This window comes from Platalea leucorodia (genome assembly GCF_965183815.1).
Source record: "Platalea leucorodia genome assembly, chromosome: Z".
Taxonomy (NCBI): domain Eukaryota; kingdom Metazoa; phylum Chordata; class Aves; order Pelecaniformes; family Threskiornithidae; genus Platalea; species Platalea leucorodia.
The window spans coordinates 60,073,482-60,145,570 of record NC_138858.1 but is presented as its reverse complement, the minus strand read 5'-3'; the positions used below and the strand labels follow the sequence as shown (position 1 = coordinate 60,145,570).

General features: G+C 39.3%; 1 protein-coding gene across 5 annotated transcripts; it reads right to left on the bottom strand.

Annotated features, from left to right (window-relative positions):
* Positions 1 to 38,543: 38,543 nt before the first annotated feature.
* FAM174A (family with sequence similarity 174 member A) lies at positions 38,544 to 58,712 on the bottom strand. 5 transcript variants are annotated; one of them, XR_014230647.1, is made up of 5 exons: positions 58,373 to 58,712; positions 48,648 to 48,782; positions 48,429 to 48,541; positions 43,128 to 43,210; positions 41,776 to 41,826 (listed from the first exon to the last, which is right to left on the bottom strand). XR_014230647.1 is itself a non-coding variant. In XM_082335840.1 (3 exons), exons 1-3 carry the CDS (start codon positions 58,648 to 58,650, stop codon positions 43,189 to 43,191), a joined length of 435 nt encoding a protein of 144 aa, XP_082191966.1. In that variant the 5' UTR covers positions 58,651 to 58,712; the 3' UTR covers positions 42,806 to 43,188. The 5 variants fall into 5 exon arrangements, 1 of the variants encoding a protein (XP_082191966.1); XR_014230646.1 differs by lacking the exons at positions 41,776 to 41,826; positions 48,429 to 48,541 and adding an exon at positions 38,544 to 38,626; XR_014230648.1 differs by lacking the exon at positions 48,429 to 48,541.
* Positions 58,713 to 72,089: the final 13,377 nt, after the last annotated feature.

The window sequence follows — 72,089 nt, the reverse complement described above, 5'->3', positions numbered from 1 at the left end:
GCGAAGGCGCAGCTGGAACTTAAACTGGCCACTGCCATTAAAGATAACAAAAAATGTTTTTACAAATATATCAGCGACAAAAGGAGGGCCAGGGAGAATCTCCCTCCTTTGTTGGATGCGGAGGGAAGCTTTGCCATGAAGGATGACGAGAAGGCCTTCTTTGCCTCAGTCTTTAGTAGTCAGACTGGTCATCCTTGGGGTTTTCAGGCCCCTCAGCTGGGAGATAGAGATAGGATGCAGAATGAAGCCCCAGTTGTCGAAGTGGTGGCAGTCACTGACCTGCTCCTCCACCTGGATGTTCACAAGTCCATGGGCTCAGATGGGATCCACCCGAGGATAATGAGGGAGCTGGCAGAAGAGCTTGCCAAGCCACTCTCCATTATTTATCAGCAGTCCTGGTCAACCGGGGAGGTCCTGGATGACTGGAAGCTAGCAAATATGACGCCCCTCTAGAAGAAGGGTCGGAAGGAGGATCCCGGGAACTACAGGCCTGTCAGCCTGACCTCGGTGCCGGGGGAGGTGCCGGGGAAGGTCATGGAACAGATTATCTTGAGTGCCATTATACAGCAAGTGCGGGACAACCGAGGGATCAGGCCCAGCCAGCATGGGTTTATGAGAGGGAGATCCTGTTTCACTAACCTGGTCTCCTTCTATGACAAGGTGACCTGCTTAGTGGATGAGGGGAAGGCTGTGGGTGTTGTCTACTTGGACTTTAGTAAGGCCTTTGACACAGTCTCCCACAGCATTCTCCTGGAGAAGCTGGCTGCACACGGCTTGGATGGGTGCACTCTACGCTGGGTTAAAAACTGGCTGGACGGCCGAGGCCAGAGAGTGGTGGTGAATGGAGTCAAATCCAGTTGGCGGCTGGTCACAAGTGGTGTTCCCCAGGGCTCAGTGTTGGGGCCAGTCTTGTTCAATATCCTCACTGATGATCTGGATGAGGGGATTAAAAGTGCACCCTCAGCAAGTTTGCAGGGTAGACGTGGTGCTTGAGGACATGGTTTAGTGGTGGACTTGGCAGTGATAGGTTAATAGTTGGACTCAGTGATCTCAAGGGTCTTTTCCAACCTTAACAATTCTATGATTCTATGATTCCATGATTCTATGATTTTATGATTCTATGATTCTATGATTCTATGATTCTATGAAAAAAGTTGTTGAGTACCTCAGCTTTCACCTTGTCTGTTGTTACTAGTTCTGTTCATCAGAGGGGTACGCTGAAATAGCGTATCTGAACCTCTCTCCCTCCTGTTCCCTCAGCTGTTTATTATGGGCCCCCTACTTGCTACTACTGCCCCCCAGCTAAGCTCATTGAACAAACCAGATGAGAGAGGTGAGTCTGAGCAGTGCAGAGGGACTGCACACTCACATCAGACCTCTTGTGATGCATTATCTGAGGGGACTGTCACATCCAGTGGGTGGCATTTCTAAAAAGCTGTTGGTAAACAGTGTTTTAAACAATTTCATATGTATCTGCAACCATGTCTGCAATGTATCACTCACTCTCTAATTCTGTTCTGATATTCAAGCAGCTGACTGGCTTTCATATATATTTCCTTTTCATTTCCAAAGCTTGTTCTCTTTCAGAGAAGCAGGCACTCTCTAAGAGTACTGTGAAAAGTCTTGGAGGAAGCACAAGAACCAAATCATCTTTTAAAGTGCAGCCAAAAAAAAAAAAAAGTTGCTTTTCTGTATCCAGGCTAAGGGATTTGATGCACTTTGTGAGCTCTGTATAAAAACCAAAGGCTGGCATAATTAAAGATTATGCACATCAATTCCACTTAATTGACTTCTTACATGGTTCACATTTCTGTTAAGTTAATTAACTAACAGAGCTTTCAAATCACTGTTGCACTGTACTCTCTTGGAGCTATCCAACTTTTTGTTCCCAACCATCATAAGGCAGGCAAGAGCCCTCATGGATACTGTCTTCTGCTTCAGAAAGGAGTAAATATTTGGCATCTAATTGAGGTAGTGTAGCTATTCTATTAGTGTTGTAATATTTTTCCCTCAAGGAGGTGAACTGCTTAATCCATGAGATTAGGCTGAGGCTATGTTTCTGTACACCAGGAAAACCTAATACATACAACCTTTTGAAGATTTCTGTAAGACTGTATCATACATATCCACAGCTTGCAATGCACGTTACTGTTGCAAGATTTTAGATTTAGTCCTCTAAGGTTATGCCCACTTTATCATAGAATCATAGAATCATAGAATCGTCAAGGTTGGAAAAGACCCTTAACATCATCGAGTCCAACCATTAACCTAGCACTGCCAAGTCCACCACTAAACCATGTCCTCAAGCACCACGTCTACCCATCTTTTAAATACCTCCAGGGATGGAGACTCAACCACTTCCCTGGGCAGCCTGTTCCAATGCTTGACCACCCTCTCAGTGAAGAAGTTTTTCCTAATATCTAACCTAAACTTCCCCTGGCGTAGCTTGAGACCATTTCCTCTCATCCTATCACTCGTTACCAGGGAGAAGAGACCAACCCCCACCTCACTACAACCTCCTTTCAGATAGTTGTAGAGAGCAATAAGGTCTCCCCTCAGCCTCCTCTTCTCCAGACTAAACAACCCCAGCTCCCTCCACCGCTCATCGTAAGACATGTGCTCTAGACCCTTCACCAACTTCATTGCCCTTCTTTGGACACGCTCCAGCACCTCCATGTCCTTCTTGTAGTGAGGGGCCCAAAACTGAACACAGTACTTGAGGTGCAGCCTCACCAGTGCCGAGTACAGGGGCACTATCACCTCCCTGGTCGTGCTGGCCACTCTATTCTTGATACAGGCCAGGATGTCATTGGCCCTCTTGGCCACCTGAGCACACTGCTGGCTCATTTTCAGGCGGCTGTCAACCAACACCCCCAGGTCCTCTTCTACCAGGCAGCTCTCCAGCCACTCCTCCCCCAGCCTGTAGCGTTGCATGGGGTTGTTGAGACCCGAGTGCAGGACCCAGCAATCAGCCTTGTTGAATCTCATACAGTTGGCCCTGGCCCATCAATCCAGCCTGTCCAGGTCCCTCTGTAGGGCCTTCCTACCCGCAAGCAGATCGACACTTCCACCCAACTTGGTATCATCTGCAAACTTACTGAGGTTGCACTTAATCCCCTCATCCAGATCATCAATGAAGATGTTGAACAGGACCGGCCCCAGCACTGAGCCCTGGGGAACACCACTTGTGACCAGCCGCCAACTGGATTTGACTCCATTCACCACCACTCTCTGGCCTCGGCCGTCCAGCCAGTTTTTAACCCAGCGTAGAGTGCACCCATCCAAGCCGTGTGCAGCCAGCTTCTCCAGGAGAATGCTGTGGGAGACTGTGTCAAAGGCCTTACTAAAGTCCAAGTAGACAACACCCACAGCCTTCCCCTCATCCACTAAGCAGGTCACCTTGTCATAGAAGGAGACCAGGTTAGTGAAACAGGATCTCCCTCTCATAAACCCATGCTGGCTGGGCCTGATCCCTCGGTTGTCCCGCACTTGCTGTATAATGGCACTCAAGATAATCTGTTCCATGACCTTCCCCGGCACCTCCCCCGGCACCGAGGTCAGGCTGACAGGCCTGTAGTTCCCGGGATCCTCCTTCCGACCCTTCTTCTAGAGGGGCGTCATATTTGCTAGCTTCCAGTCATCCAGGACCTCCCCGGTTGACCAGGACTGCTGATAAATAATGGAGAGTGGCTTGGCAAGCTCTTCTGCCAGCTCCCTCATTATCCTCGGGTGGATCCCATCTGTAAAATGCTGCAAAAAAACAGCTGTCAATATTCCCTTGCTCTCACTTCTGTCATAAGGATCAGATCCCTGATTCTTCTGTCTCTCAGGCAGTTTCTATCTGCAGCTGCTATGGTGTTCTCTACATGAGTGATGAAAATTTAATCCTCTGTAGAACAAGATTCAAAACATTACCAGATTGGAAAGCACCAGGCCTTACCCTGATGATATGTTTTTATCAAAACAACCCAAGCCCTGACCCTTTGCCTTTATCCAAGGAGGGTGTTTCCAAGAATCGGCTTGTACCCCTGATGTGTCTGACTATGGGTTCAGGAATGCTGAATCTAAGACTCAGGACTGTAGGAGGAGATGTGTGTGGTGCGTGGCTTCAGTACCAGCGATGCAATAAGCCTCACTGGTTCTGCTCAGGTGCTTGCCAGTATTGTCACTGCTGATATTAGATGTAGAGCTGATAAGAAAAATCAACAGAATTGAACTGCTGTCATTTATATGTTCTTCTGTATCACAGGATATAGATCCTATTTTTGGTTTGGGCCCAAGAAGATATCATTTGAGCAAGTATTCAGTGTGCACATGTATTAAATAAAGAATTTTAAAAACTCCCCCACCTCTAAATACTGCTTGAAATTCATTAGCCTTTGCCATTGTTTACACTTTCCCTTTAATTAATTTTCAGACTGTACATTCTTTATAATTACTCCAAGGAAGATAAAATGAGAAAGTCTAATACACTCCATTTGTGCAAGGAACCGAATCATTTGTGGAAGGTGCTGTATGATTAAGGTAGGTTTGCTGCCAATGTACCATTTTCCATTTGATTACCGTTCACTTATTGCTATGTCTAATTTAGGGTCGTATTGTATTCAGTGGATATATCTTTGAGAGGTGCAAGAAATGCCCTCAGCTATTGAAATCAACAGCCAGAAAATTCTTTGAAAAATTTGTTCCATTCAAAGCCAACTGTTTTTGGTTGTTTGGTTTGGATTTTTTGGGTTGGTTTTTTTTTTGGAGGGGGTGTAAGCTTGCCCTATGTCCCATAGAGCCAAGGCCAGCTGGCTCCAAGAGGGATCTGCTGCTGGCCAAGGCTGAGCCAATCAGCAATGGTGGTAGCACATCTGTGATAACATATTTAAGAAGGGCGGGGGAACCCTGTGCAAATGCAGCCAGGGAGAGAAGTGAGAATATGTGAAGGGAACGACTCTGCAGACACCAAGGTCAGTGAAGAAGGAGGGCGAGGAGGTGCTCCAGGCACCAGAGCACAGATTCCCCTGCAGCCTGTGGTGAAGACCATGGTGAGGCAGGCTGTCCCCCTGCAGCCCATGGGGGTTAATGGTGGACCAGATATCCACCTGCAGCCTGTGGAGGACCCCATGGACGCCTGAAGGAGGCCGTGACCCCATGGGAAGTGCACGCTGGAGCAGGCTCCGGGCAGCGCCTGTGGACTTGAGAGAGGAGCCCACACTGGAGCAGGTTTGCTGGCAGGACTTGTGACTCTGTGGGGGGGACACACTGGAGCAGTCTGTTCCTGAAGGACTGCATCCTATGGGAAGGACCCACGCTGGAGCAGTTCATGAAGAATTGTAGCCTGTGGGAAGGACCCACGCTGGAGAAGTTTGTGGAGGACTGTGTTCCATGGGAGAAACTCCATGTTGGAGCAGGGGAAGAGTGTGAGGAGTCCTCCCCCTGAGGAGGAAGGAGTGGCAGAAACAATGTGTGATAAATTGACTGCAACTCCCATTCCTTGTCCACCTGTGCTGCTGTGGGGGAGGAGGTAGAGAAAATTGGGACTGAAGTTCAGCCTGGGAAGAAGGGAGGGGTGGGGCGAAGGTGTTTTAGGATTTAATTTTTATTTCTCATTACCCTACTTTGATTTGATTGGCAATAAGTAATTAACTAATTTCCGCAAGTCGAGTCTGTTTTGCCCATGATGGTAATTGGTGAGTGATCTCTCCCTGTCCTTATCTTGACCCATGAGGTTTTTGTTATATTTTCTCTCCTCTGTCCAGCTAAGGAGGGGAATGACAGAGTAGCTGTGGGGGCACCTGGTGTCCAGCCAAGGTCAGCTCACCATACTAATAATGAAACCTCTTCTTTTGGCCATGTACAGGTACTGGATGTTAACCTGTTACATACCATTGCTTTTGATCTGAGGAGTGTAAAAGTTACTGAAATAAATTATATTTTAATGAAGCCCATCATCGCAAGAAGAATTGCTGTAATATCCTCTATACTAGCATGTTTCTTCAGAACCTTTATCATGAAAGGTTACAAATACAACACTGATAACTATTTAAATATTAATTTTCTGCTTTTTTTATATTTAAGTAATTTATTCTTTATTTTCCTTATCATATAGAAAAAATGGAAAACGCTGTTTCAGATGTAATTTTTTTTTACTGTTTTGACTCAAACACCAAAACTGAAGCTGTTCATTTGAAGCAAACAAAAAAACAAAACCAAATTGAAACAATATGTTAACAAATGTGGTATCAGTATATGTGAAGGATAATCCACCTGATAATTTATATTATAATAGTTTTCATGCTTAACTGACACAAATGAAGAACATTATTATATTTAAACATATATTCTTATTCTAATGCAGTAAACACGGATGCAGGTGTAGCAGTACACAACCTGGACTGCCACCTGATAGGTTAAAGTCTTTGAAAGTTTAGCCCATAATTAGTAACAAACACATTTTATACTGCAAGGAAAAAGTAAGGACCTCATTCTTTTCAACATAATGGTTTTCATTTTTTTAATTTCAGCAATTATTCCATTCTTTTGTTTCTTACTAGAAGGTAAAGAAATTGCTCTTGACCTGAACTAAAGCTTATGGATCATGAAAAAAGGAGTTTCTGGTTATATTTGCTCCAAGCCTTTAACAAGACATTTAAGCATGTGCTTTAAACACAGGCATAGCTGCATTAAACAGCTCTGTAAAGTTGAGCAGTAATAATAGGTCTGGATTCTAAGATTTCTTCCTGCTTTTACAATGAAAAGTAGATGCTCTTATAATAAAATCTGAGTTCCAGGTTTCTTGCTATTTCCCGCAAATGTCCTTCTCATTCACAGTGAATCTGTCCTTTCTGGGACAGCCTAGCGTTAAGAAAACAAGACCAAAGCTGTTTCTGCTCAGGTATGCCATCTCAGACACTGTCTACTACTGGATCTGTAGAGAAAGAAGGTAGAAACAGAGGAGAGATTTTCTTTGCCTCCAAAAGGCAAAATTCAGAAAGTTCCTCAGTCAGAAATTCTACCGTGGCTCTTCTGTTCCCATAGTTATCCCATATCAATGGATTTTTCCTTCCTGAATTTGTCCATATGTTTTTCAGTCCATATGTTTTTCAGGCATAACATCCTGTGGCAAGATGTCTGGTAATTAATTTTAATTTTATGCTAGGTAGAAAATTACTTCCTTTAAAGTCTGACATCTTAATTTAGGGGGGTTATGGTGAGTGGTGAACAATTTTTCTCTATAAAGTTCCATCACATTTATGACTTTATAGACGCTAATTGAAGGGTATGTTTCTGTTAGAAACTCTCAAGAATGACTATGTTATTCTGAGCATAATGATAAACAATATGGCACCCTGTCTATTTTTTGAAATTTTCCAAAAAGTAGATTCCAAACAAATTTTGTTCAGAAACAATCAAAGGAGCTCTGAGAACCAGCAGCTCTGCTAGTCTCCCAGGACTTCCCATCCTCTGGCTGTATGGCAGAGATTTGGGAAATTTAAGTTCCCATTTCAGACAAATGTGCATCTTTGATTTTGCCACCCTACGCCACCTATTTGATGATGCAGTCACAGCTTGAGCTACTTCACAAGTACCAGGGAATTTATGAAATTCTAAAATGAATTAATCTAAGTTCCTACAGGAGCAACTATACAAACCTGGGTACCCAATGTACACCTGAATATTCTGCAGGCAAAGTGAATAACAGACTGTTCAAAACCACTTTGTCTTGCTGGTGGGTAAACCAATGACAAGGTAGAGAGGCACATGGAGAAAAAACCTTGAGCTGGGATGTGTTCCAATACCATGCAGCTAAGTTAAAGAGCATCCGATCTTGCAAAGAAATGGCTGTATAAAAGACAATAAGCAGAACTGGACTGAGACCATATAGCACAAAAATTGTCAGAGGAAAGCAGGTTGAACACCTTTGAAAACCTCATCTCTGATTCTCTTTAGGTGGGCTCCTACAAGAATTGGATGCATTTCTTCTATAAAGCTATGAAATCTGACATTGCAGACTCATCAAGAAATTATTCTGATGTTTATATCTAAAAAATGTAACCAAAAATAGAACCAAAGCTGAGTTCCCATTGAGTCTTAGAACTATCATAAACAGAGTCCAACAACTGCAAAAACATCGTAAAAAAAAAAAAAAATCACTTAGACATGACCCATATCTCTCACTTTCTCAAATAAACAGCTTCAGCACTTCCAGCTTCTCACTCATATCATAGAATCATAGAATGTCCTGAGTTGGTAGGGACCCACAAGGATCATCGAGTCCAATTCCTCTTCCTGCATAGGACAACCCCAAAATTCATACCATATATCTGAGGGTGTTGTCCAAATGCTTCTGGAATATTGTCAGGCTTGGCGCTGTGACTACCTTCTTGGGGAGCCTGTTCCAGTGCTCCAGCACCCTCTGGGTGAAGAACCTTTTCCTAATATCCAACCTAAACCTCCTCTGGCATATCTTCCTGCTGTTCCCTTGGGTTTTATCACTGGTCACCATGGAAAAGACATCAGTGCCTACCCCTCCTGTTCCCCTTGTGAGGAAGCTGTAGACAGCGATGAGGTCTCCCCTCAGACTCCTCTTCTCCAGGCTGAACAGACCAAGTGACTTCAGCTGCTTCTCATACGGCTTCCCCTCTAAACCCTTCACCATCTTCATGGCTTTCCTCTGGACACTCTCCAGTAGCTTCATATCCTTTTTATACTGTGGTGCCCAAAACTGCACACAGTACTCAAAATGAGTCCACATCAGTGCAGAGTAGTGCAGGACAATCACCTCCCTCAGCTGGCTAGCAATGCAGTGCTTGATGCACCCCAGGACACGGCTGGCCCTCTTGGCTGCCAGGGCACACTGTTGGCTCATGTTCAACTTGCCGCCAACCAGAATCCCCGGATCCCTCTCAGCAGGGCTGCTCTCCAGCCTCTTGTTCCCCAATCTGTATGTACGTGAAAGCCTTTGTGGGCATTTAAAAGATACATATCTTTGAGAGCTTTAGGTTTTTTACAATGTGGAAATTGTAACCTGTCTAAAAGAAAAATCACATATTAAAAAGTTCTGCAGGCAGCAAGTAAGACTAGAATTGCACCTAGAAATTTCCCAGTGTCTGACAGTTTACAAAGGCTTTCTTGAAACAGGTACACACTTCAATGCAGTGTTAGTTAAAAGTAGTATTTCAGCTGTAGTCTTGTTCCAATATTATTATGGTCTTCTAGAGGAATTTATGAGAGATTAGTAAGGTGTTCAGCTCTGATAAGTCCTGCTTGTATCAAATATGTGGTATTTCTTAGTGGCCAGATCCATCCAACGCTTGGTCTTTGCCTCTCATACCTTCAGCTTGTGAGAAGGGTTTTGTTGAAATCTCAATGAGCTTCTTGTGTTTAGTTTTGACAGGCAGTTCTTTAATTAATTCCTTTCTTGAAAAGCTGATGCGGTCCTGTCCCTACCAGATTTTTCTGTTCATAAGGAATGAAGCTAAATCAAACAGAATACAACTTTTTCTTCGTGTATCGCTTTTCTCATAGTTCAGGAAGAAAACAGGGTTTCTGTCTGGTGGTTTTGTATGTAGGATATTTACCCAGGGTAAACAGGGATTTTTTATTGGAATCAAAATTTTTTAGGAAACTGTCACAGTCAAATACTTCACGAAGTCAGCAGTTTAGGATTTTAATGAGTACCTAATCTAAGCTTGTTTTTATTTTCAGAAAAGTAATGTTGAGTGCTTTGCAATGTATCTATTCAAGGTAATGTTCAGGGACAGATACCTAGAATAATCCTCCTGATTAACTTGGCAGAACTTCCTTCTTATTAGCATTAATATTTTGCTGTTAGTAGCTTTATTTCTGTGAATAATTGCTCTTTTTAATAGCCCAACACTTACAAAAAAGATAGCTTTGGAACAGAATAAACATTTTTCATCTCACAGAGCTGGAGGTCTCCAGTTTTCAAACTGTATAAGGCTTGGATAAACAGCAGCAGAACCAGACAGACACATAAATATTTGGAATATTATATGATGATTGTTATCATGACTGCTATCCTTACTTGGTGTTATTTAATTAATATACTGGAATCACTTCTGTGTACATCCAGACTATATGTTTTACTACTTGTAATGAAGTCCAGAATACATTTCCTATATTTACTCAATATTACCTTCTTCTAAGGCTGGTACCTTAAAGGACTTTAAATTCTCAGTATCCCCATAGCTTTAAGTGACATAAAACTTTGAGATTGTTCATTCTATGCTGAAACATTTGTTACATGTATGGAAGAGTACAAAAAATTACACTTTCAGAAATGCAGAAATGCTAGTATTTATTACATTAGTTTCAACTTGAACATACCTTCCTTAAAGCATTTAAAACATCTGGAAACTCATAATGTTACTGATATTCATAGACACCATGAAATTTGTATTCCAAAATGTTGTCATAGCAAGCTGATGCATGACACGGTGCTGGGTTTTCATGTTTTCAGTAAGTTCCTTTTATGCGAGTAAATGATGCTTCCTAAGACATCTATAAAATAAGCAGTAACACTTTAACTAAAATGAAATGACCAGCTTAATATTTTGAATTCCATGATATAGCAGCATAAACCGTAAAAATAAACAAACCACACAAAATCATTCAAGAGTGACTGGGAAAGAACTTGTGACATGTGTCAGTAATGTCTTGCAGATATTGAATAGCTGAGGGTTTAGACAGGTTTTTGGGCTGCCTTTGAGTATATCAAATGGCTAGGAGGGGATGGCAATAGACTATAAGAGTTTATTTTAGAAACTTCCATTTCTCTGTGTATTCTTGCTCTCAGCAGGAGAAAATTGAATAATTCAAATTATCCTCTAATTCTCTTAGGAAACAATCTTTTTCTGTCATCCTATTACTTAATTATATTGATTACATCAATAACAATTTATGGAAATTACACCGGGCATGACCAGATAGCATATGTCCCTTTACTAACTTACTACATCCATTAAAAATAGACTTTTTTTTGTTTTATAATCAGAAACCTAAGTAAGAAAATACTGTGTTAATTGTTCATAAACTAAAATATCAATGCTATCAAAAATAATTAAATATTTAATGCAAAAATAATTGTAAACCCCATCTAATTATGCTACTCTCCTTTTAAATTCCCTGTGCTGGCTTTCACTTGGCTTTTTGGTCAAGTTCATATTTCTTGTTTCCACCTAGAAGCAGCCTATTATCCAAATAGACAGGAAACCCAACCTGTGTTACAATTTGCATTTATCAAAGTGACTTTGCTTTTGAATTTGGCATTTACTAAAGCACTCATATTTATGCAAAAAAATTCTGATCAGCTCCACCCAATGCCCTTCTGTGACTGCTGATTTTCCTGCTGTTTTGGAGCTTGAACAACTGTCAGTAATGGATAGATTTTAACAACTTCCTTTTATAGTTTCTAGCAAAGGCAAAACAAAAAAAAACCCTATTTGCCCAAAATTCCTAGAGAAAATATAAATACAGCATACCACACATTTTTCATAGCAGTTGCAAAGATCAGGCTTCAACCATATTTTTACTTGAAGAAATAGCTGCCTAGCCATATTAAATTAGCTTCCTTTTCTTCGGTCACTTGTACAGTGGATGTGCTGTAACTTAATGTAATGTAATTTAATTTGCTATTTAAACCGCAATTCAGGAGACATCCATTTAATCCATGCAAACTGACTTTTAGAGTGGGCTTCTGTATTACAAAGCTGTGATGTAGGCTTTTTTTGACAACTTAAATTAAGATAGACACCTTAGTAAAAATTTTTATTTTCCCGGTAAAGTTCGGAATGATGGAAGGTGTGAAATGATTTTGTCTGGTTTCAGAAGTAAGGCAAAGAGCTAAGCACAGAGGATGAATCTAGGAAATTAATATTTAACCATTTATATCATCAATCCATAAGTAAATACTGGGTTATAAAACAAAAAATCTTGCTCTCAAGAGAAATTAGTTGAATCATATATTTTAAAGTTATAGTTTATTTATACTTCTTTGCAGTAAAACTTAGATATTGTCAACAATAAAAATCACTTACACTATATTAGACAACATAAAAGTTATATAGGGTAGATATGTATTCAGAGAAAGTGAAGTGAAAACCATTGGCTGGTAAATGTCCATGACTAATTAGATTTGTACAACTATAAACCTAGCAGTAGTTATCCAGAAAATTATTAAAGGAAAATGTTTGAAGACTATCTTACAGAAAAAAAAACCTCATGTTACTTTCTGTTTATTCATATTCATTACACGGCAGTATGCTGCCATGGCAGCATATTACATGGCAGCATAAGTCCTAGAAGTTCAGTCTATGTTTTTGGCTTGGGTTTTGGTTTTGCTTTTTTTTTTTAATAACACATTGATAAAATAAGGCATACAAACACACTGAACACATTAATGTCAGTACAGTCTAAATTAGCAGAACCAGAACCAACATATTGAATAGCTGTAAAACAAGGTGGGAAATAAAGAAGTAAGAGAGATGTGTTTTTAGATCTAAGCACTTCTGTGGAGTCTTTATCATATTTCTACATCTGCAGCCATGGTGACTTATGCTGTCAGTCTCTGGAAAATGAGCTATATTGCACTTTAGGACCAAAGGGACACCGCATCACTGGACTGATAATTCAGGCTGGAAGGGGCCTCAGGACATCTCTAGCCCAGCCCCAGACTACAGCAGGGTCAGCTCTGAGGACAGTGTTGGACCAGAGGAGTAATGACAAATACTTGCTTCCTCCAAGCTGTGCCAATTCCTCTCAAACTGGTGTTCTGTGAGGATGCTAGCTCATGGCAGCAAGGTTTTGATAGCCAATGTTTGGAGAAAACGTCCAAAGAGTACCAGGTGTTGACTCCTACACTCTACCCATTGCCTTATTCAGTCTGTATATTAGTCTCTGCTGTAAATTAAACAGTGCCAGGTAGTATTCAAGTACTAAAACTCAACAAGCTATTCTGTCATAATGTTAAAATGATCACAGGCAATTTTAGGGGACTAAAAACTCTCTCCTAGAAAATTATCAGACCCTGTTTAGGCGTTAGAAAAGACTCAAAACTGATTCCAATAAACAGCTTGCTATCTTGTTTAGGAGGTAAAATATGTTTAGGTGTAAGGATGCAGGCTGTGCAGTGCTAGAGTGCCAGAAAGCAGCCCAGGTTGTGTTCATCAGCCATGTTTGCAGAGGAAGATTAGTCTCCTGAACCACCACCATGAATCTGAAAAGTGTAAGTGAAAGCTTGCATCTTTATCAGGGCTTGGTTTTCCTTTTCTGTCCTTTAACGGATCTGCTAGATTTGATGACTTTTTCTTCCCTTTCCCTTTCTGCCTTATGTTGGATAAGCTGGTCCCCATGAAAATGAAGATGAAAATCATTATAATTTTCCAGTAATCTATTATAAATATGTTTAACTAGAATTTCTTCTACTACCTATTCCTTCAACACTGATTTTTTCACATGAGCATATACACAGAGGGTGAAATAGGAAATTGTTAAAGCATTTTAAGAAACAGTCATCATCAACTGTGCTAGAGACACTGCATTATTTCTGCTAATAATAATACTGTTAGAATGTTCTGAATGGTCAAACTAAGACTAACTGGATTTAATACAGCTACAGGTGGTATATCTAGAGCACAAATAAAAGACTATGTAAGTAGTGTGAGAGATTTCTTTGGAAACCAGTGGGCCACCAGAGGTAACAGACTCAACATGAACTCTCAGTGTAATAAGAAAAAGGAGAAAAGTGCTTTTGCCTGTGTGAAGAGACTCCTGCTAGGACATTGTTTCCACCTCTAGCATCTACATTTCCAGATGAAGTAGAAATACCAAAAAAAAGTTCAAAAAAAGAACTGCAAAAATATACAAGAATTAGGAAAATATGTAGGATATTAAAGTCCAGTCTACTTAGTTTCTCTAAAAAAAGGGTTTAGAAGTAACTTGATAAGTATGTCAGATATGGAAAAGACCATTGATTCTATGGAGTTTTTCAGTCTGTCAGAGAAAGTCATAGTAAGATGAAGAGGTTGGAAAGTGAAAATAGGCAAAATGAACATGAAATCAGAAATAAAGATTGTCAGATTTTCTGGTAATGTAGATCCAAAGCCATAATACTCTCCATCATGATGAGACATCAGTACTTCGGATTTTTGTTCAATTCCTTATTTTGAATGTTACCCAATAGAATCTCACACGCAGAAACCAAAATCCAATTTCAAGTGTTCAAGGAAGTTTAAAATATATAATATAACAATAAAAATAAATTAAATATGCTTCAAAGGAGGCAAGAATGGCTATTATCTGCAAGGCTAAAATTTATGGTTGGTCTTGTCCTTTTCTTTCTTCCAATGTTTCTTATTCTGTTCTGCTGAATCTTCCTCTTATTAAATGTTCTGACAGGAACAGAAAGTAGAGTGTGAATTTGGCAGTTTATAGATATTTTTCCATTTTTATTAATCACCAAACAAGTAGACAAGCTTTTACAAATTTGGAACACAGGAACAAGTCTCCTGAATAATACTACAGAAATAGTGCCAGAAGGATATTGGGTAGAATATGAGCGAGCTCTTTGTGACCTACTGTATATGAAATGAAGTGCCAGTTTATTTGCTTGAAGAGAAATAGACAACATTACAAATGTAGTGGAAATTAGAGCTCACTGAAATATGTATGTTGCTCATGTAATCTTAATTCCTGTTGTGTATGCACACAGAAAGCTACTGAATTAATGCATAGTGTGCGTGTATGTGTGTGTGTAAGTAATATAACTAAGAAGGGGAAGAGGGGGGATGGTTATGTCTGAATAAGTTAATTATCTGGAAGACTATGAATTTCTACATGCCCTCTCACTTACTCGCTTATATGAGGTTTCTTTTCTCATTAAATTGCAGTTTTTGTGAATGTGGACTTTTGATAAATACTACAGTCCTGTTTATCCCAACCTGCTCACAAAACTGTCCTTTTCCAAGGCACACAATCTAAGAAAGGACTTGTTCCATTGTTAAAAACAGCTACAGCCAAAAAAAAAGTGCTAGGACACTCAGGATTTTTATTATTACAGTAATATTTATCATACATGTCCAATTTTGACCATGTGTTCACATACAGAAGCATCTTCAGCCTTACCAATGTAACTAACCACACTGGTGAAGAGCAAAGGCTCTTGGACCAATGTGTTTTCTCTAATGTATAGCAGGTTATCAAGCAGGCCTGCTGAAGTAACCGAAGTATGACATGCAGCTCCATTAGACGTGTGTAATAAATAGAAGACATTATAAAAAGAGATTTGCAGAATGTATTACTGTTTCCTGCTGGAGAGAAATGCAAAATGAAGTCCTAAAGGGGATATAGGATAAGCCATGGAATACTAAAAAAGATTGCTTATGCAGCACTCAGTTCCGTAGGGATCCAGTTTAAGGCAGGCCAAGCAAAGGACAATGAAGAGCAGATATCAAAAGGGCTTAAACCTTGGGGAAGCATGAAAGGCCATTGTATGGATGGATAGTTTATAACCTGAGCAGCTGCTTTACAAAATCAACAAGGAAAAAGACAGTACTGGAAAATAATAACAAATTAAAGATATATTATTTTGTTCACCATGAAAAATTCAGTAAAAGAGGTATTGCTTAGTGAAACAAAGATAATTCAGCAAAAATATGTGATTTATCTTTGCCAAACTGGTTACAGCAATTGGCAAAAACCTGCTCATTTGTCTTACACTGTAAGCTTGCTTCAGGCATTGCTGTAAGTCCTCGTCATTACTTTTGACATCACTAGTATCTGCCTGTGGAAATGACAGACCTGGTGATCAAAGTGTAAATGCAATGTACTACATAAAGAGTTTGAAATCTGCATCTCACGTACGCAGTCAGTAATGTTCATTTCCGAGAATGAAAAGACTTTGGAAGGTGAGGTTGTACAGGTGTCTGAGCACATGAATCAGAAATAAAATAAAAGCTGAAGAAAAATGTCCAAAGGGCAAATATACCTGTCTCGCCTCTTTGTTTCCATCAGATGTTTCCAACTTATAAATAGCACTGACTGTAATTGAAACTCTTGTGAGGTAAAAGTATATAATGCATAATATGAGTATTTCATGTCTGACCTCCATCCCAAAGCACTTGATCATATGTTACAGATTTTGGATCTGAGCCTACAAGCTGTGCTGCAGGCTCAGTTTCTTTTTTACTGGTGTTCCATGCAAGCACAAAATTTGCCTGCAAACTGATAGGTAGAACTGACCTGGTGAAATTGCGCTGCTATACAGATGTGTACATATTTTCTCATGCAAAAGAATATGAAACTCTTGCCTGACTTTTTCTGCTGGGCTTAACTCTGCTGGCTGGAAATGTTCCCATTCCAAGGCATTCAACACAGCCCCAGCTGGTTGTAACTGGCCCCTCATCTCTTCCTGGAGAGCAGTCAGGTAAACACTCCCATTCCTGTCTGGGGTAGTTCAAACTAACTAACTAACTAACTAACTAACTAACTAACTAACTAACTAACATCCCTCCATCCTCCTCTCCCCCCATTTAATTATAAAACAAACACAACTGCTTTATATGAAGTGACTAACTACTCTGTCAGAGGGAAATAAGAAACAGGTGAGCAGAAATAATACCACATCTCTTTGTAAACTGAATCTTTGTCCATCCCTTCTATAAATCCATCCTGCTAAAGGTTTGAACAGGTCTTCAGGTATCTGACCTATTCCAAAATGAGTTTACAGCACTGTTTTTTCCTCTTGGTTGAGAAGCTGGCATCCAGAATACCTAATTTAACAAAACTTTGCAGCAATGTATGCTATTGAAATTTTAAGCATCTGAAGGCTGGAGGAAAGCTTATACTTACAATTTAGGCAATCAGCCACCCTTTCAAACTGATGAATGTTTACTCCTTTTCAGTAAAACTCTAATGATTTCTAAACGATGAAATTATATATATTTCTTAGTTTCCTATTCCATTCTTCACTACATTAGCATACAGAATTGCTGCTTTTGATGTAAAGCTTTACGGTTTTGGGTTTTTTTTTTTCATTATGAGTATGCTTATCCTGGAGAGGAAACAAGCACTTATTAGAGCACATTCCAGACATTACACAGGTAGGTCTACAGTAATTTCTATAGTCTCCAGTGTATTGCAATAGGGGCAGAAAGTAGTCCACTGATGTGTGACATTTCTTCTGGTCTATTTATGAATAGTTTGTGTCCCAGCACCTTCATTTCTGCTACCTGACTAACAACTAAAATACGATAATAAGATTCAGTGTCACTCTTCATTTGCTATTGTGGAACTATTCCACCTCCTGTAATGATAGGAGAAAGAAACGGAGAAATTTGTGAGGATGCTGCCACTCAGAAGAATTAGCACAATGAACTTGCAGGACTAATCTGCCATTTCTAGAGTGTTCAATTAGTAGCTCTTAGACCTGAGTCACACTCACAGCCAGTGTTTGACCAACCTTTCTCAGCAATGTCACTCAGGTTGAATTTTCATATAGCAAACATTCTTTGGCAGTAGTATTCCCTTTCAGGTGACATTCAAAGAGCAAGAAGAGTACTGGCAAGCCTCAGTAGAAGAATCTTGGGGTGACAAAGGTGAATAGGAGAAATCAAAGGATACAAGGACTTTTGGAAGGCTGGAACTGATAAATATCATTGGCTTTTGTGGGGCAGAAGGGAAGGAATTCCTGTTTTTTCCCAGCGCCCAAGTTGCATCCTAATTTGCCTGTCTCCTTGAACCAGTCATAACACAGCTGTTCTCAACATTTCCTCAAGAAGATTTCCATGCAATTGCTGAACAGGTTTATTCTGTGTGTGCCAGACATAAAGTGGCACACAACCTTTGGGCATGTTCTTGAGTAAGCAATACACAAGCACTGTCACAGAGCCAAATATTTCCAAGAATAATGCTTTGCCCAAGAAGGGTGAAGAGTTGTGTTAACACAGAAAAGGGTTGTACCCTTTGAGGGAAGGAGGGAGGGAGAGAAAGAGAATGGATGAAAAAATATGAGTTAAGCAGGATCTGCAAAAAGTGCTAGGAAATGCCACTAAATGTGGAAGTGCAAATGATATGTTATAAAGTGACATGTTGCCCACAAAATTAATTATAGGGCTAATGATAGAGGACAAAAAGATCATTAGAAGAAAGAATATGCCCTTTCTGTATGTAAATATACACACACAAAAAGGAAGAAATGCCAGCCCTCATATTTCCCATTCCTGGGGGTTTTCCAGCATCTGTACCCTCCTCCATATTTTAATTACTGACCCAATGGTCACAGCTGAGGTGGCTGTGTGGGTAGCACTGGGGTAGAGAGAAGAGGAAGCTGAGATTTTGCTTGCATGTTACTCTGCTCTGACTGTGTACATCTGTAATGATTTGGTCCTCCCATCTCCCATCACAGACAGACACAGCAAAGAGAAAGAGAAGTGAAAAAAAAACCCAATAAAATTCCAGACCTCTCTGCTGCCAAACACATATTTCGGTTGCTTTTTCAGTTCTGGTTTAGTATTTCTTGTCTAATGATTTTTTCAGCTAGGAGTCTGTCTAAGCCCCTTCAAGGCTACCAGTAAAGAGGTCTACAGCTACATTTTTGGAACAAAAGCAATTATTATTGTTTTTTAATAGAAAGTTCTTTTGTTACAGACAGACTTGCTTGTTAAACCTCTCTCTCGCTTCTCTCTTAAAAAATTTGACCATCAGTATCACAACAAGAGCTAAGTTTTTCTGAAAATCCATCAGCTATTTAAGTGCCTAAATGGGAATGAGGATTTTCTTAAAGCCTAGTTCCAGCTGTGCTGAGCCCAACAATGTCTTGCTTGAAGTCTAAAAATCAGCTTTATTGAAACTACAGGATCAAGCTTGTGCAAGCAAAACCTCAGATTTGCCTTCAGTAACTGAATTTCATGAAAACCTCTTCTAGGCTTGTACTTCATGAAAAAGAAATAGACTTGTGGCGTTGAGGGAGATAAACAAAAGGTTGACCAGGTTATACAAGGGCTTTTTTGCTCTTTGAAAATTTCCTATAGCATGAGAACTGTTTTTCTTTCAAATTAGGACAAAATTGAAATAGATAGACATTTTGCAGATTCAAATATACTCTGAAATTATTTTTTTAGAAGTCACTGAAATTAAACATTTCATTACTTTAAAGCAACATTTGAATATTTGACTCACTATTTCAAATGAAATTTCAAATGAAATTAAGACATAAAATAGAAGGACAAATGCATACTTTAGATTGGAAATTTTGCTTCATATCAGGAATTGAAAAATGTGTGACTTTTGTTGCTTAGAAAGAAAATAACAGTTACAAAATGTTTTTAAAAATAGAAAATATTTTTGCTGAAATTAACATTTTTCCATATAACATTTTACCTTCAACAGATTATATTTTTGGCTAGCAACATTTCCAAACTAATACTTTCAGTCTCTAGTGACGGGTACTGACTTCTGACAGTTGGATCCTCCATAGTCATCCACACATTGAAATATTTTGACAAGTGTCTCCAGTGATCCCATAGTTATTTTCTATCAAATTAGGGTAATTTTTTTTTCTCCCTCATACAAAACTTTGAAACATGCAAAATATCTGTTTGAAACACAACCATATTTTTCTGGCCCATACTAAGTCCTGAACTATGCCTTAAAATTGTCTGGAAAGTATAAACTGAGCAGAACTGTCTCAGGGGCCATTAGGAGCATAAGGATATATTAAGTCAAGTTCCAGCATCTAGGAATGTTTCTAGAGAATATTTAATCTACTGTTGTTTTGAGTCCTTGCTGATTTAAAATCTATAGAACATGACTGATGAGAATCCAGTTTGTTCTGAACTTAGCTAAATGAAATTTCTGAAAATGTGTTCGTAGCCCAATACCTTTATTCATTTCCTTCTACGTAAACACTGTAATTTCTGTGGAAAGTGTACATAACACTTTGTGTGGACTTTCAACTATCTCTAAGTATAGATTCCCTATTCCATCCATCTTGACTTGGTAACAGGGAAGATTCAGTGACATTGACATGACATATTCACACCTGAGACAGTTCCCATATTTATAAATCTGTACCAAGAACACAGAGACAGCTTGTGATCTTGCTGACATGTCACACAGTCAGCGATAAAAATTCCAGCTAAAATCCATACTTAATATTCTAATGAAAATTCAAACAATTCAGCTGCTTTTTTTTAAAAAAAAAACTGTTCACCTACATAAAAGTGTATTGAACCAATACTCTACTGCAACTATTAGGCAACATTCTGTAAATACCTGATCACTGAGGGGATGTTTATTGCATAGAAGCATATTCTGGCCTATTCATGGCCAGCATTATTTTTTTCCTAAAACCTAGCAATGGCCTCATTTTAGACAGCTGCCAACTGCCTATGAGAGACTATTCTTTGGGAAGAAACTTCTCTTTCAGAGGATTACATATGTCACAAAACTGATGCTTTCCTCCTGGGAGAAGCAGCTGATCTAAACACTGGGTTTTATTGCCACTTAGAATCAGAGAATCACAGAATGTTTTGGGTTGGAAGGGATCTTTAAAGATCATCTTGTCCAACCTCCTTGCCATGGGGCAGGGACATCATTCACTAGATTAGGTTGCTCAAAGCCCCATCCAACCTGACCTTGAACACTTCCAGGGATGGGGCACCCAAAAGTTCTCTGGGCAACCTGTTCCAGTGTGTCACCACCCTCAAAGTAAAGAATTTCTTCCTAATACCTAATCTAAATCTACCCTCTTTCAGTTTAAAACCTTTTCCTAGCTTGTACCGAGAGAACAGAGCCTGTGTTTCCAGAAGAGCTAGACAAACTTCTGAAGAGTTGAGAGACAAAATGTATTGCTGATCACAGTAGATTCATAGACTATACTGCCATGACAAAACAAGAACTGGGAAAACCAAGTAGATGAAGTAAGAAGGGGATAAGACGGGGAAAGCATTATTTACAAAGAACATGGCATTGCCTGAGCTCAAACAAAATCTATCACAGCTCTCAGACTCTTCTGCCTATTGTGTTGCCATAATCAGGAGCCATTTACTTGACCTTCCATGGAAGCTACTGGCTAGGAAAGGTGGCATACCATCTCCTCATACCATTTTGTGCAGAACCTGAGCCTGTGCTGAGATATACTGCATTGCACCATTAAGCCTTCAGGTAGTTTAATGACTTCAAGATTGAAAACTGGGATGCCCAATTTTGTGTCTTTGCAGGAACGGGCAGCAACTGAGAAAGAATTTTATGGAACTAGATGTTGCACCAAGATGAGGAGAATAGCAGTTGCATTTAAGACCTATTTTAAGAATCTAGCCCTGAAAAGCGACACAAATATGTGAGGTAAGAAATGGTCTTCAAAGAACATGGTGTGATTTGAAAAAGAGAAAATAATTTATGCAGCAATATAGTGCAAGAGAGTAAGAAATACTAAATACCATATAAATAAATATGAAAAACCTCTGACTCTTTCAATTTCCTTTTTAAGAAGTCTTTCAAAATGTGTTTTAAGGCAACAAAATCCTTGCATTCTTTCTAGCAGACTCTGCCTTTTCCTTTCTCTCAAAGAGTAAAATGACCATCCTCCCATTTTTCAGCACCTGGGTTTTGTCTGAAATCTATTAGGAAAGCTTGGTGTCATGCAATGATCCACCTGGAAAAATCTGCTTACATTAAGTATGGGATCTTGCTGGAGATGGAAAATGCCTGCTCTATGCCTGTTCTCAGAAATCACAGTATACGTTGTCTACAGGAATCCTTACTTGCTTTGTTTTCCGCTTGGACATTGAACACATTGCATTTCGTGTAACAAAATTTAACAAGTGGTGCTGATCTTTCCTTTAGTCTTCTCTTTGTTATTTCTATTTCTCAACTTCAATTTTTTCTGCCATAGGGTTCCACTCTTCCACTTAATCTTCCATTCTGACATTTCTACATCCTCCTTCTCTGGATTCTACCTTTAGGGGTGCTGAAGGATCTGAGAATTTTTCTTTTCTGTACCCAGGCTGATACTTCGCATCTCCTGCCCTCATAATTTTATTCTGGTTTTACTCTGTAGCCAAAATGGAGGAAATTAAAGTGTCAGCTGCACTTATGCTTCATGTACTAGTCCAAAAAGAAGGGTAATAGTCTTACAGAAATAAATTCAAAATCTTCCACCTAGATTCAGACAGAACTGTGTCTCCTACTTACTCAAGAAACAGTCTAACCATGTTTCCTATGAAAAGAGAGGCATAAATTAAGGAGGTTCAAAAGGAGGCAGGAATCATATGATTACAGTGATTAGTGTGGTCCATTCGGGATAGAGGATGAAAGAAGATTGTCTTTACAAATAATAACCATTTCAGTTCACATTTTTATTACACTATAGAGCCTACCAACTCAAAGGAATTAACAGAGATTTAACATCTTGCCTGTACATGGTTTCTCCTGTGCAACATTGAGTATTACGTAGTAGTTTTACAGCCTGCAAAACACCTAAGTTTCCCAGTATTTACTCACACATATCCCATTTAGGTGTTAGCTTAGGATCATGGAAGGCAGTCAAGAATCCATAGGCCAAAAGATAACAGTGATGAAGGACTAAAAGGAGCCAAAGACCAGCTAAAGGTTGAGAATTGAGGGGATAAGAGAGAAACAGAAGTCCCAGTTTAGAAATGGATTAACAACGAATGTCAGTGCCAATAAAAAAACATTTAGGCTTCAGTAAGTTCTGAGTTCAAAACAGTAATGAAACTCAAAATGATGGACCGAAAATGCAATGTGCAATCAGTGATGTTGCTATGTTCATTTCATTTTTATTGTCTTGACCCTTCCCAGCTTGGAGAAGAGAAGGCTGGGGGGTGGCCTCATTGCAGTCTACACTTTCCTCAAGGGGGGCAGTGAAGGGGGAGGTGCTGATCTCCTCTCTCTGGTGACCAGTGAAAGGACACAAGGAAATGGAATGAAGCTACGTCAGAGGAAGTTGAGATTGGACAGTAGGAAAAGATTCTTCACGGAGAGGGTGGTTGGTCACTGGAACAGGCTCTATGAGAAAGTGGTCATGGTACCAAGCCTGTGAGAGTTAAAGGAGTGTCTGGATGATGCTCTTAGTCATATGCTTTAGTTTTAGGTAGTCCTGCAAGGAGCAGGGAGTTGGACTTATGATCCCTTACAACTTGAGATATTCTATGATTCTATGATTCATCAAACTCTAATTCTTACCTTTTTCTGATGGTTTAGTTGTATTTTTCTTTCCAGCTTTTTAAGATGTAAACAAATCAAAGTTTGGTCATTTGAAGACTACAGAGTAACACAGAAGTAGTTATCACCTTCATATCATAATGGTATGTTTAGAAATTATATCCTGGTGTGAAATATAACCAAGCACATTAAAATAATTGCTCACTGCCTGCATTGCAACAATGGCATTTGCTAACTTACACACTATGCAAGAATGCTAGTGTACACTAGTTGTATACAGAAGTAGCTGTATTCAAGTTATGATTTCATTAATTATTATTGTGCTCAGTGAATTCCTACCATTGTCTTTGGTTGCACAGCCAGCAGTACACTCCACTCAGTACACTTTTACAAAAGCAATGGTACTGCTTTTATAAAAGCAGTTCACACAAAAACAGTAATAATAGGAGATTAAATATACAGACAAACCACCAGCAACTGCAGAAGAAATGCAATGTATGCATCCTGACTGAAGAGTGGTACTAGTCAGTTGGGGTCTCCCAGTTGTAAAAGAAAGACTTTGGTGAAGAAACCGATAGTTCTCGAAGACCTACTTTATGAGAGTAAACATAAAATGAAGGAAGTTCTCAACAATGAACTTAGATCAAAAGGAAACAGGAAACTAAAAACAATAGCACATTATTTAAAAGATAAGGGTGTATATTTTTAAATAGGAGTGCACTGTTAGAATCTAAATATAATGACATGGTCATTCAAATTTGGACACTGCTGAGAAGAAAAGGACTTTAAAAATACGTATTCCATAATTGTAACCGTAAAACCTTTTTTTAAGAGATGCAGGACACCAGATGCTAAAATATTGCATGTAAATTTCTTTCCTTATGTACTTACAACAATAAGGCTACAGAATGCCTAATCTCAGCTTGACCCCAATTTAAACTTAATTCTAACTTTCCTAACCTGATCTAGGATGTCAGCAAGATTAATTTCATTTTAGTTCTTTGCATCCATTTTGAATATAAATGCATTTTTCTCTACTTTAACATGAATGAATGACAAAGCACCTCCACCATTATTTCCATTAATTCAGTTTACTGTCACAGTGGAAACAAATGGAATCAGTACAATGTATTCCAGTCTTCAAAAATACTGATGGTATTTATAAATAAAAAGCATTATCACACAATAAAGAATTATAACATATGTCAATAAAAGGTGTTTTATAAAGCAGCAGACAGTGAAAAATATTTAACTTCAAGGCCAGGTTTCTGACACATGTATTCTGTTGAATATTACATGGTTCTTTTTAGTTGTTTCAAAAGCAAAATAATCACCTTGTTGGATGTCCCGTTTTTCAGGTGCAATCTGAAGGAACAAATAGGTTGATTAAAGATCCGCTGTTGTAACATGAAGAAAGGTAAGAGAGGTTTAGCAGCCTGAAAAAGAACAGTTAAACCAGAGCCAGACCCCTGCAGTACTTACAGTCACTTGTAACTCTATTATGGCAAGATTCAGCCATGTCTAGCCATCAGTTGGAGAAAGGGTATCACAAAATGCTACGTTTTAGTGCTAATGAGCCCCTTACAACTGAGCCCTTTACTGACAATTATCTACTCATTTTTTTAAAGATTCTGGGTCAAACCCCACATTATATTATTTAGTGCAAATTCACAGATCTAAATCTATGTGTTCAGGGTTTTTCTTCACCCTCCATTCTCCATTTCAAAACTGTAAGCTGAGCTACAGGAATTTCTATGCTGAAATTACCATAAAACTGAAAAATTAATAATATGGAAAATAAATGCATTTTCATACTAGTACAAATCACTTCAGGGAAAATTGTGCATAGAATTTTTTCACTGCAAAAATAAATATTTGAACATGCCCACTCCATTAAGTTGTTTTAAGTATGCCACCCTCTACTTTGACATAAGTTTCTATCTCAGAATCCACCATGAGAGATATGCGGTATATGTTGCCCATTCTCATTTTTCATATATCACAAAAATGGAATTGTCCATCCACTGAAAAAATGCCAGGTTAGGTTTCTTCAGAGATAATTGTCTACTGAACCAATCTCAAAAAACACATCAGTCTGTTGTACCTGTCCTAGTGGAGTTCACACACTTCCTTTTCACCATCTTTACCTTTATCTATCTTCTTCAGTGGACAATTTATTAATGTGATTATACAGAGATACTCCTTAGTGCTTTGAGGGAAACACCTTTGCATACTGTACTTTCATCCATAGTACACTTAACTATTTTTTCTTCATGTAACACTTACTGTGGAGTAGGGTGCTCGCTTTAAAAAAATAATATTAACACAGACATGCAATTCATGTGTCGAATTTAAACGATTACATTCATAGATGAACAAAGGATAAAACTGCCTCTTCTATTTTCATGGACAACATGAGTTCAGGAGAACATGAGCACCAACAGTTTATTTTGCTGTAAAGGTCAGGATGATAGTGTTTAAATAGTTTATGCGAAAGCATGGTCACTCTATAAGTTGTGAAACTGCCACTTACAACCTTCATGATGAAAGCCCATTGATATTCCATGACAAGAGCTTCATTTCTGAAAAGAATTATGTCTTTCATAATTCATAGCCAGAGAACTTGACTGAGTGTGCTTAAATGAAGGTATCTGAGATAACGTAATATACAGGATACGGTTCTACGCATTCTGCACATTGTGGCAGAGTTGTAGCTTTTGGTGGTTTTATTTAGATGCATTAGTCTTTTCCTTTATAGGTCAGTTATAAATCACTCCTGCCAGCAGGCACACTACATAAAATAGGATTCAAATGAATATTTACATTCATTTAAGGGGATCTTTAACTTATTCTCACCAGGATTCCTAATTGTTAGACACTAATAAAACTAAGGTTATAATTCCTGCTAGGAATTTAAAAGAACAGAAGAATCATAATAAATGCAAGCAAAACACACCTTTTACAGCAGTATTTAAGTTTTCAATAAATGAGGTTGTCATCCTTTAGTTGTCTAAATGTTAGCCTAAAAAAAAAAAGAAAACCCTGGCTTGTTTGAGGAAAGAGGAAAGAAAGAACCATTAAATATTTTCCATTAACTGATAATACATGAGTCATTTGATAGAACAATATTGGCCATATATTAGAATAAATACTTTCTTTACAATATGAAAGTATTTCTTCAGAGGAAGAAAAGTAAAGTCGTACTTTACTGGTCTGAAGAACATCTCAAGAATGCCAAAGCTCTCCAAAATTCAGATATATTGTGCATTTGAAGTTTTACAGTATATTTTATAAGGCATAGAGTAGTTCTGTTACATTTTTAATCATAATTTGAAAATCACTATGCTTAAAATACATTATTTTAATACATCACTCAATAAAAATAGCATTATCTCTTAGAGAAAGGTAACTTCAGCTGTTCTCAACTGAGGACAATAAGATAATTTTGTAAAAGTAAAATGTATCTTGTCTAAATGTAATGAAAATTATTTTCTCTCCTCATCCTTCATACCTGAAATATATTTGAAAGACTTGTTCCTGGTATTCATCCATTCACTGTTCTGGAGCAAATTCTGGAGCGAACTTGGAGAACTCATTCTCCTGGTCTATTAGTTGCTGCATCCTATTTGATTTCTTCCTTGGCAGCTTGAAAAAACTGCTTTCTTTCACTTGAATACTTACTTCCTGCCACTTTCAGCAAAAGTTAGCATCATCATTGGTTTTGGGCACTGATCTAAAGTTGTAGCAACCTGTCAGACACTCCATTTGTTAACAAACCTGAAATCAGAATTGACAGTATGCTTAAGAACTGAGACTCCATACAAAAGAAAAAGGAGACATTGAGAGCCTTACAGTTGCATCCGGGGATCATCGGAGGGTTTGGTGCTCTTCATTCCTCCCTCCAGGTCCTGGTGAACCCCTTGAAATAGGGAGCCTGGGGCTTGACACTTAGTGCTGCCTCCCTGTGGCCAAGAAAACGACTAAGGATGATCCCTAAAATGTCTAAGCTATTATACACCAGAATAACAGGAAATCAAGGACTTTTTTTTAATTTAAAAAAAAAAAAATGTTTATTCTCATAGAGAATTAAACTGTATTTAATTAAAGGAAAGGAAGGAAAGGACTCATGCAAGGAAACCTTGGATACCAAATAACAAACATAAATTGCTTAACATTAAAGTGACTCAAATAAAGTATTAGCAAACATGCATTGTAATTTTCCCACAAACTTTGGTTGATCTGCAAAGTGGAGCTCTGTATACACATCCCTTTTTAGGGATTCAACTTCCTTTCAGAAGGGTTAAGTCACCAGTGACATTAATTCCTGGCTATTCACTATTTCCTGATGCTGCAGTGGCCTAAAAGAGACAAGCAGTGCTGAAATTCATAGAGTTTGGTTGTCCCTTGTGTGGCTGAGGAGCCCAAACTCTTTTCAGGACCTCTGACTGTGGGAAGGCAAATGTTGCCTCTCGGTTTGCTGCAAGCACTTTTCACTTGCAGCTGCTCTGACTCAGACTCCCTAAAGTGTCACGTCTGTCCACATTCAACCCAGTATGACAAACCAGTATTACACTCACATATGCAAATGGAAATCTGGTGCATTAATTTCTCCTCATCTCTGCCTCAAACATCAGTAGTTATGTCTAGGACTTACATGTTGGAGCAATCTCTTCCTGGTCAGCAGCTGGTCCCCTAACTGATGTTTTAGTCCAGCCCAAGGATTGCACAGATTGTGGGTAGGCTCTGCGGTGTCCTCTGGAATCCAGCATCCCCAGACTTCCTGTTAGTTCGGTGTTTAGGCATTAATAGTAAAGTAAGTCCTCATTCAGAATAAAAATGACCCTTTCTTATTCTCATATTTCATTATTTATCTATGTATAACTACACTGGTTAGACGTACAACAGAATCTACTTTAGTACAGGAAGACCAAGACAACCATCTAATTTATGTTACATGATAAGATGGGACATACCTTGCCCTAGTTCAGAAAAGACACCTTACTTAAAAACTGACTTTTAAATAAAGTTGTTACATCCTTTTATTACTCCTTCATAAGAAAAATAAAAGGAAAGCTTCTGCTCTCATTTTTTTTGAATGAAAGATCAGAAGTGGTTAGACTAGCAAAGAGTTTTTGATTTGTCCTACCTGATACAAAGTTTGTGGCAGTTGGTAGTGGACACTACATCTTATAGCTGTAAAATGAAGATGTTGCTGCTTCTTGTCTGCTATACCTTGTCTGCCTCACCTGCTTAGTTTCTAAGGTCTTGGTCTGTTATTATACTTATGTTGAACCATTTATGTTGAACCATACACAGTAAATCCTTGATTCTACCTGGGCACCTTTATCTTTCTTGTTAGAAACATTTTGTAGGTAAAGAATAAAACCAAATACAAGTGGTTGGGAAGGAAACAAACCAGCTATGTACAAAACAGAGCACATACATAGCTGTATCACAGCAAGCCAGATTGCTGACATGCATGTTACAAACTGGAGTAAAGCATATCCTCAGACAGAATTTAAAATTTACTCCTGCCAGATAAATGGTTCCTTCAACCTTTTGGTCTGCCAAGCACTAAATTCCTGCCCAGTCTTCCTTGAGAAATAACTATTGAATTCTAGATAATTCTTGCAGTTCACTGATCCAGCTTTGTAACAGGTTATTCAAAGCAAATCAATTCAGAATTAGTTTCTCTTGGAGAATGAAGTAAATTGAAACCTGCAGAAAGCACCCTCCAAAGACTGGTCTTTCTCCTCAATACATCATCTCATATCTCCTAACCTCAAAGCAATTCCCCTTCGTTCAGAATAATCTTTAAAAAATATTCCCTTCCAAAACAATCACAAATTTAAGTTAATAGGTCCCAAGTTCATCCTCCTTTTTTTCTCCTTATTACTAGCCCAGGTCTCCAAAGACAAATAACTTTTCTCTAATCATAGCAGAAAAAGTTGCCGCCTTGTGCATATGCACTGCAATACAGTCCTTAATTACATAATCAGAAAGCATTTTTCCCAAAGGACCCTGCTTCTTTCAGCATACCAGATGGAGCACACTTGAGGAATGAACTAGGGATACATAGTGATTAAAGATCTATATGCTTTATTACAAGATTAAAAGGAAAAAGAAAGGGAAATAAAATTGAACAATACTCTACAGAAAGAGATTCTACTCCAGGCTCTGCCACTGAGTTTCCAGGTGATGCTAAACAAATCTTTTAATTCAAAATTTGTCCAGTTTGTCATTTGCTATATATTTCTCATTTTCTGATTGATGAAATTAAGATTCTGGCTCTGATCTGTAAAAGTTCTTACAACATAACAATGAATAAAACAACACATACTTAGAACAGGTGAAATGCTTCAACAACTTGAAAAATTATTTCTAGCTCTTTTAACAGAAGTAAACTTACTAAAATTACTAACATTGTCATCTCTCACAGTCTCAGTACCTTATCTGTAAAATGGGAATAAGAATTTCTGGTGTTTCTGTGAAAATTGATTTGGTTTTATTCATTTGAAGGTCTAAGCTACTATTGGCATGGGTGGCTTGGAAGAAAGTTAAGAGGAAAGTCACCATTGTTTCTGTAGAAAAACATTTGAATTTGGGAATAAGGCCTAAATCATGCAAATATGTGAAGAAAACAGTACATTGAAAATTTATTTATTAGTTGAGTTTCTTCACCCTGCAGTAAGCAAAGAAAGTCCTGTGGAAAAACCATTATATATTCAGTAATAATGACAATACCATTATGTTTGTACACATGTGAATTAAATTAAGGTTGTGCAGAAAACCTGTATGATATTTTCCAACATTTAAGCACTTGATCTTTTATTGTAACTTCAGCTATTTTTAACTTCTTTGTATGCCATGTGGACACACACATACACAAGCAGCGAGAGAAGCAAGAGTCAGAAAACTTCTGTTTGAAATGTTGCTTAAATAAATATTGAGAATCAGTTCTCAACTATGTTATTGAAAAGGTTTTAAGATTAAAAAAAAGGTGTGTAAACCCAGACCATTGTTACTTTAAGCAAATGCAAAACAGCAAAAAAGGGAAAACCAAACTTCTGATCATGAAGAAGGCCAAAAAAACCCCTTGTGGTTACTAACATTAAAGATTACTTGGAACAGATGCTATCGAATGCATGTGAAGATTTATGTCTGTCTTAAACACAGACTTATATCAAACAAGAACCTTTAAGCAAATGAATTTATTTTTGAAGATATCAAGGAATTCAATTGCCTAGTGAAACCTGATTTTTACTTTAATACAAAACAAAGAATAAATACAAAAAAAAGAATAATGTTTAACACAGCATGTAGTTGAATTTTCAATATTGCATACTGCCATTAAATATGTAATTGTAATTTTTAAGCTGAATGAGTGCTCCTCCTCTTGGTACGCTGAAGCATCTAACCTGCTGAATATCTGCTGTTGAACACATGCAATGAAAGTGGTTCGCAAGTCCTTTGTATGAAAGTAGTTTGCAAGTTCTTCGTATGTTGCAAGTCATCATTTACATACATCTACATCACAGTGAGCCAGAACTCTGTGGTCTGTCAAATTTCGCTTAGTACTGCTAAGTAACACATAATTTATTGACATGAACAGGTGTTGTGTCTGCCTGCATACTTCCACAGGGAATGGCTTTCCAGTAGCCTGGTACAGTTACCTGAGTTTTCCAGACAAACTGGAATTCCATTACCATAAATTACAATGCTTCAAGATCTTAGCTGAGCAGAGACATCAGACATAGGTTAAATCCAGTTGACCTCTGTGGGAATTAAGCACATGATTAAGTGCTTCGATAAGTTTGTTTGTTTGTTTGTTTGTTTGTTTGTTTGTTTGTTTGTTTGTTTGAAATAAGCATCAGTATTAATGTGTAGTAAGAGTATTGCAAGGCAGAGCTGTGAGTAGTGCAGTTATTCAGAAGTTAAATATGTACACTGCTTGTAAATAAACTGTTTCTCCTCTTAGTACACTGTGTTGAGAACGTAGAAGAATCTGTCTCAACTAGAGCTCCTTAAGAGGGAATTAAGTACATTGTAATGAGATATAAAATCATCACGCCTAGATTGCTCCTTCACATCAAATCTAGATTTGAAATGAAAATATTATTATCTGCTGCCTGTTTGAGCTTACATCTATGTAAAATGAGCTTGGTTGCCCAGATGCATTCACCTTAAAAAATATCTCTCACAAATATAAGACAATGACTTACACAACTGCCCTGTTTGCATATGCCTGAGTGACTACATCTAGGTCAGTCTGCCACATTATTCCCAAAGGTTTATTTAGGCTACACTGCTTCACCTATATACATATAACATTCCCACTTGACAAGATATCAATATATCTCCTCTATTACCTATCCTAATAAACCACAGAGGGACCGCTAAATCAAGATTTAAGACATGAAGAAGGTATGATCTAAGGCAAAGCTTACCAGATTTTCTCTAAGTAAGTTTGCAATTCTGTTCTGGGCCTCTTCTCACTACGAACTCATCAGCACCTTTCTCATCTATCATGTAGGGTTTTTTTAAGCTCTGTCTGCCATTTACTTTCAATGTCCACACAAAGCTCATTGAGCCAGTATGGTGCACCAACCTGTGATGTACAAGGCAGAGGTAGAGAAGACACAGCTTTTATCAAGTAGAACTTCAAAAGCCATCTAGTCAAGCACAAGAGAGGCAGCTACTGAATCTGCAACAACCTGGTCAGAATAAAAGAGTAAGTTGTTGCCCAAGTAGTTTTGAGTTGTTAAATGGCAGTTTGAGCCCACATCCATTATTTTTAAAAAAGTACAGGTATACAGGCTGATACCCTCAACTTCTGTATCCATAAATTTCTGGGTGCAGGAGGTTACATTCCCGAGCCAGTTGTTGGAGCTGATGCTATGTTCAATTCAGCAACCTGCATTTTCTGGGCTTTTTTTGCAATCCAGAAGCAGGCAACACTAACCTTCAAGGAACAAGCAGCACAGCAGTTCAGTACTGCACAGTTAACTTAATTATAATAAAGGTCTGTGGCACCACCTGAAATATTTAGTGTAAGAGCCACAGAATTCAGGACACACATCAGCTTCAACACTGCCAGGCCATAGACAAGAAATCCAATGACTAACACAAGGAGCCTCCTGTCACAATCAAAAGAAGAAGAGAGTGAAATGACAGCAGTGTCTCAGCAGAAGTGATTCATGCATATTTACATTAAGCCTACTGGCTGTAAACAACACTGATGTGTATCAGTATCAGAACTCCAGTAGCTGTCTCTTGTGATAAGCTAGCACCTGTTTCAAACATGGGACAACTACAACATTGTGAGAAGCACTGCCTTACCTCTGTTGCTCTGGTGCCTAACAGTGTTCTGTACGATCATCAAAGCTATTAGAAATTCATTGGGTTCTTAACTTCTGCCAGGTGACCATGAACTAGGCATGCAGGCATCTCCATACACATCAGCTTTGCCTTCCGCACTGACAGGATTATCATCATCTGCTGCACACTTTGTCATTCACATGAGGAACGGCAAACCCATCCAACCTGGTGGCTTACAGGTTCATACATTGTTTCTGGACAGTGATCCTCCTCAGGAAGGCATCTTATAGGAAGGATATGTCTCCTTGCCAGAACTTACTACACAATAGAAAAGGGTGGATTTGTTTAAAAAGGAAGGAAGGCAGAGGAAGAGGGAGGGAGGGAGGGAGGAAGAGAGGGGGAAGGTGACCAGTGATAGGACATGAGGAAATGGTATGAAGCCGTGTCAGGGGAAGTTCAGATTGGACATCAGGAAAAGGTTCTTCACTGAGAGGGTGGTTGGTCACTGGAACAGGCTGCCCAGGGAAGCGGTCATGGCATCAAGCCTGTCAGAGTTCAAGGAGTGTCTGGATGACGCTCTTAATCACACGGTTTAGTTTTAGGTAGTCCTGTGAGGAGCACAGAGTTGGACATGACAATCCTTATGGGTCCCTTCCAACTCAAGATATTCTATGATTCTATGACATTTTCATAGTCCAGCAAAATGCAATCATTTGCTTCATGTATCTAGTACGTCCTAATGCCACCTGTGAATGATACCTACTGCAAGGAGGTTCACCTTTCCCTTTCATGGCTTCTACAAGGCAAGACCCTCCATTCTACTTCATATTCTTCCAAGTGATCTGGACACAGTCTCTCTTCCTTGAGAAGCTAACAGCAGGATGAGTTACATAAAGGGTAGCATTTACATGTCACAGAAACAAAGAAAATTAGGGCCTTTTCAAGACAGAAAGACCGTATGTTGTAATGTGCAACTATTTTGTTGCTTTGTCAAGTGCCAAAACTGTACATAAATTCATAATAAAAGGTGAAGAAATATGTTGGCACTACTGCATCGGTGTTCCATTGGTAGCTGTTTATTCAGTGAAGAATACTTCCCTCTTACATTACTAGGATCAGCTCATGGAGCTTGCCTGCTGTGAAGACCAAGTCCTTCTTCACAGCAGTTTCACTGCATGACTGGAGGAGTTCACTTCCGTGTTACACTGGAGGAGTTCACTTTCATGTTACACTGGTCAAGTGACTTGGAAAAAAAACCCATAAAAAATCCCAAACGAAACATGTTTCTTAAGTGCTTGGCTGATAAGGAAGAGGAAGCCTGGCTGATTAGAGATCAGTTTGGGAGCTGCCGCTGATGAGTCCATGCTGGCTGATCACAGACAGGTAAAAAAAAAAACCAAAAACATAACCAAAACCAGGCTTGGGCTACCAGCTAGCTCAGCCAAGGAGCTAGTAGTAGAGTGTTAGGGAATATATTCTGGAAGGAATATTTCACTACTATTTGGCAGCAACCCCAACAAGGTGGGCTCTGGTTGGTAACGTCAGCAGATGGATGCTCTGTCAGTGTTGATAGGATACCTGCAGCCACGCAACTGTGCCAGACGTATCAATGACATTACCCAGAAGTATCCTTGGGATAAAACCTTGCAAGCCCTTCTGTTTTCATCATTGTTGGTAACAGAATACCACTTCTTCCATTAAGAACATAGAGGCTGAATGTTGGCTTTCCCTATATATTTCAGGTCTTTCTGCATTAGGCAAGAGAAAGTGCCATCTTCTTCCCACAACCACCAACACTTGTGAAAGTCTTGCTGTAGTCAGTAGCTCATTTTGTAAACTTCAAGCTGGTACAAGGAATTAGAAAATACAACTTTGCCATGTCAGTAAAGTTCTTACAGCATACATATTTCATCCCTATGACCTCTTCCTGAGATCAAATAACACCTTAGGTACTAGATTCCTGATTGCTAGCTAGGGAGAAGAGAGACATATGTATACCTTGGAGGCCTTGCATATGCTGCAGATTTTTTTACGGGGATGTTGTATTTCAGTGCATGGTCACAGAGTCCCTGGCAAGTCTGCCATGCAGATTTCTAGAATACATGTCAACAAGATACAATTTTGAAGGGTGCAAAGGACATTATTGGCACAAGCAACAATGGTCAAAATAGGTCTGTCTATTATCAACCTCAAATGGTCAAGCATGTGCTCTCTTCCTTCCACTGTTAGAGTTGCAGCTTCACTCTGAAGCATAGACAAGCTTATATTGCTTCCTCTACACACAAGACTGTAGTCCACTGTCAGTCTGATACTTTAAATGAACAATATTACCCAAACTAAATATTCAAATTGAATCCTGAAAATATCAAACTATTATCACCTTGTCATTTAACTAGAAACAGCTTTAAGAAGCTGTATATTTAACTTTGCTCAATAAAACACATTCACCGTAGCCTTGTCTTGCTTTTACTCACTGCGGAATGGCATGTATGCTACCCAAAACTGAACTTTCTCTTTGCTGTGAGAAAAGAAACAAAACGACAATCCTAAATGTTTCAACAGGATTTTGCTCTAAAATTTCATATTCAAGGCAAGTCTCACACTTTGGCATAAGGAGTGTTGAGCACAGTTACTTTACTACAGAGACCATTAACACCCCTCGCACTCAAAAGCACAACTGAGGTGACAGAACAGTGACAACTGCAACATTACCCAGCTAGATGGCCTGAATCTTCAGTCCTAAAATTTCCCTTTTCTGGAAGAACTGCTTGGTTAAAGTCTTAGATTATAAATCAGAGGGCGAAAAAAAACCAAAACGAAACCTTTGCGACTTGCAATTTTTAATCTGAATTTTGGCCTTTTATGATTTTAGAAAGAAGACAAAACTGAATCTAACATGGCAATTTTTTTTTCATTTAAATGTGAAACTTCACAAATAATTTTGTTTGTGGTTTGAGTTATGGTATCTAGCCATGCAAATGGGCAGAACAGTATCTACAGTGTTATAAATTGAAGAAAATATTTCAATTTCATAGGTACTGAAGACAGATGTATCTGCATCAAGGACAACATAATTCCTATTCAAGTAGCAAAATAAAGAACAACACATTTCATAATTAACAAGTTTTTCATATATCCTACTTTAGCTTTCTTTTTCTTGACACTTACATCCACATAAGTGAATTTAAGGGTTTTTTTTAAGAACAGCTAGAGTTGCCAAGGTAATCAATTAAAATCTTAATCACTCTCTGCTATTTATATCCAGAAGACTATAAACACTTTAGTTACATCAATATTGCCCACTGGAGCTCAGATATTTCTGTATTACGTTAGTAGAGACCGTATAACATTGGAGCCAGAAGCACCACAGCTGCTCAGGCAAATAAGCCCTGCTCTCATAGTACCTCTGGGAAAATTAATGCTGTCATGTCCTAGCTTGGATTGAACAAAGCTCTAGAATCTCCATCCTGCTTGCAAATGTAGAGCAGGTGTGCATTTATTCATATTTAACTTAGAACCCTATTTTCTGCATGTTTACTTTCTAGTATTGAATGTTTCCGATGCTGCTACAAAATCTAAGGCCCTAAATCAATAAAAGTTATTTAGAGCACTAAAATGGAAAATATTATAACTTCTCATCTGTTATATGGGTAGGAGAGGAAGGAAAAGAATTTTTATTTCTTATATTTGTAAAATTCAGAAAATGAATTGAATGCAAATCACTGAAGTTACACGTAAGTCTCCAATCACTGAGCTAACAGCTAAGACTTCAGACCATCCCTTTCCATCTCATATAGGGGAAAAGCGTGCCTAAGGGGAAACACCAACCATTATTTTGGCAGCTGTGAGTATTAGCAGAAAAACTCAAACATGCATGCTGCACTCAGATAAGATGCATAAGTGATTAAGGCCAAGTGTTGCTTCGGCAGGAAAAAGCAGCTGTAACTACTGCTGTCTGAAAACTACATCTACACGGCATAAAACAGCTATTCACAAATATCTGATCCAACCAAAAAGCTGACTTGGATAAGAAATAGACATGTTAAATAGGCCAGATAGATATTACTGAACTCATGCAGATAAGCTCCTTTCTGTATTCAAATTGGCTTATTCCTGCTTTGTTGTCTTTGCACGGTCCAGCATTGCCATCTACCCAGATACAACATGCATGTAGAAGTTTTAAGATTATATATCATTTAGCATGCTTAAGCACACTTCAATAAAAACTTTCACTGCAACACTACTGGGGTAGATTGCAAGCCCTGTACATTGTGCTAGCAACCACATAGAGAGATTAGTGTGTAGACAACTGATTCCCCATTAGTTCTTTCAATAAATAATAAAAAAAAAGGCAGTGATCTTTTGCAGGGATAAGGATAGGTGGGCTCTGTACACTGATGTTCCATACATACTTTCCATTGCTGCCATCTCATAAGCAGCATCCACTGTCTTCTCTGTTGAACACTACAGTTCATGGAGTGCATGAACCAGCCAGTTCATTTCCAGAATGAAATGTATTACATACCTACGAAAGAAACTGAGGGTGCTTTGTCTAGACAAGACTGAAGGACAATATAATGATCTTGTACTATATGGCAGATATTCTACCATTCACTATAGCTTGTGTAATAGGCTTAAAATTCCTAAAAAAGAGATTTAGATTACACTTCAGGAAAAACAAAGATAAAAACCAATCTACTAGAAAGGATAGTTAAGATTTTAACTACATTTCTCAACTTACCTAAACAATCTTCATACTTGGAAGTGCAAGACTTTCAGAAACATTGCAACAATGTCAGTATATTTGTTCCTGCCTTGATCAGTAGGTTTAATGTATATCTTCACAAAAGTATGTCTTCTGTGTTTAGAAAGATGAGGGGCCTTTGGACTCTATCAGAGCACAGAATAAGAACAGCTGTATTTGCTCTGAATAGAAATCCACCTAGCCATGCATCTTTTCTTGGACAGTGACCAAAGCAGGTTCAAGAGAATAAGACCATAGCAAACATATTGCACTTCCCCTGCAGAATCTCCAGGTTTCAAAACATTAGCGGCATATAGGCTTTTGAATGAACTAATCTCTTGTAGAAGTCTCTGCTAGTCTAAAAAACCTAAAACTATGAGTTTTATAAAGATTCTTCATAAATACCATTTACCTTACTTATAAGCTTTTTTCGATGGATTTTTTTCTTTTTTTAAGAAAAAGCTGTGGAAGGAATAAAGAGTTTTTTCATTAGAAATGAGTAATTCTTTGTACAATGCACAATCCAGTTGCATAGCTGGTCAACTGACACCGACTTTTCTTTAAAACATGAACAATGAAAATCTTGAGTGAGAATGTGTATTGTTTCATTCTCTGTCTTTACAGATTAGGTTTTCTGAAGCTGTAATGAATGAATCTTTGTTTCTATTAAACAAAATGAGGGTTAGGGAAGAAGATCAATAAACAAAGTGCCCTTTTTGAATAACAGCTCAAGAAGATCTCTAGTATAACTTTTGGTTTAGACCTCAGACTATGCCCTTGCCTTATACAGAATCATAGAATATCTCAAGTTGGAAGGGATGCATAAGGGTCATCGAGTCCCACTCCCTGCTCCTTGCAGGACTACCTAAAACTAAAGCATATGACTAAGAGCATCATCCAGACACTCCTTTAACTCTCACAGGCTTGGTACCATGACCACTTTCTCATAGAGCCTGTTCCAGTGACCAACCACCCTCTCCGTGAAGAATCTTTTCCTACTGTCCAATCTCAACTTCCTCTGACGTAGCTTCATTCCATTTCCTTGTGTCCTTTCACTGGTCACCAGAGAGAGGAGATCAGCACCTCCCCCTTCACTGCCCCCCTTGAGGAAAGTGTAGACTGCAATGAGGCCACCCCCCAGCCTTCTCTTCTCCAAGCTGGGAAGGGTCAAGACAATAAAAATGAAATGAACATAGCAACATCACTGATTGCACATTGCATTTTCGGTCCATCATTTTGAGTTTCATTACTGTTTTGAACTCAGAACTTACTGAAGCCTAAATGTTTTTTTATTGGCACTGACATTCGTTGTTAATCCATTTCTAAACTTGGATTTCTGAAGAGATACTGCTCATTCACAGGAAGATCAGAGTGCTGTAAAAAAGAAATGGATAATTTTGAGAACCTAAACAGCAGAAGTATATTTTTTTTTTAATTTCTGCTTTTATATCTAACACTTTGGGACTTCCTGCTCTTAGCTACCAGTTTATCAGCGGGAAAGAACAGATGCATCAGGTGATTACATGATCACAGCTACTATGATGTACTCAAAATAACAAATAGCAACAATAAAAAGCAATTTTAAGGGGTATTTAGTAATTTCAACTTCTCTGCATTACAGATCTGCTTATACTAGTGTCACTGTCTTCATGTGCAACATCAAGTACAGTCCCAGTCACCAGGTACAAGAAAGATGTGTTCAAACTGCAGGCAGTAGGAGAAACAGCTACTGGAATCATAGAATATCTCGAGTTGGAAGGGACCCATAAAGTTCACCGAGTCCAACTCCCTGCTCCTCAAGGAATACCTAAAACTAAACCATATGACTAAGAGCATTGTCTGACAGGCTTTGTGCCGTGACCAGTTCCCTGGGCAGGACTGTTCCAGTGACCAACCACTCGCTCAGTGAAGAATCTTTTCCTGATGTCCAGTCTGAACTTCCCCTACTGCAGTTTCATTCCATTTTCTCGTATCCTGTTGCTGGTCACCAGAGAGAGGAGATCAGCACCTCCCCCTCCACTGCCCCCCCTAGACTGTGATAGGTCACCCCTCAGCCTTCTCTTCTCCAAGCTGAACAAACCAAGTGACCTCAGCTGCTCCTTGTAAGTATTGCCCTTGAGACCTTTCACCATCTTGGTCACCCTACTCTGGACACACTCTAATAGTTTGATGTCCTTATATTGAGGTGCCCAAAACTTCACACAGTACTTGAGGTTGGGCCACACCAGTGTAGTGTAGAGTGCGACAATCACCTTCCTCAACCAGCTAGCTATGCTATGCTTGATGCACCCCAGGACAGGGTTGGCTCTTTTGGCTGCCAGTGTACGCTGTTGACTCATATTCAACTTGCCATCAACACAAAGCCCCAGATCTCTTTTCGTGGGGCTGCTCTCAAGCATCTTGTTCCCCGATTTGTATGTATAACCAGGACTACCCCATCCCAGGTGCAGAATCTGGCACCTGTTCTTGTTAAATTTCATACAGTTTGTGATCGCCCAGCTCACTAGTCTATCCAGATCTCTCTGGAAGGTCTCTCTACCTTCGAGGGAGTCGATAGCTCTTCCTAGTTTAGTATCATCTGTGAACTGTTAAGTTCACTAAGTACAGTGTACATTCGATTCCTGAATCCAGATCATTATAAAAACATTATACATATCACACGTTGTGCAAAGCATACTGTCTTAAGCATCTAAAATGCTTATGCCAAAAGCATAAACCTTTTGTCTCATACTCGCCCAATGGAAGAAAGCAGAAAATCACATTCAAAAGATTCCATTATCTGAGAACATCATTTGTATCTCTTAACAAAATTTTGAACTTATCCATCCATCCTGATAATATCTTTAAGAAATCTTCTGTGCTGGTTTTGGCTGGGATAGAGTTAATTTTTTTCATGGTAGCTAGTATGGGGCTTGGTTTTGAATTTGTGCTGAATACAGTGTTGATAATATAGGGATGTTTTCATTATTGCTGAGCAGGGCTTACACAGAGTCAAGGCCTCTTCTGCTTCTCACACCACCCCACTAGCAAGTAGGCTGGGGGTGCCCAAGAAGTTCGGAGTGGACACAGCTGGGAAAGCTGACCCCAAGTGACCAAAGGGATATTCCATACCATATGACATCATGCTCAGCATATAAAGCTGGGGAAAGAAGGAAGGGAGGGACATTTGGAGTTACAGCATTTGTCTTCCCAAGTAATTGTTATGCATGATGGAGCCCTGCTTTCCTGGAGATGGCTGCACCTGCCTGCCCATGGGAAGCAGTGAATGAATTCCTTGTTTTGCTTTATTTGCATGTGTGGCTTTTGCTTTACCTATTAAACTGTCTTTATCGCAACCCATGAGTTTTCTCACTTTTACCCTTTCGATTCTCTCCCCCATCCCACTAGGGGAAAGTGAGCAAGCAACTCTATGGTGCTTAGTTGCTGGCTGAGGTTAAACCATGACACCTTCTCATTTTACTGTCTTAAAACAAGAATGCTTCAAGATATAAGCTAAACAGAGTGCAAGCCACTTGAAACAGATGAGCAACTGTGGACAGAGAAAAATCACGCAGAAATCTCATCAAGGACAGCACTCCAGAGAGATCTGGGTCAATTCTGCAGAGGTTTAGCAGTTAACAACTTGGAACAACATCATCAGTAGTACCATGAGCAAAAAGCAGTCCATTCTAAAACTATGAAGCAGTCCAGCCACACTGGGTCTTTTGAGAGCTGGGTCTTTCAGTTGGCTTATATATTAGAGTCCTTTCCTGGCTCTTACTGGTCAACAAGAAAAATAAAAATGCTTTCTGTCTCTTCTGACTCATGGATTTCTCATTCTCACACCCATTCATGGTATCTGAGGGTGTATACTCCATTATCCTATCAATGCACTGAACTAATACGTTCAGACTTGATCAGGAATTACATATCCTTGTACATGCTATGTCTGGACAAGTTCGAGGAAGTTTGCACAACATAGTATCAGGTATAGTAAATCTCAAGATGTACTTGCAGGAGACACAAGAGCTTACAAACTGAGTGTTTGCATTTCCAGTGTTTCTAACATACTTAAACAGCTCAAGTATATATGCTTAGCAATCATAACAGCTCCTCAGGAGCTCAGAGCATAGAAAGATTCTACAAAATTAAAACAGCTAATTCTAGATGTCAGAAAGACAGTCTCTACTGCTAGGGCTAACATGTGCCACTGCTAGAAAAATTAAAAATCTAAAGAAAGACTGCAATTATGTTTATTTTTAAGAGTGATGGTCCCCTTTATAAAGGGAAGCAACAAGCTTTGCCTTCTGTCATTTGTTGTTCTCTCACCCGCAGCCTATGACACGGCTACCTTCACTATGTCTCTAGATTCCCCAACTAAGCCTCTCTGAGAATCAGTGCTGTATTTTCATTTTAATTTTATCTTTAAATATGGGCAGAAAAAGTTAGTACGAGAGGAAGCAAAATAAAGACTTGCATTTACTGTAAATACAATATATTTCCCAGCTGCGTGTGGCACATGGGCAACTGTAGATGAAAATTACCTTGGGAAGCTGATTTGGCATCCATTACTTCAGACCTCATCTGAGTTGTTGCTAGGGCAAAGTAGGTAGGTTTCAGTACAGCAAATCAGCTGGTACCAGGTTAAATAAGTCTACAGCAGACCCCCTCCCCACCCCATGACTGTAGAAATAACCTCAAAGACAAATAAGGTATTCCCATTTTGTTCAAACACCAAGAGGGGAATGAAGAAGCAGGAAAGATAATCCCTTTCTCCCCATAACCCATAACACAGGAACTTTCAGGAAACATAGCCAGCCCCACCAATAGGGCTATAGCAAGTTTATGACTTGATACAAGATAAACACAGAATTAGCAATATATTTACAGAGTAATTTTAATGAACTGGAATTTGAACATTTTGTCTGCATTATCAAGATTCCTGTGGGAACTGCAATATATTTTTAAAAAATTCAGTCCTCCATGTCTTAAAGCTTGTTCTACTAATTTTTATGGCACTTCCTAAAAATGAATGTAACTGCTAGATGCCAACTACATTCATGTGAATATTACCGCACATTTCATGGTAACAGCTGCTTCTGATATCACTTTTTCATTTTAGAATTACAGAAAATTTAGTATTTGACCTAGATTGTTTAAAAAGTACAAAAGTAAACAAGGCTACCCAAAGGCTTCTCTCTCCTTCAGGTCTGAACACTGACACTGCATGGACTACACCAGCAGCACCCTAAAGCTGGTGCGCAACATATGTTCCCACAAGTTGGAGATGGACCTCACAAAAAAATTGACTCAACAGTTGCAATCAGTAGTCTTAACAGCAAAAAGATGTTACAGTACTGCGTTTTACAAGATCATATTAATATCCTTAAAATCTATAAAATGTTGAAGTATCACACTAAATGCTAGGAACACTGTAAACAGTTTTTATTTGTTCACTAGAGTTTACAAAAAGCACGTTAATTCAGTTTAAAAAAAAGTCTCAACACAAAAGGCAGTAGTTTGGCTTTTTATTTGTAAAGGATAAAGCACCTCCTCAACTAAAACCAAGTTCTAACAATTCTGAGGAGTCCACAGAGGCTATGTTTACTTACAATTTAATATCAGCAAAAAAAATTGTTAACATTCCAGATTACTGTAGAAAAAGTGTATACCACACTTATGGCATACAAGATTTGTAACAAGCAAAAATTACCCTGTTTTAAAAGTAATCTCCCTTCCAAATAGGTTTCCATTTTAGAGCACTCTCTCTCTGTAGGCTTTACATTTAGAATTCTCTATATACAAAAACATACAACAAATTGTTACAGTATTTATTGCAACAAATTAAGGATGCCGTAATATACACAAATTAAATTAGTCTCCCCAACTTTCATACCCTCTTGCTTCTTATTCCTCCCATGATGCAGTCTCCTTCTCTGGTTCTAAGATAAGTTCTTTCACTGAAAGGCACGTACTTCTCTACAACAGAAGAAACAGATGCATTAATCTGAAATGCCCTGTTCCACGGGGAACTTTAGCCTATGTTTTTGAAGGCCAAACATTATGAAAAAACCCATAGAGATGCAACATTTTACTATTAACTTTGCCTGTAAAAACTCGTAGTTACCATATTACTGTGAAGCGAAGTGCCATAGAACTCTGTTCATTTAAACCTCCCAAATAGAGAGACAGCTCACTTACTTACAAAAAAAACTGTGTTTTTACCATGTTGGATATATTTTTAACCTTCCAAGGTTCCTGCATCCCTATTACTGGAAAGCTATCAAACACAGAGTAAGTGCTTTTCCTTGTGCCTTGCAATGCAGTAAGTAGTGTGTGTGTAAAGTGATTTAATGAAGATTGTAAACTATTAGTGTGATATACTTTTGAAAAACAAAGATGTGATATTAGGATACCATACCTCAGTTGACATGGAGGCAAAGTTGCATGGTGAGAAACCAAAGGTTAGAATTTCAAACTTTGACATGTAATATTATGCTATTGAATAAAATGGCTAAAACATTCCATTCAGATAAGATGCCCCAAACTGAAAAGGCACAGAGACTAGACATCTGGGTAATGACAACAGTGAGAGTACACTTAAATTGCATCTATGTTACAACAGAGTACACTGTGGACTTTTTTTTCATATAGCTCTGAAAGAAAACAGCAACAACACTCAAAGTCATAACCATATCAGTATACCAGTATACTAACACTGCTATGCTGATTTTAGGAAAGAAAGCAGTTTCTCTCCCTAACCTTGGAAAGAGTCAAACAGACCTACCAGCTAACCCTAAACAAGCCAATAGGGATTTCTAACATATGCATACTGTGCTGCAGAGTATCACCTTAAAAAAAACCTGATGATTGTTTCAGTCAAGAAAAATGAAAGCAGAGTGGACACTACTGCAGTCTATTAACAGGTCAAAGAAAGAAAAAAAAAAGACAACTATTTTCTATATAAAACAATACTTATATAATTTCTTGTCCATAACAAATGTATATGAACCCACCAGAACGTGTAGATTAGAATTTACTGTAATAGCCTTTAGTTTTTCAGTGTCTTCCATTAGGAGTTATGAGGGTAAGAAACTTATGAACTGAGTAAGCTGACTGTTGACTGTAGTTAAGTAAATCTGCAACTTAACAAAGGACTACACTCAAAAACCATTAAAAGCCCTGCTTCCTTGTTCCCTAATTAGGTGCTCCAAGCCTGACCGCATATTTATGCTACCTTAAAAAACCTGAAACCATCCGTACCTCTGAATTACTGCAAATGCCAGGACAAAGTGTAATGACATCTCCTGAGAATATCTGAGTATCATTATCATCAAGTTGTCCTCAGTGACTCTTTGATTACTTATGCATTTTGTACTCCCTTCGGTCATTCTTGGTTAAGCAGTGATATGAAGACTGATTACTTAGCTTCAATGCTGATGCAAAAGACGTAGTTGAAACAAGGGGAAAGACATTAACTGAAAAAAAAGTACATTCCCAATTAAGGATTTTTTTTTTTTAAGGTACTCTGTTAGTTTTCAAACTTCCCTCCCACCAATGCCATTGCTTTGCAAAGTTTGGGTAGTACTTTATCAAGCTGTTCTATGGAGAATTGTGGAGTGCATTCATATTGTTCAGTACTGTTTTCCTCCTATACACTAACACTGTTTCAAGGTAAAAGTAGCTTTTAAAACTTTGAGAGCTTCTGCCCATGAAGGAGAACACAGCAAGCTCTCAATATACATAAACAGAATATATTTATATTATTGACTAAACATAACTGAGGTCCTTGTTTTCTCAAGCTCCCAAGATCAAAATAATGATTTTCATAATTTAAGTGCTTACTTTCTGAGCTATCTTGAAACAGGAACATATTCTTCCTTTATTATCTACAGTTATGCTCCTCTGAAGGTATTACTTCTGATCTATTTAGTCAGTTTTCCTCAGCAAGTTAACAGAAACATGTTGAAATTAAGTTTGGTTAGATCACACAGTTACTCCAATACAACTACGTTTCTTGCAGTTTGACTGAGAAGTTGACATTATCATATCTTCTGTGAGCAAACATCAAATTTGAAGTAATTTTGCAGCCCCATAGGGCAGAAACAAAGGTATGCCTATGCCACAAATTACATTACTCTATGTATTTACTCCAGACTATGATACGTTCAAACATTACGTGCCACTTCTCTCTCTACTTTTTCTGGGCTCTTTGGACTTGGATCAAAACATCAGGTATTGTTTTTCCAGCTGAAGCTGATGCTTTTAAAAATCAAATACTACTTATCTAGCAGAAGTTCTTTCATCAACAAGATACCACAGTGTGTGAGGAACTGTATCTATTAAAATAAGCACTTGATTTATCTTACAATAGCTACACCATCAGCTAAACGAAACACTACTGATGTATTCAAGCTGTTTGTACCATATGTCATCCAAAGGACTATTTTTAAAACGGTCTGGATCAGTGAGCTACTTTCAAATACTTCCAAATTGCCTGGTATAGCTAAACTAAATAATGATTTGCTGCAGTACTTCAATTTAAAGAGGGGCTGAGTATCTGGAAATTCGGACGGGGTTTTTTTGGTGTGTTTTTTTGGCATTTTTGTTTCCCAACTACAACACTAATAACGTGAATTTTTTTTTGTTTTTGTAGTTATCACAGTTAAGGGCAAGTGCAGTTCAAAGCCTGCTGTCTATAATTATAAAGAGTTTGCTTTAATGCAAGTCAATTTCTTAATCATAAACTGAATTAATTTCAACTACAGAACCATAGAAAGTGTAGTGGCAAAAGCATCAATTTAGGACATAATTTGACAAAATCCCTACTGGGACCAGAGACAGGGCTATCCATAAGACAACCACTTCACTGAGTATGAGTTTCCAAGATAAATTCTGAAGGGGAATGAACAGAATATGCTCTACCTGATTGAATAACCATGATAGAAATATATAGGATCTTTGGTACAGCCCTATTTAGATTTTAGAAGTTCTCAGGTTTATCTCTTTAGATTGATACATAGTTAACAAGCATATATACAACCCAGCATCATGTTTGCATGGCAAAAAGGGAAAAGTAAAATAAAAATAAGGATCTCAGTCTAAACCATACGTCTTTTCTTACTGTTTTCACTTTTGTTTCATCCTTATGCATCCTCTCAGGGACAAGAATGAAATAACCAAGAATGAAATAACTGAAGTATGTAAACCAGATAAGAACAGTATCTATCTGCTTTACATACTTTGGTTATTTCACAAGCAGCTGCAAGACTATGACTGCAAAATGGATTTGTAACAATTTAAAATTACTGTGCATATTAGATACTACTACAATAAAATACTTGAATGAAAATTTTTTCTCCCTAAAATTGAAGTGCTTAGAAACACACAGGGAATTAAAAAAAAAAAAAAAAAAAAAAAAAAAAAATCAGAAATCCGCCTTCTGAAAACCTCTGGTATTATTTTAGTGAACTTTCCCTCTAGGGTTTTCATTACTTCTATTCCAAGGTAGGCAAAGAAGTTTCAAGAAACAGACACAATCACTTTGACACTTCAGGGTGTTTTTCTAGCTTCAGACTTCAAAAAATACGGTCTTGTTTATCTTAACATACAGTAAACTTCAAGCTAGGAATTCTAGATTTATCTGTAGAATGTGAGTTAAATTTACTAAGGTAAACCTACTACGGTAAAACAGGGGGCTTAAAAGACGCATGCTGCCATTTCAGTGTCTGGAAAGCTTAATATAATCCCCCAAAATTTCCACAATAGGTAAATTGGAAGTTATTATAAGCAGTTGAAAAAAAATCAGAACGCTGATCTACATACGTAAGACACGTGTTTCAATACCACTTATTAACACAGCCTCCTCTGCAGTAAAAGACGCAGTGCATATACCTGTTTAACATATTAATAGTATAGTCCCTTTAGATAAAATACAGCTCAAGACATAATCAGCTCCTTCAAGCTAAACAAAAATACAACCATGCTTAATCTCCAAATAAGCATATAACAGTATGAAGTAACCTCTATAACATGAATACAACAATACTGTTGTTAATTGTATAATACTGTTTGTTGATGAGGACTAACCATATTATCATCTTCATTCCTAGTAAAAAGGTTACTTGATACTCCTGTAAATAAAAATTTATGTGGAAGTATCATGTTAACTGGTCATCAAATACCTCGAAGTCTAGTAAGTATGCTGAGTTACAAGAGAACTTAAAAGATCTAGGAAAAACATCGAGGGAATTCCTGAATATAATGTGACAATTACCTATTACATAATAGGCATAATATATACTGGAACAAGTAGTAACATAGGGTAACCGTTAAGTACCACATGACTCTAATACAGAGGAGCAGTAAGCAGAGATATTCCACCTAGTTTCTTCTAATGTATGGAGGAGAAAAGGAAAGAACAACTTTGACTTATGAAAAAAAAATTAATCTGCAAGACTCCCCCTAAGGAGACAAAGTTAAAAAAGACTGAAGCTTTCACTTCAAAGTGAAGTGCATCCAAAGTTGTTTCCTAATAAACAGCAGAACATCTGACTTACTAGTCCAATACTTTCAATTCATTTGAGACATCATGTATTGCATTTCTGGAATTCTTTTGCTTGAGACTTTAATTCAGTTTCACATTAAACAGTGTTGAATCAATTACTTGCTGTGACTGGCAGAATTCATCATTTTATCTCTTCTGATATTTGACAGTAGTCCTCACTATGACAATTCTATCAAAGTTTTTACTATGTCTTTGCAAGTGCAGTGTGATGGCATTACTCAATAAGGAAAACTTTTTTTTAAGTTTGAATTGCATAAGTTTAAGTTTGAATTGATCATAATGTTTAAGTGTAAGGACAATAAGGAAATACAACGAAATTTTCATGTATCTATAGAGTTTCAGAGAGTGACTTAAGAAATGAACCTTTCTATGCAGAAGTACCAAATCTAAAACTTGGTGCAGGATCATCAACAACTAACTGCTGACTACTTTAGCAACGGGGAAAGCAGAATGAAGCTGCTGGAATCAGAACTCATAGGAAAGAAGACACAGGAAAAATTGAGGACCCTCCAAAATAAACAAAAAAAAAAAAAAAAAAAAGAAAAAAGAGAGATGAGAAAGGTAAAAGCTAGTTGTTGACTTAACATAAGCTTCAATAATGACACTGTATTTGTATCAAAAATATCCTACCTTCCTCTCCATTTCTCTGGAACTCACATGCTGAAGACAAATGGTGTTTATCTTCTTGACCACTAAATTCTTGCCCATTTAAAATTCAAGTGATCTTGACATCCCTTCTCCAACTACATGCATATGAAACACAGTAGTGAGCTTTCTCAGTGAAACTGCTGATCATCCATACGCCTTCACTTCTATTGCTAGAAGTACATTCAGCTTCTATATACAAACCTTCGAGGATGATTGGCGTCAAATAATGTTGTATCGTCATCATCATCATCTTGCTCTAATGGGGTCAGCTCCATGTTTTCTATGTTTGTATCCAAAACTCCGTATCTTCGGGTTTTTCTGTATCGCCTTCTGAGCCTGAAATGCATTTTAAAACATTTAAGTGCTATAAACTCTTGTCTACTTTCTGTTCCAACAATGTAAGAAAACTATCCCTTAAAATATGGCTATATTGATACTTATAATAAATTTTAAAAAACTTAAAATGTAAAAATGTACGCACTTAGCTCTATGAAATTCAGAGGTCAGACAATTCTAAGTGTCAAGAGTTTACATGAAATGATTAAGGCCAACAATAATGTCACCTGTAATTTTGTACAGAATTACTGTAGTGAATACAAAAAGTCTATACAGGCACTCGGCAGCTAAATGCAAGAGCCAGGTAAAAATACATGCAAAAGCATACTTGCAGCAGATCCTACAATGAGAAAAACGTTGCGCTACATATTCTCTGTGTGTTTTATGCGTCTCCATAGAACAGCAGATCAAGTCAGAGAGAAACTCAACAAAACTATAGCAGAGACGTATCACAAGCCATGGGTGACATTGAAACTTTTTGTTATCATTTGTGAAGTTTTTTATAGCTGTTAAATTAAAAACATTGTTTATAATTACACTTTAGAATAAGAGAGAACTTGTAGAGTCAATGTCTTGTATGCTTCACAAAACGTGGAAGGAACAGGCCATGATTCATATTTCAGGATTAAGGCACAGTGCTTATCACAGATGAACAGACTGTTTGCATCTGCTTTTCTCACCTTCCGTGGACTGTCTGCGTGGACTGTCTGCGTGGGCCCATGTCCCACGTAAGGGCCCGCCCCCCCCCGAACCGTTCTGTTTGGCTTTGCAGAGCTACTCCTATGCCTTGCTCAACTCTTTGAGGATCAGGAACTCAGATCACTAGCCACTCAGCAAACACTATGCAAATGCATCCGTTTACAAAATGCTGACAGAGTCACTTTCAGCTACTGTATACTAGCAAACAGCAGCTACGTGAAAGCTATTAGACTTAGGGAAAAAAAAAAAAATCTGCTTTCTAGGCATTTAGTGCTAAACTCAAAGCTGATAGTAGCCCTTCCTTTTAGAAACTCCAGAAACCAACCCAAGCTAGGTACCTAAGAAAAGTGTTTACAACATTCAGGAACTTCAATACTGCATATTTCAGAGCTAGTAATTAAAAAGATTACATATAACATATTACGCTGCTATAGTATTGTAGCTAAGTAGTGCTTACACTGGTCAAGGACTTTTCAGCTTCCCCTGCTGCACGGGGTGGGGGCTGGGAGGGAGCACAGCCAGGGGGGCTGACCCAGACTAGCCCAAGGGCTATTCCCTACCCTATGACGTCATGCTCAGTATATAAGCTACGGGAAGAAGAAGGAAGGGGGGGACCCGCGGCCTGATGGCGTTTGTCTTCCCAAGTAACCGTTACGCATGACGGAGCCCTGCTTTCCTGGGGATGGCTGAACACCTGCCTGCCCATGGGAAGTAGTGAATCAATTCCTTGTTTTGCTTTGTTTGCATGCATGGCTTTTGCTTTACCTGTTTAACTGTTCTATTTTATTTTACTTCAATTATTAAACTGTTCTTATCTCAACCCACGAGTCTTCTCCCTTTTACCTTTTCGATTCTCTCCCCCATCCCACCGGTGGGGAATGAGCGAGCGGCTGTGTGGTGCTTAGTTGCTGGCTGGAGTTAAAATACGACAAGTATGTACTATCATACTATGTATAATAGATTATACTATTATTATACTACGCATAATCACCTCTCTGATCACCACTGAGGCACCACTTTAACCACCTCGTAGGAGATATCAAATAGGATATTGAGACTCTCAGCTTCAGATTCTGTCCTGAACTCTGGTGTGCTTAAAGAATTTTTTTTAATATGCAACTTGGAAACACATTCACCTTTTCACACCAGGGCAACTCTGAAAGAACACACAGCAGCATCTAGTCTTTGTTTAAACTATACTCCAGTGAATCAGACCCCCTTTTGGAACTGAGAAGCAAATGTAACCTTCTTAGGATGGGAAGGGTATAAAATACATATCTTTGTTCAAAACGCTCCAACTTCTGATATTACAAAAGGAAATCAGCATGATCATTTCCCTCACCCTTAACTATGACTTGAAACAGCAGCAACTATTGTGCCAAGCATTTAAGTGCTTTAGCACAACTTAAAGTACCTAACTTTATTGTTTAAAGCTAAGGATAATAACACAGATGCAAATTTCACCTTTCGATTCAAGACAAAGTTCCTTCATTTCATCTGGTCTTTAGTCCTCAACATAGAAAGAAGTTGTATACTTCAAAGCACCACATAGAAGAAAATTCTAAACCTTTAAGATGGAAGTGTGATGAAAAATATGGTTGTTTCATATATAGTGTCTTTTGTTTTGTTTTTACTAAAGTAGACACTAAACAATTGGCACTAGGACAAGCACTCCCCGATATTCTAACAGACTAGAAAGTATTTTGAACACAAATATAGGAAATAAAGGAAAGGCAGTTCATATAGTACATATAGAGTAAATGTTTCTGTCAATCTCACTATACCCTTTACTTTTTTTCCACTTAATGGGGTAAAACAGAAAGTGAGTCACTACTATGCATTCAGAATAACCTAAGACAGTCATAGCAGATCTTCAGATTGCAGATAATGAAAAAAACAAATGTGATCACAATGCTGGCACAAATTTCTAGATTCAAATGAATGCTCTTGACAAAGGGATAAAAGAATTACTTGTGACACAAAAACTTTATATACAGATTAGTCAAAAGGCTAAAGGTAAAAGGACACTGGAAGCGCTTAAGCAACATACATGTACGGTCATAACTGACACTAGAGCAGTGTCGTGAGTGTTAACAAAAACTAACCTAAAACCTTCTACCCTGTGACTGTTCGGAAGAAAACCTAGGACAAAATCCCGATTTCATTAAAGTCAATAGTGCTCTCTATGCCTCTCAGGAACTTAACAGGGATAATTTTGGGGTCTAATAACATAAAGTTATGAAAATGGATTTAAAAGTACTAAAAAGTTAATGTTATATTTCTACATGCTCAGTCCCAGTCCTCCTTCAAATACAGCTAAAAGCAGCAGAAGAATCCATAAGCAAATATGCACAGATACCTGCCTAACATCAGTGATGGCATAGATAATAGACTGTTAAAGCAAGAGGACAGCTAAATAAGAGAAAACTAAGAAATGCTGGTGTAAAGAAGGAAAAAAAAAAAAGAAACGGTAAAAAAATGAGAATTTAAGCAAAACAACAAGTCGAGTTTAACGAACAGACAGTGACTCAAGAAACATAAAACTGCAAGGGACCTGGGAGGGTGGGAAGAGTTTAAAAAAACCCCACAGAGTAAGGTAAAAACCAGTCACTACATAACATGTGACCTCTTTTTGCAGGGGATACAATTCCAAAACTGACTGCTGACGGAAATCTCAAAATCTCAAGTCATCTCAGGCAGTTAAATGTTAAGTTTAGATCCCAGAACACCCTTGTACAGAAAGGTATTTTCAATTACATATCTGTAAGTTTTTTGAATGCTCATATGGTGTATCAAATACAAACCTCTTCTGAACACATCTGCACCAAACAGTGGCACAAGGATCCTTAAAAAGCAAAAAGCAACAGGGTAAGGTACATTTACATGAAAAAATTTTCATTTTTACACAAAGTCTTGACCACTCATTCCTTTAGTTTTGTGTATCAACACATTGATAGGGTATATCTTGAGAAACTGCGGTATTTTCTGTGTCAAATACTACTTCACTTAAGGGAGACAAACTTCTTTCAAGGAACAAGACAGTTCAAACACAATTCTTAACTGAATCCGATACCAAGTAAAAGGGTCACAGCAATACTTTTCCTTAAATCCATCCAGAAAATTAATTTAGCATAATAATTATGCAAAATATTTTTTTCCAAGGACCTTTCCATTTACTTTCTGTGTAGAACATAGTGCTGCAGGATTTGCAGGATAATGGCTGCCTATAAGCTGATGTAACTTAAACAGCCTCCAAATAACGTCTGCCTTCTTTTAGGGAAATCCTGAACAATGGAGATGTAAACAGCCTGAAACAACCTACTCTGTCTTTTGACTGTACCAGAAAGAAAAAAAAACACTGCATGCATTAGAGAAAAGCCTAGCCAAACAGAAAGAAAACAGATTTTTGTTTTCTTCTCAAATGAGATGGCTTTTCAATGCCAATAATCACACAGGCAAGCTATTTCTATTCATTGAGTCTGTAAATGCTTTCCAAAAAGTTCACGACTTCCTCATTCTACTGTCATACGATTCCACTCCATGCAAATTCAAGAAACTTAAATTAAATTTAAAAGGCTAGGATAAATCCATACTGTATTAGTGCCATGAGTGAAGTCCCACTCTAGAAGCATAATCAGCAATACCTTTTCTTAAAACAAGACTGACAAATACAGCAGCACTGGTCTAACAGAATTACTTAGAATTTTTATGTATGTATTGTGAGTCCTGGTCAATCTTATTAATCTGTCATGATTACAACACATCATACTCACTGCAAACTGCAAGCTTAACATATAACTGTCTCTAAATGGTAAAAAAAATGTTAACAGAAAATTACATTTTCCTGTAGTCATTTCCACCTGTGTAAGAGGAGAACAAAACCTAATGTGTCAAGGTGTAAGGTACTACCCTTGCTGTAAGCCACAAACACTTTAAACAAGATCAGTTCAATCAAGTAGCAATTGCTAATCACCCTGTCTTTTTAGGCAAAGTGTCTTTCTACTAGAAGCTTTTTACTGTTAGTAAACTCTACAATAAACCAACGTCCCCAACTCATCACCCTTCAGCTTCACAATATTTTAGAGGATTCTGAGAAGTATGTGCCAAGGAAATTGCAGCTCTCCCATAACCTCAAGCTAGAGACAAGTCTTACTTATGGGCCACCATATGCCTTCTCAAAAGTGAAACTCAGATTTTCTTGCTCAATAGTTCCAAAGACAGACTACTTTCAAACAGGTGGATGAGTCATGGGAAACACTCACAGCTCAGCAAAAATATCATGAAGCGTTCGGTAACAGTCTGTGTGACAGAACTAAGTTTCACCTGTCCCAGAGTTGACCCAGTGCTGGCAAAGTTCCATCCTAAAGTTTTCTCATACCTTGTGCTACAAAATATGGTGTCGTTACTTCATGTTCTCCATTAAAGCATATTTTTAACTAAATTCATTTCTCCTGAACTGAGCTATGTCTGCTAGAGAAAGTATTCCCATAAAGTTATTACTTGAAGCTGAGCCCTTCTTCTGCGAAAGGCATGCATGAGCTACAGATTTCACACCCATGAAAGACATTAAGTAATCACCCTTTGAAAGGCTTATAACTAACTTCCTAGAAATTTGTTTTACGTTAAAATAACGATATACAATTCACAATGAAATGTATTTTGGATGTTTTACTTAGCACGCCAAATTATGTAGCACACTTTTCTCTAAAAAGAAGAAAAGCTATTTCATCTCATCTGCTACACCTGTTTTCTCATCACCTCAGAAAGACTGAAGATCTAAGGGAATGCACTTCCTACATAAACATGGAATAAGACCTTTGTCTGCAATAGGCTAAGTTAAAAAAAAAACCAAAACTCTCCAGACAGAGTAACAGGGAGAAAAACCAAAAGGACATATGAACTGTAACGTTAGCCCTTCTATGCATCATGAAGGGCAATCACATACATGAAGTATTTTATGTAAGTATCAAAACTAAGAAGCAAGAAAGGCAATGAAACTATACTGGTAGACTGAAGAAGGCATCACAGCGTCTCAGTTTTCTTATTCCTAGCTCTGACGGATCTGCTGTATGATCTTGGTGCTACATACTTTATTCTTTGTAAATCTTCTGTTATAGAAGGAGTTTTATATATACTGGAATAAAAATCCATAAAAGCCAAAAACTTCTATTGTAATTGGCAGAATTAGCTAATGCAGCAAAACAAGCCTCTGCAAGCAAAACCTCCAGTACAAGGAACTCTAGAAAAGACTAAGGCTTCACTACAATAAAAACTTTTTTCACCAATGTGATTGGAAAAAAAACAAAAAACCATGAGAGCATCAAGAGGGAAAAAAAAAAAACAAAAACAACTTTCTTCCTGTGACAGTGGTAAAACACAGGAACATGCTGCCCAGAGAGGCTGTAGAATCCGCATCATTAGAGATATTCAAAACTCAATTGGACAAGAGCTGAGCAACCTGCTGTGGGTGACCCTGCTGTGAGCATGAAATTGGACAAGACAATCTCCAGAGCTGCCTGCCAGCCTCTGCTACTGTGTGATAGTCCATTTCAGTTGTCACAACTATCAACAATACCTCCCAAACTAAGCTTCTTACTGTACCACAAGAAGCAGAGGCGCGAGCAGCCCAACCTTTATAATCAGTGGGTTCAAATAACAAGTCCCCATACAAAGCTAGAAATGAAATTAAGACTTTTTTTTTTTTCCTGACAGAGAAATTGTATCATCAGCAGTATCACTTGAGAAGGTCAATGAGAGATTGCTAGTTTACATAACCATTTCCAACCAAAATTCATCTCCTACACAGAGAAAAGTTAAGTGTTAGCCACATTAGCAAAGTTCTATCCGTGTACACAAGATTTTCTTGAAAATGTATTTTCAGGGCACCATCTTCAAAGAAAATCACATGACTCTGAAAACAGAAAATTCACACCTTTATCAGAATGTATAAAATTGATAAAGGAAGAGATTGCTACCTTCCTGAATCAGGCAAAACTTTGGCTACAGGTCTCTCAACAGAGAATAGCTAGATTTTCCAGGTAAAGTCTTTATTAGAACTTGAAAAACATTATTTTTTATTTTAAAATTACAGATATTTCCTCTAAAAAAAAAAATGAAGTTGAACGGTATGTATATATTAAGTTTATAGAATAGAATATAGAATATTTCAGTTGGAAGGGACCTACAATGACTATCTGGTCCAACTGCCCGACCAATTCAGGGCTGACCAAAAGTTAAAGCATATTGTTAAGGGCATTGTCCAAATGCCTCTTAAACACTGTAAGACTTGCAGCATCAACCACCTCCCTAGGAAGTCTGTTCCAGTGAAGGTAAAGAAATGCTTCCTAATGTCCAGTCTAAACCTCCCCGGCACAGCTTTGAACCATTCCCAGGTGTCCTATCACTGGATCCCAGGAAGAAGAGATCAACACCTCCCTCTCCACTTCCCTTCCTCATGAAGCTGTAGAGAGCAATGAGGTTGCCCCTCAGCCTCCTTTTCTCCAAACTAGACAAACCCAGAATCCTTAGGTGCTCCTTATAGAGCATTCCTTCCAGCCCTTCTGCCAGCCTTGTTGCCCTCCTCTCAACATATTCAAGGACCTTAACATTGTTTTTAGATTGTGAGGCCCAGAAGTTCATACAACACCTAAGGTGAGGCTGCACCATCACTAAATACAGTGGGATAATCACCTCTTTTGACTGGCTGACTATGCTGTGTTTGATGCACCCCAGGATGCGGTTTGCCCTCTTGGCTGCCAGGGCACACTGCTGACTCATACTGGGTCTGTTGTCAACCAGCACCCTCAGGTCTGGTTCCACAGGGCTGCTCTCCAGCCACTCCTCTCCCAATTTATACTTGTATCCAGCATTACTCTGTCCCAGGTGCAGAGTCCAGCATTTTGGCTTGTTAAATTTCATCCAATTCATCATTGCCCAATGCTCCAATCTCCCTACTTTTCTCTGCAAGGCCTCTTGTCCCTCAAGAGAGTCAACAGCACCTCCAGGTCTGGTATCATCAGCAAAACTGCTAAGGGTGCATTCAACTCCTGCCTCCAGATCATTGATAAAAATATTGAACAGGACTGGTCCTAGAATTGAGCCCTGAGGAACATCACTGGTGACCGGTCGCCAGCCAGAGGTAGCCCCATTCACTACAGCCCTTTGAGCCCTACCCTTCAGCCAGTTCTTTACCCAGCGCACCATGAACCCGCTCATCCCACAGTTGGACAACTTGTCCAGAAGGATGCTGTATCAAAAGTATTATCAAAAAAGTATAAAAAGCCTCACTAAAATCCAGAAAAACTATATCTACCACCCTCCCTTCCTCCACTAGGCAGGTGACCTCGTTGAAAGTCTGTAAAAAGCCCTGAAGCTTTTACGTCTGATAACAACACATATGGTTTCTTCCTGAGAATATCTTTCAGAAGGAAACTGGGAGGTTTGTACCTAAACCTTAAATTTCTTATACAACCATTGCCAAAAATAGTTCAGCCACCAGTTCAAATTCAGAAGCACATCCTTCCTCTAGTCTGAATTTCAGAAGCAAGATGCAACAGAAAGATGCAGCAGAATTACAGAACATGAGGTTTAACCTTCTTGTTTAGAGTAGCACCTAGAACACAGCACGCCAGTTTCAAATGCAGAACAGCAACCTTCTATTGCCAAAAACTGAATATCAAATAATTGCCATTCATGCAGAAAATAATGGCAGTAGATGAGAATTTCCTTCTCCAGCTCCTGCAATGAGATGCTTTTATTTATTTATTTGGTCTTTCAATAGTACTGCTCAGAACTCCAAATCCAACAGGCTCCTGTTCGGAGGAACCCAAACACTGAGAAGTGCTCTTGTCCATTTTCACTTGCTTAAAAGATTATGCTGCTTCCTATGATATCATCAAGATATGCATTCTAATAAAAATAAGATTGAAGGCTGCTCAAGAGTGATCTGTAAAAGCTACGGAGCAATCAGGATATCCTAGTTTACTTGGACTACACGTCTTAGTAAGTGCCCCGCACAGACCATCGTCTTTCAACTACCTTCCTGGAATAAATGGTGAAGTTGCTGGACACACTAGCCACCAGTATATCTAACTACAATAAAAAGTACATAGAGAACTTGCTGCATAATGAATGTGCTTTATGCATAGCAACACATTTGGGCCTTGCCCAGAAGAGCTCACAGTTTAAGCATTAGAGAGCAAGTAAAACTGCATGGATGACAAAATGCAGAGACAAACACTATACTTAACTGTAAAATCACATAATTATGCAGTCAATAGTTTCCATGAGAAACATAAAAAGCTTGCATTACTGAGTTGCTTTTAAGGGCCCTTTTCTTAAGAAAGCCCAAAACAGAGAAGTTTACTGAAAAAGAAAGCACAAAAGAAAGATGTTTAGATGGACAAATTCGGTAGCTCAGCACGACAGAAGTTTGCGAACAGGACAACCGACTGAATGTACAAAATTAAATTCAGGTGGACTGATGGATGCCAGTAGTGACAAGCCCACTTGAAGAGAACAGGAGGGAGCCAGGAAAAGCCCGACACTGACGAGTGGTATCACTGCTGCAAGCGGAGCCCGACCGAGCACCGTCCTGTCCATACGGGGCGGGCAGGCGGCACCAGGCGCTTTCCAGACGCCTCAGCCGGCGGCACTCTCCGCAGGCAGCGGAGACATGCCTTGCTCGCCGGCCCCCGGCCAGGAGCCGAGGGGACCCTGACAGCTGAGGCAACCGGCCGGGGCCGGCGCGGCGCTGGCAAGGGCAGGGCCGGCCCCGGCCCCCCGGCGGCGCCATGCCTCCCCACGGCGGCCCGGAGGGGGCAGCAGCGCCTTCCCCCTCGCCCGCCTGCTCCCCGCGGCAGCGCTCCAGCCAGCCCGTCCCCCTCCCTCACCGCACGGTCCGGATCACGAAGTAGACGATGAGGGCGGCGCTGGCCAGCACCAGCACGGACAGGGCGCGCTGGGTCATGGGCTGGCCCTGCTCCGGCGGCGCCGAGACCTCGGCCAGGCGGCTACTGCTGCTTCGCGTGACACCCCCGCCGGCCACATCCGTGGGGCGCGGGGAGGCGGTGGCGGCACTCCGGGGAGGAAGGGTCGCCGCCGCAGCCTCCCCACAACGGGCAGCCAGCAGCAGCCCCGCCAGGAGGCAGGGCAGCGGCGGCGGCCACATATCGCCCTCTCCTCCTGCCCGGCACGGGTCCCCACCCGCCCCTGCCGCCCGGCGCGGCCTAAGCGCGGCCGGCCCCTGCCGCCGTCTGGCCGCCGGAAGCGGAAGCGCTCATCGCCCGGCGCTGCCATGGAAGCGCCAGCGAGCAGCCCGCCCTGCTCCCGGCGGCAGTCAAGTGGCGCAGGGCGGGACGAGACGGGGCGGGGCGGGGCGGGGCCCGGCGCCGTGGGAGCCGGAGCTGGGGTAGGTTGGGCGGGGCGCGGGTTTCCCGCGTCCGCGGAGGACGCACGGCGCCCCGGCGCTGCAGCTTGCTGCCTTCTGCTCAAGCGGGACCGCGTTCCTGCCGCGCCCGCCGGGAGCGCTTCAGCTGCTGCGCATGTGGCCGGGCCCGCCAGCTGCCGTGCCCCGCGGGCGTCTGCGGGACAGGGGCTGGGTGGGTGGGAGGCGTGGCTGCAGACAGAGGCACCCACAGCTGCCTGCTCTGCCGCCTGCTTGTTTGGCGGCATGCTGGCTTTCAAAACGTGCAGGTCGCTTTTGTAGGTCAAGCTGGTAAGGGACGTTCATTTTCTCAGTCGTAATGGCCATACATTAAGGATCTGGTGATGAGCTACTGGATTTGTGATCTGTTCCGCTTTTCCTGTAATAAGCCTTTATGTGAAATGGTTAAGAAAAGATAAGCAAAGGGAGGGTTTGGAAGATATTAGGGCCTGAAGATTTAGAGTACAGTTTGTGTTTTGGTTGAGGTTAGATGGTGGAAAGATCAGGAAAACGGTTGTGTCTCAGTGGACCACCACCAAAGTTGGAGCAGTCGGTATGTTACAAAGTTAGTGGACATTCATGAACCTGGGAGACAGGACTCTGACGTTAACACTTTGTACAGAGGGAATCTGCCATGATCTTTATTACACTGTGTCACAAGTGTTCCTTAAGTAAATGTCATTCCGGTAAGATAATCCTTTAATCGTTAGAGGCCATTTGTGAACAGTAAACTACAGCAAGGCTTTCAGGGGTCAGATGTGCGTATGGAAGAACAGCAAATCCACATTGGCAGTGAGGTGTTTTTCATTTGTTACAGTGTAGACGGAAATGTATTTCTTTGCCAGAGTAGCAAAGCAGCCCTGTACAGTGATATTTCTGCAGTTGAAGCAACGCATATAACAACCAGATTTTGTCTATGAGCAGACTTGTTTTGATATCCCAGAGGCCTTAAACTTTTCAGTTTATCAATAAACCTTCAGTTTCATCAGATCATGTAAAATCACATGTAGATAATTTCAACAGCGATTAGTTAATAAACTGTTAACAACTTTGGCTGTTAGTTAACTGGGAAAACAAGTTCAAGGTCTTGTGTCACACAAACCATGAGGCAGAACTTGGAAAGGGTGAAACTGATTTAAATAGCATATGTGCCATTTAACGATCATTTGTATGTCTTCCCCTTGAAAAATTGTGGTCCTTTTTGTGGGAATATTGTTTCAGATGCTTTGAACAACAGTTTTTGCTGAAAGTACTGAAGGAGGCGTGTGAGTAAACTTTCTTGATAGCTTTTTCCTTGGTTTATAACTTTCATAGAGCTTGACTGATTCAGGTCCCCCAACCCCCAATGTCTATCAGACTTCTTCTTCCCCATGAATTCCCTTGAGGTGTATTTCTTCCTGACAAGTCCAAGCAACTGCCTTCCAGCACAGTGGTTTATGACTGAGGAGAGCGTTATATTCAAAAGTTGGGGAGGAATACTGTTAGAACGTCAGTCATTGCTGTTAAACTGTTGTAAGGAAATGTCAGTGATGCATGGACTGTGTTAGATGTAACAGTGCTGGGATGCTCACTTGGGAATGTTATGGCATATTGCATGGCAAACTGTATGTCAGATGCAAAGTGTGAGGGAAAAAAAAGGGATTGTCTTGGTCAGTGAAGACTATGACATGACTTAATATTTCAATGTCTATATTTGCCAAACTACCCTCCTTAAAACTGAGGGTTCTAGTGCTGTATGGCCAGGGAAAGTCGTCTTTTGAAGTTTTCAGCAAGGTAAGATAATCTTTGAATTTTCAGACTAGAAAACAAAAGTACAGCAATTTGTATTCTTTATTCTGAAACAAAAAAAAATTGAAGTCTTTGTAGATTTCTTTGGGGGTTTTTTAACCATTGAAATGCATAAATTTGTTTAGTATTCAAGTCAGGTGTAAGTAGACTTCAAGTTTGTATGCAAACATTTGCTTTAAGACAGCTGTAAGGTAATTCTTCGATGAAACATGACATAACTTCGAACCTGCACGTGGAAATTGATTTGACAGTCATATTTAAGTTTTTTAAGTGTACCTGCCTGTTAGTAATTTTTGTCTAAGTTATGGCTTGGAGCCAAAGACAGGAAAGAGAATTAAAAACAAATGGTGACATTCTGTGATCATCCTGGTATACAGCAGCTTTTGAAAGGGGTATCTTAGGGTTATATTCCCCCATTCTGTGTGTAAATTGTAGAACTTTTCTTGCTTATGAAAGACATAAAGAACTTTCATATCTTACACCCAAAAGGTGAAAGAACTTGAGTGCCAGTGAAAGACCCTGAGACTGCTAAATTGTCCATTAAAATTAATGGAGCTTACTGGACTTTCACCTTTGAGAAAAACAAAATTGGCCAATTTTTTTTAGTTCCTTAAAATAGCTCTTGTAGATGAATTGAAAGAGCAGAGAAATTACTTTGCAAGATTATGTGAGTGTCAAGGATGTCTGGAAAGGAGCCTTTTCATCAGAAATGAAATGATAATTCAGAGAAAGGCACTTAGAAGCTCTGTATATTCTTTCTTTTTCTCATTTTGCTAGTTCAACTAAAATGGCGTTGTGTGCTTCCTGATACTTGTAGGGACAAAGGGCACAGTACAGAACACATCTATTTCCCTTTCCCTCAGCCCTTAGCAGTCTGTCAGTGGCATCGTTTATGAAATCCTTGTGGAACAACTTTCAGGTGATATTGAGAAATGAAGAAACCAGAAGTGAACATGCTTCTCTGCTCTGATAGGAGGCTACCAAGGTGCAAACTGTCCTCTGCCCCTGTAAGCTGTATTAAGCTCTTAAGCCCTGAATAGCACTACCCAATTCTATAGGTCTCCAAACCACGTTCTAATCACTATTATTTATGCTATTTTAGGACATCATTGTCCAAATATGTCTATACTTACCCTTGCATAGATCAGAAATCTTTTCGAGCAATCAATTAAAAAAAGACCAGAGGTTAATCTGTCCCTTTTCTTTTAATGACATCTTCCCCCAATGATATGCATACTAAGTAACTACAAACTGTGGCAAAGGATTGCAGAAGAATATACTCTGCAAAGGATTTACAGATGTATTTTTTGAAAGAACACGAATATAACTTTTCTAAAAAAAAGAAAAAGTGATGCATTTCAGATTTATGTATGATCAACTGGAGATTGGTCCCTGATTGCTTTTTAGAATGAAGCTGAGTGCCTCTTTAGGTAGGTACCTTTAAAAATTCAGCTATTTAGGGCTACATAATTGTTATTTTAAATGTCTTCATTAGCTCTGGACTAAACTAATTAAGCTATTGTATTTAAAGAAAACTTTGTGAAAAAGGCGGTATAATTTCCTGGATGTAAACATGGGATATAGAATCTGAAGGTAAGGAATCTTTCCAAAGTTTGAGAAAATACTGTCTAAAAACAAATTTTGAATGATATTCTGGTGGTTCATTCAGACGCACCCCAGAGCAGACATGGAATGGCTCTTGCTGTACGTGTGCAATTACAGAGCGAGAGACTGCTGTATCTTGTACCACTGAAATAAAACAATTCTATGGTGTTCTTGTCATGATACTCCTGCCCAAAATGTTTATTGTACTTAAAATAATTGCTTGTATTTCTGTGTAAGTTTTTGACAAAATGATTTGAAGGGAGTGAGGAATCTCATCCATGTTTAGTATTATATTTTCATGTTTGTTTATTACCTTTTATCCATGTAGTACAAAGGCTGGTCCTTCGGCTGGGGCTGCACGGCTAGAAGGCGCGTCCCCTAGGTGGTGGATAGGGGATCCCTCTCTGGAGGGTGCACCGGATAAAATTGAAGAAGGTGCCGCGAACCAACGCAGCCTAAGGGAAGGCCACCCTGATAGAAAAACCACTGGCCCTCCAAGTCATGGGGGTTGGGCAGGAGGCCAACTACCTCCTCCCGGAAAAAAAATTAAAAGTTGCAGAAACGACGAGCATCAACTTTCAAAAAAAAAAACCGAAATGGCGGAGATGGAGAAAATCAGTAATGAAGTGAGGAGGAGGAGATGGAACTGGATCGGTCATGTCTTGAGGAAAAAACCAACAGAAGACTGCGCTGTGGCCCTTGGGACTCCAGAGCACACAGCCGCAGATCGATCGAAGTGGAAGAACGATGTTCGCGCCTTGTGTGCCTCCTGGCACTGAGAGAATTCAGATCAGACAAAGGCTGGTAGTGCCAGGATCAATTTCTTGTGCTCAAGAACATGAAGTAATTAAGAGGACAAAAGAACACTACAAAAAATTATATCTCGCTTATGCTTTTTATTGTAAATCATGAACATATAGAATCATAGAACTGTTTAGGTTGGAAAAGACCTTTAAGATCGTCAAGTCCAACCATTAACCTAGCACTGCCAAATATATCACATAAGTTTAAATTAATTTTAAATATATACAAATATATCACATAAATAGAATGTTTGGAGTGATATTTGCTAATAAAATCACAGCATTTTATGCACTCTGTATTTTGCTTTCTTATTTTAAGCAGGAGTGTAATAAGATTTAAAAATAAATGTTGCTTTTTTATAGTGCTTTTGTAAAATTGGGTTGCCAGATACAGTCTGCTTTTAGTATAATGGCAAATTACTGGAGGTAGACAAGCTACTTTAATTTGTTTCAAAGAAGAAATAATTTTATATACAATTATAAAAAATTCAGTAGTTTATAGTAGTAATAAATTGGCTTAAGGATTTTAAAATGAGTTCTTATTACTGGTCTGAACAAACTTTTGTTTGGAAAGTTTTCATCTACATCAGTGTCTTCTAGTATTCCAGTGAACAGTATTTTTCTGTCATTACTCTCACATTTATCTTTAGATCCAACAGCTTCCAGCAGAATCTAGGCTGTTTACCTAACGATGAAAGCTAGAAGCAGTCATGATTTGTATCATGCATTGTTATAATTGACCTTCTATCGCAGTCCCCTGCTTATTTTCTCTTAACTGAATTGATCTAAATCTGTGATTCCTATATGTTTTGAGCCTGTGGACCATTGCAGCCTCCTCCTCTGTCACAGAGACATTGTAAACTTCCTAGAGGCACACGGTGTCTTGGTTGAAGTAAAAAAGTGTTGCTACCAAGCACTGTCAATGCAGATGCTCTCTCCCCCATAAATCACAGCTGTGTCCTGGCCAAATGATGAGCAAAAGGACAAAAAAGCCGCAGTAGAGAGAGACACAGTGAACGCAGCATATTAATTGTTCTCATGACAGCAGCTCATTTCTTTTCTGGGCTGCTCCAGTTTACACAGAGACCCACCTGCACAGATGTGCTGTTCTTGGCAAAATCTGTCTGCATGATACACATGCTTCACGCACCCGTGGTAGTCCTGTCCCTTCCTGGAAGCACTGAATATTCTCTAGAAGGATAAGTGGCCTGTGGCTGTTTCCTGATGCTGAAAGTATGTAAGATGTCCGCTGTTGAAAACGGTTGGAGGTTGAGGCTTCAAAAGAAACAGTACTGCTTACCACTTTAATTACTTCTTAAAAGTCTAATGTATCCCTTTGAGAGATATGTGTTTATGACTGTCTCACTGATGCCAGAAATTTATAAGTAATTTCCACACGCATGGGTACTCTCTTGGTTTGCATGATTATTTACGTTTTAAAGTTATATGTTTGCCTGGTTTTGAAACTTTTGTGTTTTGCTTGCTTGCATTCTTCCTCGCAAAAGCATCAAGAATTCAATATGTTGCCTCAGTGGAGAAGTATACTGTTTAGGGCTTTACTGCACTCCCAAAAGATGATTTTCATGAACTGGGGCGGGGCAGGGGGAAAAGGGCAGAACAAAAATAAAGTCTCTACAGTTTTTCTTGTGTTGTAAACATCACCAGAAAAGGCTTGTTTTAGGATCAATAAAAATACAATAGTTAAATAAATCAGTTACAGAAATCCATTTTTATCCCTCTGTAAAACTGTGAAACAATACCATGGTTTTCTGTTTAGAACTGCCTGGACTGTTCACAAGTGTGAATTAAATCTCAAATGTCTAGATTCTCAGTGTTACACACACACCTAATTTACATTAAAACTCATAACATTAGACAACTGTACTTTGAAGATGCACAAAGTAGAGTTCGTTATCAAATTTTACTGTAATCCTAAACAGATAATGGTGTTAAAAGAATAGTCAGTTTATTACCTAATTGGTTTTCAACATAAAAGGAATGTTTTCAGATACAGCCTACACCCATGAATCAGGGTGTCAAAAAGCCCAGCTTTACAACTGGACTTTAAGAAATGTTTTTATCTTTCCTTACTCTGTATCTTCCAAGACACACTGAGTGAAAGAGGAAAATGAAGAGCAGGCCATATTGGGGGAAGAGTTGAATTCTATTTAAAGAAAATACAGAGAACACTTGTTTGTTTATAGCACTTGCTATTTGTCATTATTGCTAAATATTTGGAGGTGTTACTTGTCAACAATGAAATATAATGGTGACAGAAGAGAATTTTTAATTAGTAACCTTTTGTTGAGAAATAGAAGTTTAGCAAAAGAAAGTATGAAGTGTGTCTGTCCTGGTTTCAGCCGGGATAGAGTTAGTTTTCTTCTTAGTAGCCGGTATAGTGCTGTGTTTTGGATTTAGGATGAGAATAATGTTGATAACACACTGATGTTTTGGTTCTTGCTTAGTAGAGTTTACACTAGTCAAGGACTTTTCAGCTTCTCATGCTCTGCCAGGTGCATAAGAAGCTGGGAGGGAGCATAGCTAGGACAGCTGACCCAGACTGGCCAAAGGGCTATTCCATACCATATGACATCATGCTCAGTATATAAGCTACAGGAAGAAGAAGGAAGGGGGGGGCATTGGGCTTGATGGTGTTTGTCTTCCCAAGTAACCGTTACGTATGGTGGAGCCCTGCTTTCCTGGGGATGGCTGAACACCTGCCTGCCCATGGGAAGAAGTGAATGAATTCCTTGCTTTGCTTTGCTTGTGCGCATGGCTTTTGCTTTACCTATTAAACCATCTTTATCTCTACCCATGAGTTTTCCCCCTTTTACTCTTCTGATTCTCTCCCCCATCCCACCAGGGGAGAGTGAGTGAGTGGCTGTGTGGTGCATAGTTGCTGGCTGGGGTTAAACCACGACAGTGTCATATCGAAGCAAGATACAGCCAGAAAATAGATCCCTAAAGAGGGCAGAAAATTTCATAATAGGGCCTGTCTAGACAGTACACCAAGACTCAGATGCACTTTAAATCAGGGGGTTTATGGAGATAAACCATCAAGAGTGTCTTGCACATTTACATTGTGTTCTTTCACTAGATGATCATATTACAGCAGAAAAGAGAACCTATAATTGCCATAACTAATACCTACAAACAATTCAGTCTTAAATTGTGTGATTAAATGCTGTAATACTATACTAATTTTTTATGGGAAGTAATTTGTTATAGTGAGTTTCTTTTTACATGTCAGCCCTTTTTATCATTAACAGCTTTTCCAATGTGAAAGTTTCAAGACTGTCATTGGGGATTTTTCTCAGCCTCTTTTATATACAGGTTCCTTACAGACAAATTTAAAGTGAGGCTGATGACAGATGACATCGCTAAATTAGGTTCTTAGAGTCAAAACACCCCCATCTTTTCCACCTAAAGTAGATTGGCAGAGTATATAGAAAAAGGGGAAGAAAAAAGAACACATTCTAAATATACTCTCTTATGTACAATTTTATTCTAAAACAGTGCCTCAGAGAAAGGTTGAAAATACCTTTAAAATTGTAATGTCCTTGTAATCTTTTAATGTCGGGGAAAATACTGGTCCATGTATTTGAACCTAATACTTTATGATAGAAAAATGAAGCTTGCAGCCTTTTAACAATTATCTGCCACATTTAAATGAATATTGTAATGATTAATTCTTCCTATGTAAGAGATCATGTTGTATCAGAAGAGATTCAGGAGGAAGGTGAGAGAAAGTCTTATGGAAGTTTTCTCTGTGGCTGGGGGCAATGCAAAAGTATGTGGACTGTGGGCGATGCCTGTAGCAGAATTGTTTTTCAGACCATACTTCACACTCAGTCAGAACTTCAATTTTACATCCTTATTTTGTCAGATGAATGTATGCCTCTGAGAGACCTGTGACTGTTTATATACATGTGTATCATTCGTGATACAAATTACAAAATATAATTTTAAAACATAGTTAGAATTTTGTAGTTCTTAATGAAAGCTGTGACTAACAATGGAAAACAATAGCATCCTAAAAAATAACAGTCCTGCAGTAAGCAGGAACCTACTAGAAGCCAATGTAATGCACCATCAATACTTGCTAACACGTAGACTTGAAAAGTCTTTTTGGGTTAGTATGAGAGGCAAATCCCCACTGCTGTTGCCTCTTTTGCCTCCAGGAAAGCTGAGTAGATGGTTGTCCTGGTTTCAGCTGGTAGCCGCGTTTTGGGTGTAGGATGAGAACAATGTGGATGATACACTGGTGTTTTGGTTCTTGCTAAGTAGTGCTAAGTAGTTGCTAAGTGGCGCTCACACTGGTCAAGGACTTTTCAGCTTCCCATGCTCTGCCGGGTGCACAAGAAGATGGGAGGGGGCACAGCCAGTACAGCTGACCCAGACTGGCCCAGGGGCTATTCCAGACCACATGACATCATGCTCAGTATATGACCGGGGGGTGGGGGTTGGCCGGGGAAGGGGCAACGATTGCTGCTTGGGGGACGTGCTGGGCATTGGTCAGCGGGTGGCAATTGTACAGTGTATCGCTTACTTTGTATTACTATTGTACTATTATTACTTGGTTTTAGTATTATTGTTATTATTACTATTACTACTGTTCTATTTTTATTTTACTTTAGTTATTAAACTGTTCTTATCTCAACCCACAAGTTTTCCCCTTTTGCCCTTCCGATTCTCTCCCCCATCCCACCGGTGGGGGAGTGAGTGAGCGGCTGCGTGGTGCTTAGTTGCTGGCTGGGGTTAAACCATGACAATGGTAATGATGCTTATGTCTTTGGTCCTCCTGCTTCCTTCTGCTTCACCTACATGTATCATTCACTCTCCCTTCCTCAACATGGCGTGCGTATTGTGTACCTCATTTATCAGGTCTGTCTTTTCCCTTCTCTGATTGCATCAGAGGGCTGGGAGCATGTTCCTTGGGCCTGTCTCTGATAGAGAAGCCACACAGGTGAATAAACGGTAACCCGCTCCTGAGGTCTGAGAGGCTCTGAAGAAGAAGGTGCTGGTGGTAGTACAGGTGGTATTGGTAGAGAAGGGACCTCCTGTGTGTCCTCATCTCACATGCCTGACATGCTGGGTATGTGGAGCCAAGTCACGACTGAGGGACAAAGGGGTGCAGAAGGGTAAGAAAGAAGAGTGGTGAGAGTACAGACTTGCCTGGGTGCTGTAATGCCTGTTATGACATGGTCTGTATTCGTCATGTTTCCTCCTCACCAGCCTGGTAACTGCTGCTATGCAGTGATGGCCTGCCACCTTCACAGTTCAGCTTATTTAGAAAAGTGGAGCTAAGCCTTAGAGGAAAAGCTGTTAAAACTAGCCCACAATCAGCTCTAGAGAAATCTAAATTTACATTTTAAGTTATAAAGGTAGCACTTGCCTTTTTGGGGTGCTTTAATAACATTAACACTGATTTTTCCCCAAATGAGTTGTTTTTGCTGGACCAGATCAATGTAACTTAAGAAAGAAATCCCATGTAAGTGAAATTCAGGCCAGATGAAAAAAAGGTCTTTTCTGGATAGCTCATTTCAGTACCCAGCATTATCTCAGTGAGACATTTCTCCTTGCTCCTCTGGCAAAGGACTGTCCGTAATGTTCCTGAATATTTAATGTTTCTCAAAAGTATCATGAAGGTTATCTTCTATGAAAGCATGAGGCAATAATTGTAACAGAAGATAAAATGAAAAATAGGTGTACAAAGATACAGCTCTCAGCCTGCAGTTCTTTTGGCTTGACTCCTTTTTCCTATCTGCAGTCACAGAAGTTTTGCATATAGGGGGCACCCATGGGCTCTAAAAAATGTATCCAGTCAGAATGAAACGTCTAAGGAAATCCCATCAAACCTTTCTTCTCTCCTGACCTTCTGTTCCTTCCTTCCTCTGTCTTCCCTGGGTGGGAATGTGTGATGTGTGATAACTACACTGAAAGCAGGGGCAGAAGAGAGCTTCATCTTCACAGGGAAGGTTAAGGTCTGCCAATTTGAGCAAGGCATAGATATGGGGGTTCAGGAAAGGCATCCTCTTCTAGAGGGAGTCCTTGCAGATGGAGAGTACAGGAACTTAGGACAATTAACACAAGATGAAAGAGTGGAAGGGCTTTTTTGAGAGTACTGTGGCTAAAAGTGACGAAGGCAATGTAGGGCAGGACTGGAGGTCTAGGATTTAGGGAAAATGCTTAGTAGGGCAGGGGTGAGGATGGCTTTTCTAGATCTTATGATGCAAGGGTGGAGGAAGTTAGGTAGTGTAGACTCCTACAGCTTAAGACTCAGGACTGCAGTGTATTGATTTAGGGTAGGTCATTGTATGACTTGTATGTATATGGGAAAGGAAGGAAATTTTGAAGTATATGTCTGATCTCAAAAGTTTGATAACTTCTGCGTTGGATTGTTCTCCATTTAAATTTAAAGCAATATTCAGTTGCTAGTAGGTGAGGTCTAGTAGGCAAGGTCTCTGTAGTTTTCTCGCAGATTAGTTTTCTAAAGCTGTTAATTAATATTTTGTAACCAGAATTCCTTGTTTGCTATTTTCTGATTTTCAGAAGCATTCAATAAATATACAAGAAAAGACAAAAGCCTTAACACTTCCCCTAATACATCTCAGCCAGTTCTAATCCTTTCTGGCAGTCTGTCCAATAATTGTCGTTTTCTGTGTTGAACATGTGGCCTTTTTTTTTTCTGTACAATTAGAAAAAGATTTTTGTACAAATTGTCATAAGCCACAATTTTCAAGATAATTTCTTCAGATTGAAAACATGCTGTTTCTAGCTTCTAGTACACAGGTATTACACCATAAAGTTAAATCCAAATTACTAGTTCCTGCAGTTCAACTTCCCAGAATTTTAAGCTTGAATTCCAGAAACCCAGTTTTGAAAACAAATTTCACAGTCACCAGCCTCCAGATTCAATAAGACTTTTGATGACCTATTGCCCTAGAAAATCTGATCTAACAGTTTATGACTGACCTAGCATCTATTAATCCTCTTCTTTTAAAAAATCCCATTGTACTTTTAATACCTAAGTGCTCCAGACTTCTGTGCAAATGCCCTGGACTAAATAGAGCAGTTGTGTATCCTTGCATATCCAGTCTTTTCTTCATTTGCTTTCCACTCACTTCCAGTCTTGCAGTAGTTGATCTTTGTGGCTAGATTCAAAATATTTGTGACAGTGTTTTCTGTGATAATTTTTTCATACTGCCGGCATTTCATTGAAATACTTAATTGTTTGCTTGTTTCTTGCCAGTTTTCTTTGTTATATAAACTGAATGTGCTATTTTGTGTAGCAGTACTTCATTGTAGCTGTTGAAATTTAAAGATGTGAAATGAGGCTAGTGGTCGGAGGTAAGGTTTTTGGCTTAGGCTCGTACAGTTCACATGTGCTTTTCTTACTGGATTATGTCAATGTGAACACTTGCTAACTTAGAAGAAGAGCTTTCAGTTAAATTCATTGGGGGAATGGGTGGTGTAGCAACTTAATGCCAAATTAGAAGTGTGGAGACTAAGTGGAGTTAGGTATTTCAGTCATAGACAGATGCACAGTGCTACTAATTATATGACTTCCCTGTCCTGTGGGACAGCACAGGCCAGACCAGGCTGGGGCAGGCCAGGGAGGCAGTTCCAGCCCTGCAGTGCATCATCTTGGGGCAGGCCTGGGTGTCCCCTCTGCTCCCTCTCAGATACCTGTGACATCTTCCTGTTCTCCCTCTGGAGTGTGTCTTGGGGTCTCTTCCAGGTGTCTCCCTGAGGTGACAGACAACTTCAGTAAGGAGATTGGGTAGAAGATATGTGATCTCAATTGGCATATTCATATTCCTGCAGCACCTAACCACTGGCTGGCGCTTGTGCTGACATTCCCAGCCTGCAGCCTCAGAGGTTCTCCACATACCACAATGACACATTCACAGCTTTCACAGCAAATAAGAGGTTACTGTTTAGGAAGGATAGGGAGGGAAGAAGAGGAGAGAGTATCATGCAGTACATAAAGGAGCCCTGTGTCTTCACATCACTCCAGTTTGAAACTGAGGGCATGTCTGCTTAGGGTGTCTGGGTCAAGCTTAGAGGGGGGCGTAACATCACGTCAGAGCACAAAAGGCAGAAAAATGAAGCACGAAAAGCCAATGATCACCATGTTAAAAGTCCTGATCTTCATGAGGGTGGCGGGGGGGGGGGGGGGGGGGGGCAGGCAGAGTGTACCTGTCACAGATATTGAGGAAGTAATTATTCCATTCTGCTTCACTGTGGTGGGATTGCCAATGGCATGCTGGTCCATTTTTTGTCTCCTCAGTTCAAACAGAATGTTTAAGATGCTGGAGCAGGTCCAACAGGGGACTAACGATACTTAGGAGCATAGATCACATGACTTACAAGGAGCGGAGAGAACTGGGCAGTTTTAGTCTAGCAAAGAGAAGGCAAAGGGAGAATCTAATAGCAACCTACAGGTACTTGAAAGTTAATTACAAAGGTAATGGAGTCAAACACTTTTTTTTGGTAGTGGACAGTATAAGATAGTATAGCAACACCCACAATTTGCTGCTTGGACAGTTCAGATTGAATGTTAGGAAAAACTATTGTACCAAAAGGGTAAGAACTGGAACAGGTGGGTCAAGAGTTTGTACAATTTCCATCTGTGGACATTTCCGTGACTTGACTAGACAAAGTCATAACTGACCTCATCTAGTATTGGTGATAATCCTGCTTTGAATGGGAGATTGGATTAAATGATCTCCATCAGTCCCTTCCAATCAAATTTTCAAAGGTTCTGTGATTCTCAGTGCCTGTTTACTGTATAGAAGATGCTATTGATTCATATACCTGGTTACACAATGGAAGTTAATGCAATTTATATGCAGCTCATGTGAAAGGTATTATACCCAGCAATTTCAAAGCTTATTCTTGTGCATAATAAAGCTAAAGAAATAGTAGGATTTCCATTAATAGTTAAAAATTACAAACTATTTTTTGCATGAATTCAGGTCAGTG

What these genes read in the sequence shown, in the direction of transcription:
- FAM174A (XM_082335840.1), bottom strand. Translation starts at nt 58,650, where the DNA reads ATGTGGCCGCCGCCGCTGCCCTGCCTCCTGGCGGGGCTGCTGCTGGCT. An exon ending in TTCGTGATCCGGACCGTGCG is followed by an intron (nt 48,783 to 58,372) that starts GTGAGGGAGGGG and finishes AATGCATTTCAG; the next exon opens with GCTCAGAAGGCGATACAGAA. An exon ending in GACGCCAATCATCCTCGAAG is followed by an intron (nt 43,211 to 48,647) that starts GTTTGTATATAG and finishes CTTCTGTTGTAG; the next exon opens with AGAAGTACGTGCCTTTCAGT.